General features: G+C 33.5%; 7 protein-coding genes and 2 pseudogenes across 15 annotated transcripts; 4 read left to right on the top strand and 5 right to left on the bottom strand.

Moving 5' to 3' along the window:
• The first annotated feature begins 6710 nt into the window (after positions 1-6710).
• LOC109012505 lies at positions 6711-10008 on the top strand (annotated as a pseudogene).
• Positions 10009-20284: 10276 nt separating this feature from the next.
• On the top strand, positions 20285-28610 carry LOC109012506 (CDP-diacylglycerol--serine O-phosphatidyltransferase 1-like). Of its 4 annotated transcripts, none has more exons than XM_035686778.1 (13): positions 20285-20351; positions 23791-23988; positions 24950-25015; positions 25112-25171; positions 25252-25342; positions 25710-25764; positions 25919-25998; positions 26130-26246; positions 26397-26481; positions 27172-27263; positions 27589-27842; positions 27965-28053; positions 28143-28610. In XM_035686778.1, the coding sequence occupies exons 2-13, from the start codon at positions 23822-23824 to the stop codon at positions 28268-28270; spliced, it is 1284 nt and encodes a 427-aa protein (XP_035542671.1). In that variant the 5' UTR covers positions 20285-20351; positions 23791-23821; the 3' UTR covers positions 28271-28610. The 4 variants fall into 4 exon arrangements, with proteins under 4 accessions (XP_035542671.1, XP_018849751.1, XP_035542672.1 ...); XM_018994206.2 differs by lacking the exon at positions 20285-20351 and adding an exon at positions 20358-20594; XM_035686779.1 differs by lacking the exon at positions 20285-20351 and adding an exon at positions 21215-21236.
• An 830-nt stretch (positions 28611-29440) lies between these two features.
• LOC109012535 (palmitoyl-acyl carrier protein thioesterase, chloroplastic-like) lies at positions 29441-31887 on the bottom strand. Its single transcript, XM_018994236.1, has 6 exons — positions 31504-31887; positions 31271-31404; positions 30273-30386; positions 30026-30194; positions 29863-29931; positions 29441-29785 (listed from the first exon to the last, which is right to left on the bottom strand). Exons 1-6 carry the CDS (start codon positions 31885-31887, stop codon positions 29441-29443), a joined length of 1215 nt encoding a protein of 404 aa, XP_018849781.1.
• A 1360-nt stretch (positions 31888-33247) lies between these two features.
• Positions 33248-38852, bottom strand: LOC109012546 (annotated as a pseudogene).
• A 1980-nt stretch (positions 38853-40832) lies between these two features.
• On the bottom strand, positions 40833-45673 carry LOC109012507 (protein DETOXIFICATION 12-like). Of its 3 annotated transcripts, XM_018994207.2 has the most exons (8): positions 45587-45673; positions 44257-44583; positions 42403-42947; positions 42217-42303; positions 42015-42071; positions 41676-41914; positions 41390-41595; positions 40833-41093 (listed from the first exon to the last, which is right to left on the bottom strand). In XM_018994207.2, the coding sequence occupies exons 1-8, from the start codon at positions 45587-45589 to the stop codon at positions 41046-41048; spliced, it is 1512 nt and encodes a 503-aa protein (XP_018849752.1). In that variant the 5' UTR covers positions 45590-45673; the 3' UTR covers positions 40833-41045. The 3 variants fall into 3 exon arrangements, with proteins under 3 accessions (XP_018849752.1, XP_018849753.1, XP_035542218.1); XM_018994208.2 differs by lacking the exons at positions 44257-44583; positions 45587-45673 and adding an exon at positions 43390-43687; XM_035686325.1 differs by lacking the exons at positions 44257-44583; positions 45587-45673 and adding an exon at positions 43395-43687.
• Positions 45674-48619: 2946 nt separating this feature from the next.
• On the bottom strand, positions 48620-51741 carry LOC109012509 (histone chaperone ASF1B-like). Of its 3 annotated transcripts, none has more exons than XR_001999462.2 (4): positions 51441-51728; positions 51055-51170; positions 50525-50950; positions 48620-48727 (listed from the first exon to the last, which is right to left on the bottom strand). XR_001999462.2 is itself a non-coding variant. In XM_035686295.1 (4 exons), the coding sequence occupies exons 1-3, from the start codon at positions 51547-51549 to the stop codon at positions 50597-50599; spliced, it is 579 nt and encodes a 192-aa protein (XP_035542188.1). In that variant the 5' UTR covers positions 51550-51728; the 3' UTR covers positions 50392-50532; positions 50573-50596. The 3 variants fall into 3 exon arrangements, 2 of the variants coding, with proteins under 2 accessions (XP_035542188.1, XP_018849754.1); XM_035686295.1 differs by lacking the exon at positions 48620-48727 and having other exon boundaries at positions 50392-50532; positions 50573-50950; XM_018994209.2 differs by lacking the exon at positions 48620-48727 and having other exon boundaries at positions 50392-50950; positions 51441-51741.
• A 4861-nt stretch (positions 51742-56602) lies between these two features.
• On the top strand, positions 56603-60906 carry LOC109012510 (ATP synthase subunit beta, mitochondrial). Its single transcript, XM_018994211.2, has 9 exons — positions 56603-57221; positions 58076-58151; positions 58259-58347; positions 58462-58579; positions 58665-58768; positions 58911-59069; positions 59183-59407; positions 59501-59812; positions 60461-60906. The coding sequence occupies exons 1-9, from the start codon at positions 56739-56741 to the stop codon at positions 60572-60574; spliced, it is 1680 nt and encodes a 559-aa protein (XP_018849756.2). The 5' UTR covers positions 56603-56738; the 3' UTR covers positions 60575-60906.
• A 112-nt stretch (positions 60907-61018) lies between these two features.
• LOC109012511 (fruit protein pKIWI502-like) lies at positions 61019-64785 on the top strand. The gene is made up of 5 exons (XM_018994212.2): positions 61019-61893; positions 62501-62600; positions 62710-62805; positions 62893-62973; positions 64261-64785. Exons 1-5 carry the CDS (start codon positions 61352-61354, stop codon positions 64321-64323), a joined length of 882 nt encoding a protein of 293 aa, XP_018849757.1. The 5' UTR covers positions 61019-61351; the 3' UTR covers positions 64324-64785.
• Positions 64786-65089: 304 nt separating this feature from the next.
• On the bottom strand, positions 65090-70016 carry LOC109012512 (CAX-interacting protein 4-like). Of its 2 annotated transcripts, none has more exons than XM_018994213.2 (3): positions 69853-70016; positions 68269-68364; positions 65090-66419 (listed from the first exon to the last, which is right to left on the bottom strand). In XM_018994213.2, exon 3 carries the CDS (start codon positions 66358-66360, stop codon positions 65488-65490), a length of 873 nt encoding a protein of 290 aa, XP_018849758.1. In that variant the 5' UTR covers positions 66361-66419; positions 68269-68364; positions 69853-70016; the 3' UTR covers positions 65090-65487. The 2 variants fall into 2 exon arrangements, with proteins under 2 accessions (XP_018849758.1, XP_035542514.1); XM_035686621.1 differs by having other exon boundaries at positions 65090-66385; positions 69853-70015.
• Between the last annotated feature and the right edge of the window lie 440 nt (positions 70017-70456).

Genomic DNA, 70456 nt, shown 5'->3' with positions numbered 1-70456 from the left:
TAATGACCTCATGAAATATGAAGTACTATTGCCTAGACGATTGTTTATCGTCATAAATGGAACGTTTCAGCTATTATATTTTGCACTCTTGTTCCTCAACCTCAAAACTAACAGGTTGATCCATATAGATCTCATCGTCTAGTTCTCCAATGAGAAATGTAACTTTCACATCTATTTGAAAATTTTTAAATCTATATGTGCAACTATAACTAGAATGAGGCAAATGGAAGCAAATTTCACCACAGAGGAGAATGTTTCTTCATAATTTATACCCTTTCTTTGGATATAGCCCTTGGCTACGAGTCAGACTTTATATTTGTCAATTAATTCATCTGCTTAGTGCTTAATTTTTAAAACCTATTTGTTTCTAATGTATTTGTGCCCAGGTGAAAAATCTTACTACAAAACTTCTAAAAAAATAATAAATAAATAGGAATGTCACGTCATTGATATACTTATAAGTTACACTTTATCTATTCACATAAAAACAAATACATACATTACACATGAGCCCAACAAATTACCAATGTTAACTTTAACCATTTTAATAAAAAAAGAAATGAGCTCAAACATCCAATTATAGTGGTATGCATGATGGTTTAATGGATAGAGAACCCACATTCTCAACTATTGAGAAAGGTTTAAAGCTTATAAACCCAACTTTTGAACCATATAAAATTTATTCCTAAAAAATAAGATTTGATTGGATAAAAGTTGGCTCAAAATCACAGTCCAAACATGAACTTTAAAATTAGGGTTCCAGATTTCTTATTCTATATGCAACAAAACTTTACCAAATTTAGGAGACATGTTTCTGACATTATAAAAAATATTTTCATGTAGAGAATTCAACCTTAAACATATTGTAGTCTCTAATGAAAAATATGAAACACAAATAATCATGATGTATTATCAATTACATGCTTTTAAACTCATTCCTAAGCATCAAATAATATGTAATCATATTCATATGGGCGAAAACAAGCAGCATAGGCTCTAATACCAGTATTAAATTAATTCGAATTACCTCAAGCAGAGGAATTCCTACAAGCCTGGATATTTACTCATTTTACAGTCTACATTACTTTGTTGTTTGCACATCTATATTACTTAAGAAGCTACTAAAGTCTCCTAAAAAATTTCACGCTTCAAAATTAAGAGATTTAGGTTGTGTTTGGGTAACCAAGTATCCTCAACACTTTTCAAGTATTCTCGTACTTTTGAAAATACTTCACATACCAAATAACTTCAAATACTTTCAATGGGACCCACAAACTCACTTCAATCTCTACTCATAACTATTCACAAATATTCTATAATATTTATCACCATTATATATAAATAAATAAAAAAATCACTATAATATTTATTACTATTAAATATAAAAAAAAATCATTATAATATATAAATAAATAAATAAATCACTATAATATATAAATAAAAAATATTTATCACTATTATATATAAATAAAAAATATTTATCACTATTATATATAAATAAAAAATAAAATCACTATAATATATAAATAAAAAATAAAATCATTATAATATATAAATAAAAAATAAAATCATTATAATATATAAATAAAAAATAAATCACTATAATATATAAATAAAAAATAAATCACTATAATATATAAATAAAAAATAAAACCGCTATAATATATAAATAAAAAATAAAATAATTATAATATATAAATAAAAAATAAATCACTATAATATATAAATAAAAAATAAAATCGCTATAATATATAAATAAAAAATAACATCATTATAATATACAAATAAAAATAAAATCATTATAATATATAAATAAAAAATAAAATCACTATAATATATAAATAAAAAATAAATCACTATAATATATAAATAAAAAATATTTATCACCATTATATATAAATAAAAAATAAAATCGCTATAATATATAAATAAAAAATAAAATCACTATAATATTTATTACTATTAAATATAAATAAAAAATAAAATCATTATAATATATAAATAAAAAATAAAATCACTATAATATATAAATAAAAAAATAAAATCACTATAATATATAAATAAAAAATAAAATCACTATAATATTTATCACTATTAAATATAAATAAAAAATAAAATCATTATAATATATAAATAAAAAATAAAATCACTATAATAAAATAACTATAATATATAAATAAAAAATATTTATCACTATTATATATAAATAAAAAATAAAATCACTATAATATATAAATAAAAAATAAAATCACTATAATATTTATCACTATTAAATATAAATAAAAAATAAATCACTATAATAATATATTATAATATATAATAAATAAAAAATAAAATTACTATAACATTTATCACTATTAAATATAAATAAAAAATAAAATCATTATAATATATAAATAAAAAATAAAATCACTATAATATATAAATAAAAAATAAAATCATAATAATATTTATTTCTATTATATATAAATAAAAAATAAAAACACTAAAATATATAAATAAAAATAAAATCACTATTATATATAAATAAAAAATAAAATACTATAATATTTATCACTATTATATATAAATTAAAAATAAAATCATTATAATATTTATCACTATTATATATAAATTAAAAATAAAACCATAATAATATTTATCATTATTATATATAAATTAAAAATAAAATCATTATAATATTTATCATTATTATATATAAAAGTAAAATAAAATCACTACAATATTTATTAATATTAAAAAATCACTATAATAAAATCATTATAATATTTATTATTAAAAATCAAATCACTATAATATTTATGGGACCCACACATTTTTCAACTACCTACTCAAAAGTCAACAACTCAACATACTTCACACATCCAAACAACTCAAAATATTCTCAATGGGACCCACAAACTCACTCCAATCTCTACTCATAACTATTCACAAACATTCTCAACACTTCTCAACACCCAAACGTACCCTTAGATTTAGATGGTTTTTCTAGGAAATTATAGAGAGAGATAAAAGTTTTTCTTTTGTACATTACACTTTTTCACACTTATTAATTTAATGTACGTATAACTTTTATTTAAAGAATTTATCATGAGAGGTTAATTAACTTTCCTAAAGTTAAGTGGTAGTGGTAGTGGTAGTGGTAGTAGTAGTGGTAGGGAGTTAATTAATAACCCTTCACCCATGTGAACACAACATAGATTATGAGGTTACCCACTACCAATACAAATCAAACCAAGAAGTTGCTTCCTTTCACTAGAACTTGATAATTGCTGCCAAGATTGTTATATCGACTCCATTGCCAATCCAAGGCCTACATGATGCATCCTTCCATTATTGGAGGAGCCAACAAAATATTTACAAGCACCTAAAAAATGGAATCTAACACTCGGTTAGATCATTCCAATTCCAACTCCACCTACAGCCACTCTCAATCCTTCCGCTAACACCTTTCACTAGAACTTTATGTCTTTGCTGTTGCTGCATTTTAAATTGTAAATGGACTCATTTATTTGAATATCATCTACCATTGAGTCGCGTGTTCGGAGTTAGATTCGATTGCTAATGAAATATAAAAAAAATTAACTCAAATGATCTCCATTTGGACATCAGAAATGAGGAAAGGGAAAGAAAATCAATCGTCAAGCTGCTAAAAAGAGTAGATTCCTTTTGCTATCATTTTAATAGTGTTCCTATCCTTTGCTCATTTTGCAATGATCCAAAGGCTAAATTAATGAAATGCTGCCAATTTGGTTAATTTTAGGTGGTTCTCGATGCCTTGAAAACTTGTCATTCATGTCAATAGAAGCAATTAGATAAAAGGACTATATTTAAGGTGATGCATAATTAATATCTACTGACTCTAGTCGCGTTCCCAACAGCAATTAATGATGTATTGCCTCCAAAAAATAGCATTCAATGAGCACCATATAGTTGTCTGCGCAAATCGGATCGAGTGCAGAGACATAATAAACCTAGATAAAGATAAACTATCCAAAACTCCAAACGTCTGTAATAGACAGAATCTCGGAATATGTTTGGGTAATGAGATGAGATAAGAATTATGTAAATAGTAATTAAAGAGTTTTAGTTAAGATATTTTATTGAGTTTTGGAAAAAAAGAAAAAAAATGAATAGCATATTATAAAATTAAAATATTGTTAGAATATAATTTTTAATATTATTTTGATTTTAAAATTTGAAAAAATTGTATAGTTTTTTTATATTTTGCTTGAAAGTTTGAAAAGATTGTACTGATTAGATGAAAAAGTTAAATATTTTAAATTAAAAAATAATTTGTATTTAAGTGATATTTGAGAATGAAATTATGATAAATTATGATATGAGATGAGATCACACTTCCCAAACAAGCCTTTAATCACAGAAACAAAGTCGGCCCATTTCACAAAGACCCCCCCCCCCCCCGGCAACACAAAACCAAAATATCATCTAAAAATTCAAAACCCCACAAGTCAATACCTTTCTTTCAAGAATAAATCCACATTCTCTTAGCCTCTCTGACCCAATTCAAACTCCATTACCCCTTCAAGTTTAACTAGCCCTCTCTCGAGTTGCAACCCGATCCTCCCCCAATTGGGATCCAACCTTAGAATTTATTCCATGGTAACAACAACTATATATATTGATTAATCTTAAAGGAGGTAGCGTAGTAGTCTCGGAGCAAGCGATATATATAGGACATCCTAAATTCGAGATTGACATTCATACTGTTAGGATTATCGAATTAGAATAATTTATTCTTGAATTATCCGAAATGCATTTACGAAAAATGTAAACCCTTGAAATTATATCCCAAACACTCAATGCCAACAAAAAAACTACTACATTATCGGCACACTATATTGGTGTTATGACTTAAAAAATGAAAAATTATATTTATAATACAAATTGAGGGTGGAGGACATATATTCCACATTGTTAATATGCTAATTTTAAAATTTGTTGTTCATTTATCTTAGAAATCAACTCTTACTATATAATTGTCCTTTATACCAATTTGCAAGTTGAATAACTTGTGTGCACATGTATATGTGCAAAGTATTCAAAGGGAAATAGGTAAGTTGGCCACAACGTTTGTTTGTTATTGTGACAATGTGTTTGCTATGCACGTGTCAAAAGCAATAATATGGATGGGGGGAAATCAGTAAAGAGATTTGTCCTTTTTATAGTAGATATAACCAACTATGGAGATTGTTAGGACTTGTTTGTTTTCCAAAAACATCTCATCTCATCTCATCTCATCTCATCATTACAACTTTCTCAAATCTTCACACAAAATAAAATAAACAATTCAATTTTTTCAAATCCCAAAACAACAATAATATTAAAAAATATATTCTAATAATATTTTATTCAACTTTTTAACTTTAATCTCAACTCATCTCATCTCATCTCTGAAAACAAACGAACCCTTAATTGTTAGGTGTGAGAGATTGTCCAACTTCTCCATGCTTCTTTCTTCTTTCGCATCTTTGATTGCATCACTATCCCTTTAATATTTTCATAGATGTATTTGTTTTAATTCTAATTTTATTTTTGCTTTTAAAATGAGAATATTCAATACACTATTTCAATTATTCATTATTTTTAAGAGATATTGGGACGTAGGGTTTTCTCCAAAATTTATTAAGTTTTTTACAAAATTCTTGAAGAAGAATTTATGTTGAACTCTACGTATCTAATATCCAATTTAGACTCAAATACAAACATATTTATTTATTTTTTATTTCAATAAACGATATATATTAAAAACTTTTAAAATTTATCGTGACCAAATATATCTCTAATATCTTTAAAAAAATAATATTAGATATAATTATAGATTATGTAAATATTAAATATAATTATAAATTATACAAATATGGTTTGAACACTCTAATTATAAATATTATATGTTTTAAAAAAAAAGTTCAACAAGGTAATAGACAGGGTGGTCATTTGACAGGACAACTTGATCATCACAACTAGGGGTGTAAATTTAAATCTAAAAATTGGAAAACCGGACCGGACCAAACCGGTTTTTAAAACGTAAAAATCGGCCGGTTCCTGAATTTTTTGGACCGGACCGGACCGGTTGATTAAAAAAAATAAAAAATAATATTTTTATATATAAGTTTTATACAAAATATTTTTTATATATTAAATATTAATATATATAAGTTTTATATATAATATATAATTATAAATTTTTATGTGAAATTTTATATATAACATATATATTCATATATGAAATAATTTCTTATGATAAATTATTATATAAAATGTTAATACTAAATCACTAAAAGTTTATAACTAATACTAATATATAACTTATAACTATATCAATAGTCTAATATTAATACTATTATATAGTCTAATATATTAATAAAAGTATAAAACAGTTTTTTTTAAATCAATTTTTTTTTTTATAAACAAATTTTTAATGACAAATTGTGAAATTTACATTTTAAAAAAATCGAAAAATTGGACCGGACCGGACCGGAAACCGGTAAAACCGGAAGTACCAGTTTATGAGGGTAACCGGTGCGTAATCGGTTTTGAAAAATACAAAACCGGTACATACCGGTTCGGTCATAGATTTTATCTAAAACCGGACCGGACCGGACCGGTTACACCCCTAATCACAACGTAAGTCGGTAAGGACTGTTTGGTAACGCTACATGTCCCTTGTCGCATTGCCACAGCAAGTCCCCTGGGCTGCAACTGCGGACTCTCCGAGAAAAGCAAGCTCTCCTATCTCGGACCCTGTTATTACCCACGCTCCCACCCACCAACCCAAACTGAAAGTTCTCGCAAACAGCAGCCTTTATTCGGAAACCATCAAACCCCAACTCGGTTTTTCACTCTTGATCAATCCATGGCCTGCGCGAGCCTTGCGAGGCTGAATGACATCGTCGTCAATTCGCCCAATGCCAACGGATCGTCAATTCGCCGAGTCTCCGTCCCGATCCGCACCAAGGCTTACGCAGACGAACTCGTCCAAACTGCTATGAGTCATATAATTTCTTTGATCCGCCTTTCCAACCCTTGGGGTTTTGACCTTTAACCCTTGCCTTTCTGACATCTGTTTCTGATTGGCATACTTAACGTTTGGATCAGTCGACTGTGATGCTTGTGAATATATCTCCGTTGTTGAATTTTTTCATCATCTAATTTACAAACACGTACGAGGCTATTGTTAGTGTTCTTTTTATGTGTATTTGTTCATTTGACTTGGAGACGTTCTTATTCACCATCTTTTTTAATAACACACATATACATAAATTCTAACTAGATTATATTCTTTACATTGTTCTCTGCCCCTTTAAGAGTTGCTTATGGGTTTATAATCCCAGTTCAAGCCCGTAAATGGGATGCTGAGATTATTTTTGCATTTGTATGTATGTCACGTATGTGTATATATATGTATTACTTTAAATCATTCTGTCCTCTGTCAAACTGGAGGAAGTTATACTTAATTGGTCAAACTTGGTTTTGCAACCTTTGTTTAGGACGTAAAGAGTATAAGATTTTCCATAAAAGTCCTATTGTTCTCTTATTGGCTATGCCACTGATTTCTAAGTTTTATTTTCTATATGGTATACTTCTTGTCATCCTTGATCGCTTTTACCAGAATTATCTATGTTAGAAAGCTTTGAAACAATTTGGATATTTAAATTATTTTCTAAAGATGATATTCCTGCTTTAACATGGTTGCATACTCGAGCTCAAGAATAACAATTGATTAACAAAGAATGAGATTAATGGTAGTTTATTATGTTTGACTTCATTTGGTTTCTTTCTTGATGGTGTAGAAATCAATTGCCTCTCATGGTCGTGGGATCCTTGCCATTGATGAATCTAACGCAACCTGTGGGAAAAGGCTAGCCTTTATTGGCTTGGATAATACCGAGGTCAATCGACAGACATACAGACAACTTTTGCTCACCGCTCTTGGCCTGGGTGAATTCATTTTCGGGGCCATTCTTTTTAAGAAAACATTGTACCAATCAACTACAGATGGGAAGAAATTTGTCGATTGCTTGTGTGATGACAAAATTGTTCCAGGCATTAAAGTTGATAAGGTTTTATGTCAATAGAATGACATACACATGTATTACATGCTTTATTTAACATTGTGTTATCGGTAATGTGCTTGTTGGTTCCCATTTTTTAACTTATTGGGTATCAGGGTTTGGTTCCCTTACCAAGATCAAACAATGATTCATGGTGCCAAGGTTTAGATAGATTGGTTTCAAGATCTGCTGAATATTACAAGCAAGGTGCTCGTTTTGCTAAGTGGTAAGTCTATTAATATTCTTGGTCAATATTTGTTTAATGAGCCATATGCAAAGCTTTCTATTCGGTTCAGTGTGGCTAAGAAGTTTATCTCAATATTGTCTTGTTGAAATATCCAGGTGAACAGTTGTTAGCATTCCTTGTGGCCCTTCTGCTTTAGCTATTAAGGAAGCTGCATGGGGACTTGCACGTTATGCTGTCATTTCTCAAGTATGTCCTAATTTTTAAAGAGCTATTTTTATGTGGGTTCATATAAATGTTTGTACTGGAGTTAGTAATGGAGGAATTTGTTACCAGACAGTGTGAGTGATTGGGTAGTAGCCTCATCGTATTAATCACAAATAAAGCTATTTTTCACTGTGTCTGTCTTTATAGGTCATGCTTGCAAGGCTTTGGAAATAAGATACGGTGTGTGTGTGTGTGTGTGTGTCTGTGTGTGTGACCTTTTCTATCATCATGGATCTTACATGTGATTTTCAGCGATTACGAGATTCCAAATTGTAACCTTTGTTTCTTTTATCATTACTTGTTTACTTTTTCTTTGTTTCATTATTCTTTTATAATGTGAAGGACAATGGTCTTGTGCCAATTGTGGAACCTGAGATTCTTCTTGATGAGGACCACCCAATTGAGAGGAGACTTGAAGTGGCAGGAAAGGTCTGGGCAGAAGTCTTCTACTACTTGGCTGAAAACAACGTAGTTTTTGAGGGAATCCTACTTAAGCCCAGCATGGTAACCCCGGGGGCTGAACACAAGGCAAAGGCTTCTCCAGAGACCATTGCCAAACATACACTCACAGTGCTTAAAAGGAGAGTTCCTCTAGCAGTTCCAGGAATCATGGTAAGAAGGCCTTTACCCTTTTTGATGATTTCAGAGTTATACACCTTCCCTCACAATAGTGTTTAAAATATTCTTAAAATTGACTTGGAACTAGGACTTTTCATGGTTTATATGGTTTTGCAAAATTCAAATTAGCCTCGTGTCCTACCATTGAGGCAAGAAAGTTGTCTCTTTTTACTAAGATTGTAAGTGTTTTTTGTGTTGTTGACATTATATGTTGTTATTGACTTCTAGTTGCAAACCTACATGCATTTGATTTCCTCACCAAACTAGTTGATTTTTTTGCTATGTTTACTTCTCAGTTTTTGTTGGGAGGACAATCTGAAGTGGAAGCGACCTTGAACCTCAATGCAATGTACCAAAACCCCAACCAGTGGAATGGTTCCTTCTCATATGCTCGTGTACTGCAGAACACTGTGCTTAAGACATGGCAAGGACGTCTTGAGAATGTCACAGCTGCACAAAAATCACTTTTGGTACGTGCAAAGGCAAACTCCCTGGCTCAGCTAGGAAAATACTCTGCCGAGGGTGAAAATGAGAAAGCCAACAAAGGAATGTTTGTTAAGTGCTACACCTATTGAGCCAAAGCCTATAGTAACTCATGCATCTTGGCCATGGAGCATGTACTTTCTGTTTTTACAATTTTTTCCTTCTTAGCTATGTATGCGGAGAAGAATTACGAGTATATCAACTTTTGCGTTTCTTAGACCCCCTCAGTTAAGACTTGAGAACTAAATAATACTTGTGAGAAAGAACTGATTTTTGAACTTTAAGTAGGAAGTTGGGATGAGTGAAAGCAATACATGAGTTTGTCTGTGTAAAGTTATGGTCATGAAATTCCATGCATCTTCAGATTTTTTTTCTTGTTCATTCCGTTTTGTCTTAGAACGTTTTTGTTTTCACCCTTTTGAAAGTTGGGGGGTACATTTCATGATAAAGGTTGAATTCGAATCGAGTTTGTCTTGTGTGGAATGAGAAAGTATGAAGTTATGAAGTTTGTGCATTTCCTTTTTTCGCTGGTTCTTTGGTTTTCTTTAAGTTAAGTAGATGAATTCCATCAAAATATATATTGAATTCAACCTTTATGGTTGTCTGATGATAGAAGAAAAGCTGTGCTCATGCTATTGCTCTATACAATGTGTAGTAATCCAGAGCTTCGGCATTAACTGACAGCTCTCTCTTTCTCCGTTGCATCTTGGGTCTTCAATTCTATATGGGCTCTTGGTTGGTTTATAGTTTATACTCTCCCAAACCCCTTCAACTTCAACAGCCTTGGTTACTCTCCCAACTCTGAATAAACCATAGGATCCCGGCCTTTAGAACCAGTTTTTGCCTAAAATATCCTGCCACTTGGTTTACCTCACGGTAGACATGTGTTACCTGCAAGATCAAAAATTTGCTAACATGCAAAATTCCCTCTCAAGAATCAAAACTCTACAACAAACCAGTGCACGCTTCCACCCACAATAAGGCAATTCACAGACAATATGTAAATCATATTCAGACCCAACATTAACATAATTCAATTCAAACGCATTTGTATACATCCAAGCTAACCTTGCCCGTACATATCTTGACAGAAGTATATGTTCCAACCCCAAACTAATGAGACAAAACTGCATATATAAGTAATTCTTTTTTCTAAATGGTGAATTTTGTTCGGGCAAGGCTCGAGTTTGTCTTAGAACTAGACTTTTTGAGGGTGGGGCATGTCCCAAACACCATTCCTTGTGTTTGGGACGCGTGTTCCACACTAATGGGTCTAGTTTCTAAAAATAGAACCAAGCCAAACCCCAAGTCTATGAAGAATTGAAGCCCTCAGCCTTTTGAATTGACATCCTTGGTCACTATGCATCCTCTCCCATGGTTTGCCGATGGGCCAATTTCTTACCCTGACCACAATCAACGCTGCTCAACCTGTCTCCACAATTTCTTCCTTGTAACTTTATGACTGAAGCTTGAAATGCGACATTGATTTGGTTGTACTCAGTCATGTATGCCTGTGCCTGATGGATTAGGTAAAGAGTGATGCTACTCCCACTGTTGGGAGCTCCTGCTGGGGCTCCTGCTAGTAATTTTAAAATGAGTTTTTTTTTTTTTTTTTTTTTGATATTTTTTTTTTGATATTTTTTTAACATATTTAAATTTATTTTAAAAAATAAAAAAATTCATAATATTATTAAAAATACTTATTTAATTATTAAATAAAAAAATTAATAAAAAATTCACAACAATAAAAATTAGCAGTAGAAATAAGTAGGAAGAATAGCATTTTCCTTAGATAAATAATGTTGGAACCAAGGGAAAGGAACCTGACCCATATGAGATATTAGACAGGCCAGCTGGGAAGTTTGGCCCTCCATGTCCACGAATCCTAACCCATAAATTTTGGACCTCATTAAATTAAGCATTTGCTGGGTATTAGAAATGAAAATTGCAAGTCAGAACTGACTGCAAAAGGTGTTTTTATGTCTCAAAACTTTATGTTCCTCACGAGTGCTTTTATTCCGGTTTTGTGATCTGTTGGATTCATGACCCAAAATGTGATCCCAAAACATGTGACACTGCATCCTCGTCATCCCGCTGTATGGTTGCGGGGAGGTTATAATTTAAAAAAAAAAATGATAATTACAATTGTGAGTACGTAAGTATAATCATTTTAAATAAATAAATAAATATAAAATTTATATAAAAAATAATAATTTTTTAATAATAAATCACATACCTATTTTAAATAACTGCACGATATTAATCAACTAACAGAATGTATGTACCATTATTCTAATTTAAGAGGCAACGAGTTGAGATAGATAAGAAAAAAGCTGGAGGGGTCATATCTCGTCGTGATCAGATAATTTAAGTTAAGTTAAAAGGAGAAAGTGTAGAGCTTGTCAGCTGGGAAATATACAGTATTTGATTAAACAGGTTTGGTCTATATGCGTGTAAGTATGTGATTTGCTCATCTTAGCTGAAGGATCATGAATATATAAATGATTGCATGAGGCCAGTCTCCTTATCCTCAGCACAAAGAGAAGATAATAAAATAAAATCATTGCATCCGTAATGATTCCCGACACTACATGCCTGCCTTGGATGGGATATTAAGGGCTGTTTGGATACAGGACAATTATCTTACTTATTTTATCTAATTTTAATTAATAATCTTATTATTATTAATAAAATATCACAACTTATCTCAATCATCTCACTATACAAACGAACTTAGGGCAGATTTAAGAGATGAGATGAGATACAAAATTATCATCTCATTTCATCACATCATTACATATTTTTTAAATCTTCATATAAAATATAATAAATAATTTAACTTTTTCAAATCTCAATTTAACTTTTATAAATCTTAATATAATAATAATATTAAAATATAATATTTTAAACATTAAAATAAAATATAAAATTCTCATCTCACCTCTAAATCTACCTTAAATCTCTTGTTAGAAAACACATACAACTTGTGGATATCTATATATATATATATATAATAACAACAAAATTACTAAAGTAAATTGTTATAACATATGATCACATGCAAAGGGAATATTTAATCTATTAATGGGTTATAAATCCAAAAAATATAGATATCTTATCTCAATCTCAACTATACTTTTTGACTTTGATCACATCAAGCAGCTAGGCTTGAGGATCAATCATCACATGCAATGAGAAATTTAATTGACTGGACAATTAATAATTAATAAACCTATCCATAAGGGGGGGGTAAATGCATGAGTGATATTCATGATTTGACCACTTCATTAGACATAAATGCATGCGTACAGACCTGCAGGTCACGACGTTCCATGCTTATTAATTCAACGATGAAGTTGTGCGTGCGTGCGCGCGCGGGGGCGCCCGGCCACTGATCATGTGGGGGCGCACCCCCAACAACGTCTCAGAGTAATGTATATTCCCATAATTACTCTTCGTCATGAATCATGTTTCAGGATCTCAGAACCATATGCTCAGGGGGGAAAAATTGCAAGAACATATCTATGCACGCACATGATCAAACATGAGAACCCCATATATATATATATGACACTATATGAATGAATGAATGAATTATTTTCTTTAATTCGAATTATATTAAAATTTTGTACAAAAAAGAGAATCAAATATTGAGACTGATTAAATAAAATCCGATGATTTTGCATGCAGGTTTGTTCGTTCTTAAAGGCATTTTGAAAAGTCCTACAAAATTAAATGCTATTAATAAAAAAAATAATATTTACACTCATAAAATACATAAATACTGCACAATCTTTTAAAAAAAATAAATATGAAATTTATATAAAATAATAATAATTTTTTAATAATAAATTCTACTATTTTTTCAAAAAAATTACTCAATACTACACTAATAAATGAAATATTACCTCTCAACAATCAACATATGTAATAACAAAATGTTACACCGCTTGCAATCTTTGAAAATAATGGTCCCACCAAACTACAAGACATGATCATTAATAATATTCGTACCCAAAAACAAAATGAATTAAACACGTGTTGCTTGACTGACTAGTGACTGGTGTTCGTGCGGGCGGCTCCTTCCACCTTATTCATATATCAAATATAAAAAATACTATACATTATATTATCATTTCATTAAATATAATGTGATATATTTATTATTATTAAATAATTATTTATTACATACTTATTTATCATCTAATAATAATAAATATATCATATACTATTTAATATGATTAAAATAAAATAAAAATATGATGTATAGCATTAGTTTTAAAATATTATTAGTAATTTTTGTTGTTAATGGTTTTGATCTCTGTGTTTTTATTCGTTTGGGGGTAGGTTTTAAAGTCACCATATATCTTACTCGACACGTCGCTTTTGGGCCTTTGATTTCGTACCTGTTCAAATGCACGCGAATCGTCTTGACCATCCATTTATATATAAATTCTCTATAATTATATGTAATTTCTATCTATATGCATACGAATCATAAACTACTGTTTCTTATATAATAATCTATTTTATTATCAAAATAATTTTATAATTCAAAATATTTATCCACAAACTAAACAAAAAACAACCATCAAGATAAGTTATAACATCTTTCTTAATCGTGCGTTGAGATAACATGGAAACAAACCGTTAGTTTATATTACCAATTTATTTATATATTGTATAAGAAATGATATTTACAGTTGTGAGTATACAAGTGTCACACAATTATTTTAAAAAAAATACATAAATACAGAATTTACATGAAAAAATTAATTTTTTAATAATAAACCTTACAATTTTTCAAAATAATGGTATGTTTCATTTCATGTTGTATTTAAGAAAAAAGTAAAGCTATAGAGCAGCCCACTGTAGCACATCAGTCGTAGCACACCTGAGCTGGTTTTTTTTTTTTTTTCTTCTTTCCTTTTTTTCCCTCTACACAGCACATCAGTCTGTCCACACGTAAGGTGTGTTGCAGCTGCAGCCAATAGTAGACTGATGTGCAGATTTATTCTTAAGAAAAAAGATTAACTTTAGAGTGCGTTTGGATGTTGAACTGAGTTGAGTTGAGACGATGAAATATTGTTAGAATATTATTTTTTAATATTATTATTATTTTGAGATTTGAAAAAGTTAAATTGTTTATTATATTTTGTATTGAGATTTGAAAAATTTATAATGATTAGTTGAGATGAGTTTACTTACCAAACGAAGCCTTAAAATAACTTTCTATTTTAAGGGTAATGATACTCACACAATACATTTTATAATATATATTTTGAAGTAAGTGTATTTTTGTAAAATATTGTTATTTTTATAAATTATTTTACTAAATTATTTTTTATTTTAAAATAAGTTATGTAATGTATTGTTAAGGTGATCCGAGTTTATATTTTTGTTTAAGAGCATTAGTATTGGATTGGCTATCTTATTCTTCAAATTTTGACTAATATATAACTTTTTCATCTTTAACTAATCATTTGATTAGTCATCACACTCTCTATAATAATAAAATATTATTATTATTTATTATTTATATTTTTTATTAATTTTTATTTTATTTTCATAATCTTTAATAATCTCTAACAAATCATATTCATTTTTATTTTCACAATCTAACAATTTATAATATAATAATCTCATATGTATATAGATGATAAAATCTCATATGAATAAAAATCTGATATCTATAATATAATAATCTTAAAAAATATTTTTAAATTTGCTATAGTTCTTTTTATATTTAAAAAGAAGAATAAATTTATTGTAACTTATAATTTAGATGAAAATAATTTAATTAATTTAATATAGAATAAATATAGATAATATTTATTAAATTTAAAGATAAAAATATATTTTTTTAATCTAACACCAATGCTCTAAGAGTGAAATTAGGAATCTAGGATACAAATTCCATAATAATTGCAGAATTGACACCTAAGTGTTTTGGTGGAATCAGAAACGGTATTTATGAAAGCGGCCGACCATTACTGCGTTTGTACAATAACAATGACTCATCACTATGATAGCGGGTGCTTTCAGCCTTTGCCCAACAACAAAAAAAGATAATAATAACAATAAATATTAAATAAATATATTGGGTCGTAGGTTCAAAGCCTACAAAAAGCATTCCATCGGCCATCATTCATCGCCTTTGAAAAAGCACATCAGAATCACAGAAAGAGAAAAAAAAGAGGATTCCCAAATCATGCTAAAGCCAATTGGAAAATCTGTTTGATTTTTTTACTTATTTTGTTTCCATGAAAAAATAAAAAAATTTACCACCCATGATTTCTACGAAAATAACTGTTAATATCATGTTTCTTAACAAGAACAACTCTACAGAAGCCTAATTCGTCCACCTACAGCTATGAATAAATCTTAAGCATTATGAGAATCATGTGATTTCTTTGTAAAAATTATAAAATCTTAAGTATCAAAATGTATGAACCTCCATCATTGAGGAAATGGATATATATACCTAGTTGGGGGCAATTCTTGAGAAGATAATTGTGGATGTGTCACTCCGTACGTATTCGAATCATGTGTTCCTGCCAACTTTTTAATGTGCAACAGACTTGATTGTGGCGACCATTGACAATCCAGGAGGCACGTTATGGCGTGCCCGTTTTCGCCCTTCATTAAATGCGACGTTGCCCTGGTAAGATGCGTTCACTCTTTAGGCTTGTCCAGAAGCCGGGGTTCAAGGATAGAGACTATCCTTGACATCGCGCGCTAGGGTTGTCGACCAATAGTGGCGTCAAACAATTATGTCTTCCAACCCTTGGCTAGCGCGTGTTGTCTGACTGCTTCTCCTACCGGACTTTTTGGACCGACCTAGCTCAGCCCACCCCTTGTCCTCGGGCCCTAGAATTGCTCAGGCCTTTCAGACCTATTTGGCCTGGCTTGGTCTTGGGATTACTCTTCTCACAATAACGTTTCTATTACGGAGTAATATGAGACATGAGGAAGTCATTTTCCACAAGTTATATACAATTTTTTTATATAATGTAATAATAAAAAATTGGTTTTGAAGAATTTTGTTAAACTTTTGATTTAATTATGATATGTTTAAATTTTAAAAAGTATTATTTTATTATAAAGTGGTCAAATAAGTGTGAACCAGTTGTCAGTCTATGATCAATACTCTTTTCTATTATTTGGATGTAATAATAAGAGTAATAATATTGGATTATGTATTTGTATATACATCTATATATTTACATAATATGACTTTAAATTTGACTGTATTAGATTATGCATATTTAAAAGTTTACATAGTTATAAACAATATTTCTATAAATTTAAAGATACATTGTTCACTCTCCAAATATTATTTTGCTACTTTTTTTAGCTCTCCTCCCCTATCTCTCTCTCTCCACCGATGGATAGAATTTTAAGAAAAAAATTCTAGTGAATGCTAAATGATAGAATTTGCAGTGATGCTAATTGTAAAATATTAAAATAAATAAATAATAATATTTTTTATTATTTGTCTCAAAGATGTATAATCCAATGTGAAAGTTTTTCTGGATATGCAAACTCAATTTTCAAAAGATCTAATTTTGCATTAGATTATGCATATCTAAAAATTTACGTAGTTATGAACAATGTTTCTACAAATTTGAAGATATATTGTTCACTCTTAAAATATTATTTTATTACTTTTTTTGGCTCTCCTACCCTATCTCTCTCTCTCTCTCTCTCTCTCTCTCTCTCTCTCTCTCTCTCTCTCTCTCTCCACCGATGGATAGAGTTTTAAGAAAAAAATTCTAGTAGATACTAAATGATAGAATTTGCAGTGGTGCTAATTGTAAAATATAAAAATAATAAAAATATTTTTATTATTTATTTCAAAGATGCATAATCCAATGTAAAAGTTTTTTTCAATATGCAAACTCAATTTTCAAAAGATCTGATTTTGCATATGAATATATAAGAGGAATCAATGCTAGTGCTCTAATGGTCTGAAATTTACCTCGAGTTTATTTATTTAAAAAGAAAAAACTTTCATGATTTAGAGATTGCAAGTAATCTATTTTTCAATTATTTTCACATATATAATATCTAGAAAATCTGCTCAACAAAATAACCTCCATTTTCAACTCTTTCGGGTAAATGCTACTAGCAAGCAAACAAACAAACAACTCCACTATGAATAAATTAAGAATTCACTAATTATGACTTGGTTAGAAAAAAGAATTCATTGACAAAAGTTTTCACACTATCAATCATAACTCTATATGAAATCAAAGTTGAGTAATCATCACGTAGTAGGGCTGGATAGAAACTGACGAGACCGACTGCCGCCGACATGGACCAACTGAAATTAGCAGAGAATCAGTTGGCCGGCAGTATAAAAATAAAGAAATCGACACCGACCGATTTGGTTTCAGTCTAAATCAAACCCAAACTATTGAACCAGCCAATTATATATATATATATTTATATTATATATACATAAAACAACGCTTTTTCACTTAAGTAAGTGAAAACGATGTCGTTTTAGTTATGAGTTTTATAAAAAAAAATTAGATGAGACGACACTTTTTGGCATTTTATCAAAACGACACTATTTCATCTTGGGATTAATAACCTCCATTTTTCTTCTTCCCCCGTCTTCTTTTTTCCTCTAGTTTTCTCCTTTGTAGGTTCGCTTCTTCCCACTGACGGCACAGTCTGCTGCTGCCCCTCCTCCTTCACAAAGATGCCGGCGGCAAATCGATGAACTGCACCAATTCACGTCGAGATTGAGGCTACCAGTTTTCTATCCCCCAATCAGCCAGTTCGATCGGTTCTAAGCCTCTCCAAAACTCGTCAGTTTTGTACCGAAACCGCACCGACCACGTCGGTTTTCAACCCTATTACGTAGTTTTGAAGGATAGATATATAGTTATCTCATCTTTTATAGAATTTTATGGCATTACAAATTATTAGTGTTTACACAAATAATTTTAATTACATGATATTTTTTAATAGGATGAAAATATTTCGTCATTCATCTTTCATAAAATCTTAATAATCTTCGATCAAAATTAAGGTTAAAAGAGCACAAATATAGCGAAACATTTCAAAAGATGTTATCCTTGATCAAATTAAGATCTCCTGAAGTCTACGTTCGTATTTTATAAGATCTTTTAAAAATGTTAGATACAAGAACTATCATCTATTTCTCTCTAATTATAGATCTTAAACTTCCAACATAATCAAATTAAATATCCCTGTAGGCATGGATGAATGATCTACAAGGGGTTCTGCCCTCCCAAAACTTTAAAAATATTTGAAATATTTTTTTTTCTATATTTTAGATTTTATGGATTAAACAATTGAAATGTAAAGAAGGACTTTAATTTGATTTGTTTTTTAATCTCTAGATTTCTATAAATTGAAATAGAAATGATAAAGAATGAAATCTTATATCCTTGTTTTATATATATTATATATATTATGTATTTGCTCGAACTTGATGTCGTTATATATAAATTAAAAGAATATTTATAAATTTTCTAATATATTATTTTTCTTGAGATTAACTTTTATTTGTACATGATGTATACTCGGGTTTGCTTTTAAACGTCGCTGATCGTTAATTAAGTAGTCGACTCATGGATTATTTTTTAATAGAATTTAATCACGAGATTATTATCTGATCTTAAAATTTAAAACTAAGATTTTTACATGTGTTTTGGATCATATAATAATTTGTTAACACAAATAGAATTAAACAAAACATACAAACTTTTATACTATAACTTAAAAATATTTACTCATAAATTAATCACTAAAACTTATTTTCTAAATTTATTTAAAAGTATATCTTTAATTTTGTCCATATTTTCAGATAAATTAATTTTTATTAAGAGAAGTGTTATATACACAAAGAAATTATATAAAAATAAATCTACAAACTGACGTGGTTTAATTATGTGATCCGTTATAATAAAAATAATTTTACAATCTAATGTATTGCATCAAGTCATTCACATTAGTTTATGAATTTACTTTTATATAATTACTTTATTACTAGGATACATAAATAGTTTCATTTCATCTCATCTAATTATTATAATTTGTCTAAATTTCTACACAAAATATAATAAATAATTCAACTTTTTCAAATTTCAAAATAATAATAATATTAAAAAATAATATTCTAATAAAATTTTATTCAATTTTCATTTAAAACCATATCATCTCATTATCAAAACGGAGTTTAAAATATTTCTTTTTGGCTAATATCATTTTTTTAGAGAAATACTCTAATCATAAAAAAATTACCTAAACATAATTTTATAGGCTAATATAATTTGATGTAATTTATTAAATTATTTTTATTATAAAATATATATAAATCACGTAAATTTAACGAGATTAGATAAGCATTTAAATTTACGAGATTAGATGAGCATGGAATCCGGTTCCAGCAGCCAGCACTAGTCGTTTTATTTACGCAATTAAGGAAGACCGCAGGGTGTGGGATAAGATGGGGGGTAATATGGGAAGAAGGAAAGGAGCGTGCTCTGTTTTTTGACCGTCGTACTTTTTTTTTTTTTTTTTCTATCTCATCATTTTATTATATTTTAACCAATGACTCTGATTCATCATTATAATCTGATTCATCATTATAATCATCATCATCATAATCTAATCAAAATCCATCGTTACCTTTTCGCCGCTGTTGCAGAGATTGTCTCTCTCTCTCTCTCTCTCTCAGATACACTGTGAGTCTTTCTTCCTCTTTCTATCTCGCCACTGACACAAAAAGTCTATTATTAGTTCTTCTTTCTTCTTATATCATGGTATCCTCCTCCTCCTCCTTTTGCCTCTCCGATTTCGAGAACTCCCTCCCTCGTTTTTCAACTATTCCTCTCTCCCTCCCTGCTTTCTACCTGATCCGACGGTCATCATCGCCTTCTTCTCCAATCTCACGTCTGGGGTCGGGGATTCCTCACCAGCTTTTCTACGTAAGTAACGCCCCCCACCCACCCCCTCTCGCTTTTTTCTGCTCACTTTTTTCTCTGTAGCATTCTCCTTTCCTCCCCCTTTCTTCTTAATCATTTTTCCTTTATCTCTCCCTGTCTCTCAATTCTTATATATAGATATATCATATATGTATACATACATATATATATATGGATAGATGTATATACAAACCCACTTGTGCACGTATGTATCTTTATCGTATTAAACACCGTGCTTTCCTAGTTCCGAGCCTTCATTTCCGAGTCTGTATTCGTATTTGCTATATATATATATGTATATATGTATATTTAAATGCTTGTAATTGTGTTTTCATTTGCATTTTCTTTTTACTATGCAAATCATTCATCAGGATTGATTTTAAATAAATTTGTTTTTTTTATTTCAATTTTTTTAGGACAATCTTTGAGATGTGTATTTTGCTTTATTGTTTTCCGTTCGAATTTATAATGCTTGTCTCAGATCACATGCAATGGTTCGATTCTTTGATTTATATGATATCCAAATTTCGGCATTATTAATTGATGGGGATCACACAATTTTTTTTTTTTATTAGAGTTGTAAAGCGCCTCACCGCGTTCATGCTCTTGATGGGGATCTGCGTGGGGTATACCAGAGATAGCGAAGTACTTCAAAACCGTTGCTTTCTTATCCGAGTTTATAAAACTTTAAACAGTATTTTTACTTGATTATATTAAAATACTATATATTCTGAGCACGTCCATTCAGTCTGTTAAATTAACTACATGTTGTTAATTAACAGCTCGGCTCTCTCTTTTTTTTTTTTTTTTTTCTTTCCATTTTCTAAAGAATGATATTTTTCATATTGACTCTGATATTGTCCTGGGTTCATCTTAGTATAATGAAATAAGTTGTAATTCTCTTTTATTCAATGATTTCTATCTGTAGCATAATTAGTTTATGGTTAATACTGATATATTAAGTTTACAAATTTTACTGTTCTGATATTGATTAATTTGACTTTTGAGCCGTAATCCCAAAATGTTTAAGCTGGAGTATGTGGTCTACTTGGAGGTTTGAGTACGTTTAATTCCACCTTTAATCAAGTTTTAATGAAGATGGTTGAAATGTTGTCTGAAGGACGTGGCTACTAGAAGTTAATAGTTTAGTACTGTCCATTTCGATTGGCTCAAAAACTCCGCCAAATTAACTTACCCTAAAATTTGGATCAGATAGGGTCTAAATTGATATCTTTAGCGAAACGTGGATTGGTTGTTGTTGTTGTTATCTTTGTGGTGCAAATCGTCTAATTAGAGTTTGGATCCTTCTTCTTTGTTTTTGAAATATTTTACTGGCCTTAGATAGCAGTTTGTAGAATATAAAATAACTTTAATTCCAAGTTTTTACAATAATGGGGGAAGTGGATCGTAAATCATCTGGATTTTATGTACGTAATTAGGTTTTGCTGGAGATATTTTATAGATACGAGATTTTAGTAGTTGAATGGAATTGTGATATCTTTGGAAGCTCATATATGGAGATTATCTTTTATGTAGGATTATCCGGGTTAATTAGTTTTGTGAGTCCAGATAATTTCTATATTATTTTCTTAAAATGTCACAGAAGTTATCAGCCTTACATTCCTTGAGAAAAAAAAAAAAATTAAGGTTGTGTTTTGTATTGAGTTTTGTGAAAGTAGGTAGATCAAGATTAATTAATGTGTTATAGGTTTCTTTTTTCGTTTAGAAAAAGGTAGGTCCATAGATCAATGACATGTATTAAAAGTTGTTTGTTAAAAAATTTTATGAGGTGTTTTTTTAAAAAAACATTTGTAAAGAGTTTTGTTACTTGTCATTAATTTCTACAGCACACCACATTTTTAGTAAGAGAAAAAAATAAAAAATAAAAAAATTATGTGTTGTGTGATGATGATGATGAGTAAAATTTTTAGTAGAAATTTTTTGGTGTCCAAAAGATGTTTAGATTAAATTAAAGAAATTTTTTAAAAAAGAATCTAGAAATTTGTGGAAACATAAGATCATACCATATGCATCCATCTCTTTCAATATCGCGGGAATTGATCAGTGTCTCCCGGGTAATGATGAAATGAATTTTCAATTATAATAAGGCCACGGAAGCTGTTGACCAACCTGATTGTATAGCTTTTGCAGTTTTCAGATCTATATGAACTTTTCAACTTCAAGATTTTTTGCTATCATTGTCTTTAATGGCTCCTTTTGTGATGGATTTTATACACACAATTATATATATATAAAAGACACCTAGCATTTATAACTCGAGTGATATTTCTTGTATGTTATGTATATGACTATTGACATTGGGTAAATATTGTTAGTCATTTACTTCATAGTATAAAGCTTAATATTAATGTTTTATATCTGATTTACCTTAATTTTCTGTTAATGTTCTTGTAATCTTATTTGTATGAATTTCTGCAATGCATGCATGGTGTTCATGAGATTCTTCTCGGATTCATGTTAGGATCATTTATATCTGTAAGGAACTCCAGGCGAGCAATTTGATCTTGTGACCTTATTGAAAGGCTTTTGCATGCTCGAAGTTGGCAAGTTGCCTTTTATTTAAAATTCCGGTATAGTCTAGTTTAATGACATATAACATTTTCTGATATGTACCTCATGTTTTATTGCTTAGTGATATATTCAATATATCTGCCATCCACTCTCATGGCAGTAATGGGACATTCAATATTGCATGGTGAACTACTTGCCTTTCTCATGGCTTTGCTTCTTGTTTTCATTTATTTTTATTTTTCACTTTTGGGTTTGGACATTCAACCACATACTATGGCAACACTCTTCTATAGATATCGAGTCTTTCATTTTAATCTGGTTTGGTGTTGATCAGGCTGACTTATATATAAACATCGATTTTATGGTTCAGTGATATATATATATATATATATATATGTGCGTGTGTGTGAGTGGTTTCTTGAATAACCTGTGTATCCATGATATAAATATCTCATTATTCTAGAGTAGTTGTAGCCTATGTGCTCACATATATACATGTACTGGCATTATATATATTAGATTTATATTGGCTTTTATCATCTCTCTCTCTCTTCTTTTTTTTTTTTTTTTAATTATCAAGGAGTACTACTGGCAAGTTTGAAATTTATTAATTTCTTGCCTCAAATACCCGCCTTATTTTCTTTTCTTTTTTATGATTTGTGGGCAGTAAGTGAGTTGCATCTGTACGTTGAACATATATGGAGCTTAATGGGCATAGGAGATCAGTAAGGAGAAAGGATCATCATACACAGGAAAATGGCGGTGTCAGTCCAATGAGTGTTGGTGAAGAACTTGATCCATGGACTGCATGGGCATACAAACCTCGCACTGTGTCCTTGCTACTTATTGGTGCCTGTTTTCTTATGTGAGTGCTCCACTCAACAAGGGTTTCTCGTCTATATATATATATAATGTTCTGACTCATTCTCCAAAGTATCGATCAATCATAATTTCAAGTTGATTCTGTGATTCAACAATTATATATATTCCCTTTTTATGATATTTTCCCACCTGGATACAATCTTATCTGATAAAGCCTGTGGTATATGCTGGTTTTTGTGGATCCCTTTATATTGTGAGCCTCAGTTTTGCACTATTACTGTTAGTAGCCAGTACCAGATAGATTTTACAGTGATAGATCGATCTTGCTGCTCTGATTGTCGTAGCTTATCTAATCATGAGTTTCATTTACACTGGGAAATGCATCAAATGCTGGTTGGTGTCTCTAATATTTCAGAAAACATGCTTTTTTCCTCGTTAGAAGAGAAAGTTTTGGCTTTTTATTCTCTGTTTCGGCTTGTCTAATGCAATATTTCTAGGCCTTCGATCTTCTCTCCCTTCAATTTAGTATATTTACCAGTGAATGAGATAGACTTGAGCATATTTAGTATTACAAATTGGACTCTTTATCGCTCCATATATACTTTTGACAAGGAGAGAAGCAAATTAAGAAGGATCTCTAGACCCTCGTTTGTGAGCTTTTGCATCCATCTTAATGGATTTATTTTTTAGAGGAGTTTGTGTTTTGATTAAGCGGTTTTTGTGCTTTCTTCTTCTACGTCTTTCGCGGCCTGTGGGTTCTAATAAAACAGCTAGCAGAGATCAGAAATGGTTCTCGGTCTAATTTTCCTACAAGCGGAGGGGTTGGTATTCATTAAAAAGTAGCAAGCATGCCTTGGGTTGTGCTTTTTTGTTGCTGCTGCACTTTCAACACAATGCAGCAGTGTTTGTATCATACGTAACATCTTCGTTGTGGATCTTTTATTGGATGCAATTTAACTGTTATTGTTTCTTTTTGTTTGAATGCTTGTTTGATGTACAAACAGTTGGGCAAGCGGAGCCCTTGATCCTGAAGGTGGTGCACTTGGTGATCTTGTTACGTCTGTGAAAAGGTTTGTGTTCTTGTACGTATTTCTTAATTTAGGGAAGTCTATATAAAATCTTCTTTCTTTTGCAATTAAGATTTCCTAATGGTTTGTACTTTGTAGGGGTGTATGGGCTATGATTGCAGTTTTTCTTGCTTACTGCTTGCTACAAGCTCCTTCTACGTAAGTTCAGACTTCGATCTGATATCTTGTAATTTATTAATGAACCTGTCACATAATGACAGTCTGAATCCTTAATACAGGGTCCTAATAAGGCCACATCCTGCACTTTGGCGCCTAGTACATGGAATGGCTGTTGTGTACCTTGTCGCCCTCACATTTTTGCTTTTTCAGGTTGATTTCTTTTCTGAACCAAGTTTTTCTTATAGTTTGTGTGTAAAACGAACCTGATTTTCCCATGTGCGTATACATGTTACGAGGTCAATTTATGGGGGGCATTCTTGATGCAAACTCATCTCATATGTACTGTTTTTTTTCGGTGTTAGAAAATTTTTCTCCGTAAAAAATACCTCGCCCTGGATGATCAATTGAATAAACTGATGCGTGTCTTAAACAGACTTCGGTTTTGCCTACTCAATTTTCAGTTTCTTTTCTTTTTTTCCTTCTCCCTTAATCAATTTCCTTCATTTTCTATGGCTGTATTCTATGGAACTCCTGTGAGTGGCCACTGATGTTAAATCTTCACCTTCTCATTTTCCAGAAGCGTGATGATTCTCGGCAATTTATGAAGTTTCTCCATCCTGATCTCGGTGTTGGTAATCCACAGCTTTTCAACTTTTAATTTTGATAGTCATTAGGAGGATTTGCTCATCATTAGATTTGTGGTGTATTGTGATATTTCCAAAGTATTTAACAAATCTTTTTTGGTTGTTTTAGTAACTCTAATTTTATTTGCATGACTTCATGCAGAACTTCCAGAAAGATCATATGGTGCTGACTGCCGCATATATGTACCCGAGAATCCCACAAGCAGGTTTAAAAATGTTTATGTATGATTTCTTCTTTCACTGTATCTTTAGTCTAGTTGATTTCCCTAAATCTGCTTTTGCTGTTCTTGTACCATCAGTATAATATCACGGTGCTGCAGAATTCTGATTTCTTTTTTCTTGGCCTTTTTTAGGAAACACTTTTCGATGAATTTGTGCTAGCTCATATTATTGGATGGTGGGGTAAAGCTATATTGATTCGTAATCAGCCCCTTCTGTGGGTGTTATCAATAGGATTTGAGATGATGGAGGTTTGTTCCTTTATCTATGACATGCCGCTTTGTGGTTCGCATTTTCGGTTTGGATTCATTGTCTGCATTTATGTGCCTGAAGTTTAATCATCCTTGCATGCTCAAGCTGGCTATTTGATTTTAGTCTGATTTTTATGTTGGAATTTTCAGTTTACATTCCGCCACATGTTGCCAAATTTCAACGAGTGCTGGTGGGACAGTATAATTCTTGACGTTTTGATCTGCAATTGGTTTGGTGAGATTCTCAACCATTTTTTCTACCCTGGTTTATTATCGCTTTGGTTTGTGTACCTTCAATATATCTTTGATGATGTGATTTTAAGTCATTTTGTCTTACATACTTGCCTATAGTTTTTCTTATTTATAAACTAGTTTTCCATTTATGAACATATGAATTTTTGCGATGTTACGATGCCCCTAAATAGTTATGAAAACAGCAGGGTCAAGCCACTTCTAGATCTTTTTGCTATCTTGGATGTATGGTTCCGTTTAAAGGAGCTAGTAAAATGTATAAATATTAATTAGTTCTTCGAGAATTTGAGACCATGATTATGAACCTTATACTATGTTGTATATCAACCCTGTGAAACTCTTTCTGCTATATTCAACCCATTTCTAGTTGAGCTTACCTTCTGAAATTCTGACTATAAAATTTGAATATATGCCTCATTTCACATTTACTTCTAATTTTGCACTTAGTTTTTCATGGCTTTCATTGTTACCTAAATTACCTATTACTTGGATCAACAATGCTATAAAGTGGAGCACAAGCCATGATGATATATCTAGATTGATGCAGCAAGTCTTTCCATTTTTGAAAACTTAAATTTTCTTTTAAAAAAAAATCTTTTATATCTAGATTTGCATTTTTCGGAAATAACTCCATTATGACAAGTTCTGTTTGGTTTACATTGCACTACTGCAGGCATCTGGGCAGGGATGCATACCGTCAGGTACTTCGATGGAAAAACATACAACTGGGTTGGCCTAAGCCGTCAGCCTAATATAATTGAAAAAGTATATTTAAGAACTATATTTCATCTTACTTCCCTTGTTTGCATACTCGTTATAATACATCATTATTGCGTGGTTGTATCTAAATTTCTGGAGAGATTAAACTGATTCTGATGCTTGATATTACACATTGGATTGATGGGACAAAGATTGTGTATAGGTTGATCATGTGGTGGGTAATTGCAATGCCAACGATTCGTGAATCCAATTCTGGAGAGATTAAACTGATTCTGATGCATGATATTACAGATTAGATCTTCCATGTTCTTTCTCAGTGTATATTCTTGTTTTCTACTATAGACGTGTGTCTTTCACTTTTTTTTTTCAGTTCAAGCGAACATTAGGACAGTTTACCCCAGCACAGTGGGACAAAGATGAGTGGCACCCTCTGCTTGGTCCATGGCGGTTCATTCAAGTTCTCACTCTTTGCGTTGTGTTTTTGACTGTGGAGTTGAACACATTCTTTTTGAAGTTTTGTCTTTGGATTCCTCCGCGGAACCCGGTGATCGTGTATAGGTTGATCTTGTGGTGGGTAATTGCAATACCAACGATTCGTGAATACAATTCGTATCTTCAAGACCGGTACAGACACTCTCTCTGCCCCAGCATATTCACATGAAAAAAAATGCTATATTTTCAAAGAATTTATATACTAAGAAAGAATTTTCATTTAATCTTGCTTAATTACTATGTTATTTTTCCAGAAAACCGGTGAAAAAAGTTGGAGCTTTTTGTTGGCTCTCACTTGCTATCTGCATTGTTGAGCTTCTCATTTGCATCAAGTTTGGTCATGGTATGTCAGTCTAGATCAATCATCTTGAAGCATTTATAAATTTTTGGCTGTTTAATGATTTTAATTACCTTTTTCTCGACTTCCACCAGGATTATATCCTAATCCAATGCCTTCATGGTTGGCCATTTTCTGGATGTCTGTTGGAGGGGCCCTCCTCATGTTCCTCCTTGTTTGGTCTTGGCAACTGCATCAGAGTTTAGGTAGGAAGAGGCGATGATATTGCTATTGAGATACATTATTCTTTGACTGCTTCCTTTCTTTGAGGATATGCATCCATTGCTGTAAATATCCAACACCTTCACAACTGTAAATGCCATTCTCTTAGGTTAGTAGATCACTTGTTTGAGAAGAGAGAGATTTTTCTTACATTATAGGTACTGGGAAATGCTTCTAATCCAAGGCTCCTGAGTTACTTGTGTGCTGCTGTAACAAACACTTCTTTTTTTTTTTGGTTGTTGAGCCTTCATGGACATCCCAAGTTTTCGTGTTGTAGTTCAGTTTTTTTGTGTCATTTGCAATTGAATAATTTTTTTTGTGACATCTGCAAATGGATTAATTTTTTATTCATCCAGAGCATTTTTGTCATCTGCAATTGGATAATGTAGCAAAAAGTGAACGGGCCCAAGCTCCAGTCATCTAATCGAGGGGTTATTCTCTTAGCAGACCCTTATCCTTTTCATTTCTTTAAGAAATTAGGTACCGTATGTGAAATGAAAGGAACTAAACAGAATAATGTGAGCAGCTTAGCCTGGAAGAAGAGGGAGAGGAGAGGAGAGCTGGCTGGATTCCCCTTCCAATCCTCCCATTTACACAAGTTTTTCTTCTTGATGACGTTATAAATTTTGAGTCAGATGGATTGGATTCTATGTCAAGGAGGCTCGTTGAAGGAAAATGGTCCGATTTGAATGTATGAAGAAGAGATAAATTATAAAATGAAAGCTTATAAACTAACTACATCAGATTTACTTTACAATAAAAAATAGATTTACAATCTGACATAACACTTCAAATTAAGTAGGTTTATAAAGTTGATTTTGTAATTTTTTTTTTTCAAATAATGTTATCAAAGGGGATGCACCTAAGACAGTTCTCGTTTGTTTTTCTTTACAATAATCACCACACAGCTTAAATCACTTATTTCACTCAGCTCGATCTGTGATTTTAAGTACTCTGGTGGCACCCTTGAATTACTCTGCATCAAACTTCGGGCACGATTATTAGGATCTTCATTCAGCTTCCCCCAAAGCATATTCATGCATAGAAAGAAATCTCTGGGACACTTCGAACCTGCACACTACCTGATAAGCTCTTTTTGAGCTGAGATGTCTGAATTTATGTTCACAGGGGATAAGTTTCTTAAACCCTTTCAATTGCCTAGTTTATTTTACTAGGTGGAGAAAGGTATGGCAGTGGACATCTTTCTCTTCCATGTGGTTCTTCCTCTGACAATCTCTCCACTTCCTCTCTCACCTTGAGTTTGCAGAAGGTGTGTATACCTTAATGGTGCCTTTTCATAGGAGCCCAGGAGTCCACCACCTTCAAGAATTTCTGATGCAAGAGAAAACCCATTGAGCAGACTAATATCATTGTTTTGTTTCAATCCATCTTTCAGAATTCCATCTTCGTCTGGATGGCAAAGTGACTGAACTATGTCTGAACTCCCACACTCCCTTCTATATTCTAGTATGATACTGGATAGTTGGCGAGACTCCAAAATCTCATCTGGGATGGTCTGTGGAAAAAGAAATGAAAAAACTGAAATGGGTAAAAAATGATAGGCCCAAGATTGACTGCAGATTGGTGCTTTACCTCAAGCATCCATCTTACGTACTTCACATTGTTTACATGTTGGTTCATATCCAAATCGCTTCTCTTGGGCTACCAATTGGAAAAATTGCAATAGTCAGCGTATGCTTATTTTTTAGCTGTTGGAATGAGTAGAATGAGGCACTGAAGCCGTGTTGTCTTTTACCTTCAAATTGGAGTTCATATATCTTGCTTTACTGTCCAACTTAATGATTTTCTCGGGAGAATCTTCCTTGATTGCTTGGTTCTCTATGAACCAGGGTGAGATCTCATCCCTCACCTCTTCTGGCATTTTGGAGAGGCGCCTTGTTTGCTGGTTCATCATCACCCAGGTGCTGTTTCATGTTTTTAAGGTAAGCATATGTGGGAGAGGAGCAGACTCCAATCAGTCACTCTTGGGATTAAGGCATTACCTGGTGGCACGTGCGAAAACATGGCCTGTGGCTTGACTTTGGATTAGCCAATCTCGCCGCATTCCGTTTTTCCCTGATGCTCCAACCCATGTGTCAATCTCCAGCACCTCTCCCCTGCATGCAGAGAAGTGCCAGTGAATAAGCCTACTTTAAAAGTTGAAACACCCCGTTTGGTTCCTTGACGGCATTCAGCTCAGTTAAGTTTGGTTCAGATTTAAACATCTTCTAATATCCAAACACTTAACTTTCAAATCACTAAATTTATCTCAACTCGAAATCTCTTTATACGTGGGATTCACAACTTTTTTCAACTCAACACATTTTTGCACGTAGGGCCCACAACCTTTTTCAACTTTCCATAAATACATCTAAACTCATCTTAATATCCGAATACATCTAAACTTATCTTAGGTAGACCCCACAAAACTCACTCCACCATCTCAACTCACTACCATTTATAGATAGCTCAACTCAGTTCAACATCCAAACGCAGCCTCATCAAGTTCAGAGTGAACATCAGTCACTTGCACAATCTATGAGTAGAAGTCTATAAGCAAGTTATCATCTTAAAGAAGTGCACAACTTTTAACTGGCTTTCTGACTTGGGAGATCAGGTTTTATTGGTTATGGGCAGTTATAACTTATAGAGATTATTATATTGATTGCTTTACTATTTCTCCGGCTGCAAAACCTTGGAAGTGGAGTAAATATATACATCATAAAGAAAAGAAAAATAGTTTGGTGCTTCCAATGGATGGAGGGCAAATGGAGTTGAATATGGAGAGAAATCCTATGGACGGCCTTTTCCTAATTTGGACTGATTTTCTGTCTTAGCTCAGGACAACTTCTCTTATATTTTTATTTAAAGTCCAACGAAGACGTCTTTATCAGAAAGCTCTAAGCTTGTTGAGGGCCACGAGGCGGGTGAGAAATACATAGTTGGAACAATTTGAATGTTTAGTCCCTCAAAACATGAGGAGGAAGATGATGGGGCTAACCAGATTGGGTAGTGATCGACTTGAACCTGCATCCTTGAGACAACCCATATGAGATTATTCCTTACCATTCCATGTGTGGCACCAAAACCATTGCTCAGAAGACCAGACATCCATACATGATTCAATGCTGTTTCCTGCATGAAAACGAAATAATTCGAAGAAGACAATCTTAATGTATAAAGCTCTTCATCTATGAGCTTCTTCTACATTTTCATGCACATGTTTTTATTCACCTGAAGAAGATTCAGGATGCTCTCAAGAGTTGCAGTTTTGTCAGGACCAACTTCATAGGACCTAATGACAACAGTCTGCATGTACCCAACACCTCCTTGACTGATGAGCCCTTGACGATGGGGATCCACCAACTGCTTCCTTGTCGGAATATTTTGGCGAACCTCTTCTTTGGGGATGTAGCCATTTTCCGGGATGGAAGTGATTGAATTGAATGTGTTAGCCACACCAGCTGTTGGGCTCAGTATATCAGCCTTATTAGAGGACCTACTTGATGTACTAATAATTCTGAGATTATTCAGCTTTTGCTTATTTTGGTCATGATTATCTCTATTCGAAGAACATCTAATAGAATAGGAAGCTGAATATGATGAGAAAAGAGCCATTGCTTCCTGATATACAAAGGAGAAGATTGGAACGGAGGAAAGGAAATAAAATGGTTTTATAGTTAGAAGGGGGCGGATCTGCCAAAGGAAAAGATACAAGCAGAGGGGGAAAATTGAGGGAAATTTGTCATAAAGCCGAATGCATGGAATAAGGCATGGTGTTTGTTGGAGGGGGGAGGTTTTGATGCCAAAAAGATTTAGCAAAGAAATCTTAGGAGTGATCGACAGCCAAAGTTAGAAAGAAGGGCTTAGTTTTTTATTTGACACGTTCTTGTAGTGTGAAATGGACGAGGGGAGGGAATGATAGTGGTTTTCTATTGGAGCATTGGTGTAAGATCCTGGTGCTACTTCCTAAAAACCAACATTCTACTGTTTGTATTTTCCTAGAACCTGGCTTGGAATTTTCCTACAGGCCAACCAAACAAACAACCAAAAAATGGAATGCTTTTTTGACTAAGCTAGAGAAGTTAGGACATCTTCCTTTTGAATTATCGACTATTTTCTAATGATACATCCAAGCAATGGATTTTTGTATTCAGTACCCTATTTTGATATGTTTATGTCAATTTACATCATCTCCTCTCAGACTTTTGGTGTTAAGGTGATGAAAGTACGTCACCTGACTTCTCCCACCATTAGCAATGATATATTTTTTTTGCTCTCTTTCTCTGAATTTGCTATTTATTTTACTTAAATAATATAAATATCCTCTGCAACCATCAGAAATGATACCATGCTTCCTGTCCATTTCAGCAATTTAAAAAAGATAAAAATAAAAGATTATCATTAAGAACTTCACATGCATCAGATCGAGTTGCTGGTGCATATGTATAGCGTTCTGTGGAATAACATATCAGGCATTGGTTTCTTGAATCTGAGCTTATATTCTCAGTCATAATATATCTCCCTCCACATCTATATATGCATGAATGAGGCTTTGTCATGTCATCTTATAGTTGGATGGTAAGCATCTTGGTTATCTAAGTTGCTCGGAATTGAACACGGGGTATTCATCCGCTATAAATGAGATTATTCATAAATTTCGGGTACCGTCCTCATACCTCAAAAACAATCTAGGGACTGAGGAATCTAAAAATTAGGCATGAAAAGACAAACAGGTAAAGCCCTCTGTATGCACTAAAGTATTAAAAAAAAGAATTAGAATCTTGGAGACATAGGAATTATGAAGACAAGCAAAGCACTTTCTTACCTTTTAGTCTTTTTTTTAATTTGAGTGGTGGGGACTGAACAACACTTAGTTTGAACTCAACAAGTCAATTTGATACCGTAACCTAATATGTGCCGATAGTTTTCAGGCATGAAGTAGAGACATTGTTATCCACGGTTTCGTGGTTTGGAATTATGCACTCGAATTTTTCATCATCAAGATATCCTCAGACTCACAAATTCCTAATTCTGGAAATCTTTGTTCCTTGGTCAGAACCGCGCGTGTTTTCCTATAGAATGCAAATCCTCACCTATGTTTGGATTACACTCTATCCCACAAAACTGTCACCTTTTTTTTCTTCATTATGATTATCAAACTATCAAAAATATCATCTTATCCTCATGACAGTCCACCCTTTGTAGTTTTTATCGTCCTTTTCAACCATTAAAATCGTGTTACTCGGCAATCTTTTTTTTTCTTTTATATGTGCCATCAACTGTAAAAGAATAACATTCTTAATTTCGTCTATTTTAAGAGCTCATGTTTCAACGGTAGCTTAATAAACATGTACATCTTAACTTATATTTCAAGTTGGGGACTAGATGTCAACTTTGATACCTAGGATCCGAGTTATGTTGCTAAAAGAACGGTAATTTCAAGGCTAGTGTGAACTTCTCATTTGAAAGAAAACACTGAAATATGTGATTGATCATTTTCATTTTCTATGCTGGGTCATTTTACACTCTTTAAGGGTCGGCTACCCAAAAGAAAATAGGTATTATACGGGACATATATTCCATATTATTGCAAAAAGCGATGACAATAAAGTAAAAGTAAACAAGAAATAATCAAACAATCAATCACATAATACCAAAATACGTGATTTGGTAACGTGCCTATGTCCACGGAGTTACAGATGATTTTATTATATTGAGAAATCACAAAATACACTTTTAGGACAATTTTTCACTGTTCAAAACAGCCATACTGTACTAAATAAGCATATTTACATGGCGGAAACCCTACTTTCTACTTTTCTGCGATATTTGCTCGAGCATAATGCCAAGCGTACATTGAGCGAACTCTCTATCTGGTTTTCGCTTGAGAGCCGAGTCGAGCGACTGTAGAGCAAACTCTCTACTTGGACTTTGCTCGAGCCACTATTAAACAAGACTCGAGCAAAATTTCTGTCAGATCTTCGCTCGAGCTGAAAGTTGAGCGAACTTTCTGTCTTGGTGCTTCTTGAGTCAAAAACAGTGCCAAAATTTTTTTCATTGAAGATCCACTCAAAAACCATAACGAATTATTGTCGGGTTTGATCATCAAGTCGGGCCGCCACAACAATAAACCAGGCTTCACAAACCCTACACATATATGGATGGAAAAAATCCAAACCAACTCCTCATGTGAAGCACAAGGTAGAGCAGCAGTCCTAGATTGTAAGCTGACAGAAAAAACAGGGTTTGATCAACTCCAGATTGAAGGAGACTCCAAGTATTGAATGCAATGGTGCAGACTGAAGAGAACAGATGGAGATTGAGAGACTGGATAGAAGACGTCAAGGGACATTTGCATAACCACGTGGAATGGAGCTTTAGTTGGATCCTCAGACTTGCTAATCAGCAAGCACACTTGCTAGCAAAATAAGCTGCTGATAGGAATACTTTTGGGTTCTTTATGGGTCATATTATCCAAACTTATACGTAAAATAGGAGGAAGTTTTCAACCCCCCATAGTTGTTCGTTCGTAATCTTGGTTCTTCAATAGAAGTATCTTATTCAGCAAGTAAAGACTACACAAAAGAAAACGTATGGTTGTAGATTCCTCAATTCACCACTTTCAACTACATGATCTATATTACTCTTGATGGAAAACCCAACTACGACTTGCTTTTTCTAAATGTAGCATTTTTCGATGACTAATTGTAAAAAGAAAAATGCTAGAGTCACCGACATGTATTTGGATTCGGATAATTTTTTTATTTAGTGATTAATGAAGTATTTTTTAATGATGTTGCGAATTTTTTTAAAAAAAAATTAAGAATATAAAAAAAATGAATGAAAAAAAAATCACAAAAAAAAAAATTTGTTCTTCTCTGGATCGGTCTCGTGCTACATCCTCAGAGCATAGCTCTAGTAAAAAAATTAGCGTAGACTCTTAAAATTCTAAATATTTTTATATTTATTAATATAAAAAATCTTCACAACCTCTTCACACTCCACACTCTATATTTTTTTTAATTTTTTTTTTTTTTTCTTTTATCAAATATTTATTATATGAATAATGAATAGAAAATTTGAAATAATTTAAAAAAAATAAACTCAAAAAAAAATTTTTAAATATGAAAAAATTAAAAAATTAAAAAAAATATGGAGTGTGAAGTGTGGTGGAGGTTGTGGAACAAAACCCTTATTAATATGACCCTTTTGAACTAACAAATAACTTTTGTCTTAATTCATGACGTAGCTTAACAAGAGCAACATTAAAATTATATAAGTTATAGATGTTGAGCATCTATACTTCATTTAGATGACATGGGAAGATGAACATGGAAACTAAAACCTTGCCTAATGCCGATTTTAGAGGCCGCCCTAGTCTTTTTACAAAAACCAAAAACATCAAGTTTTGCCTCCTCCCGGGCTTCTCTGCCAGCTTGGGTTGAAGGAAGGCTGTTCCTCTCAAGTCTCTCCTAATGTCCTTTAGAATCTAAACCAAGTTCATGTAGGTTACAAAGTTGCTGGGTTGTACTGATTTGGGGTATTCCACCAAAAAACTGAAGAAACAAAAACAAAAAGAAGACAATTAGACAAAGATGAAAAAGAGATTGTAAGCTCATTAAAATAAATGATGTGTCCTTACAACTTCAAGAGTATGAAACTTTAGCTCCACCAAAATTTTCTGCTGATTTATGTCATTATCTATTGGAAGTCTCCAGCAAATATCCTCTCCCTTGCCTTGCTGGCCTGCAATATCAAGAATCCAATGGAGCTTTAACAAGAATTGAAGACTACAACGGTTTTTAAAACAATCCCAAATTCTCCTCTTTTCCTCCAAGCATCTTGGCAACAAACCAGAACAAAAGGGACTCTTGGACTAGACTTGGATCAAAAGCATGACAAGATAAGAAGTGGAGGACAGACCTGTTTTTCCCAGTTTGTGCAACTTGTTATAATAGAGAGCAGAACTGTCTGGACAAAAGAACCGGTATGTATAAAAATCCAAAGCCCCCTTCCTCTGAACCGTACCCAGAAACCCAGAAATGCAGAAACTGGAAGTCCACAAAGATAGAATGACCCCAGGTTGACACAAGCCCCAATATGCTGCCACCCAGATCCTCGAGCAATACCTGAGTCAAACAAACTCTTTATAGAACAGCGCAAAACTAGAATTCTTATTTGAAGTTAATGACAAAAAAGAGAGATTTTCAACCTGAGAGTACCCCTCGTAAGCTGTCCGGAATAATTGACAGAGAAATTAGGGGAGCCATGGCTGTTACATAGTCTACAATTTCCCTGTTATTGCAAAAATTGTAACCCAAAAAAGGGCGGCTGGCAAGAATGGTTGTGCTTACTATACTTGTCTCTATGACTGCAAGAAACAACGCAGCAAAGAGAGCAACACGAGCAGCTTCTGGGTTCCCCGCTCCTAATTCATTTGAAATTCTAGTACTAAACCAAAAACAAGAGAAAAATTCTTAGAGAGGTGCACTTTCAGTCTTTCAACTACAATAGACACCAGTAGTATTCATATATAAATAAATATCTTATGTGATTGATCAAACCTTGCTGCAGCACCAAGTCCATATGGTATCGCATACAGTGTTGATATGGTTGCGAGACTGCATGTCCAGAGAAGTTGTCAATAAGGATCAGTACCCGGTGTTGAAGAGTGGGATTTGAATCATCAGATTGTTAAGAGGAACAGATATTATTGGTGCGTAAATATTAGAAATTCTTAGAAGATCCAAAGTGCTCTTTATCTAAAATACTACTAGAAAACTTACCATACAGAAAGCAAAGAAGTTTCAAGCTGTGGATTTGGTAGAAGTCCAGAAAGTAACATAAAAAGCCCAAAAGACCACCACTCAAGGCTGCATTACATAAAAGAATAATGGAATTTTGCACAGAATATACAAGCTCTTCTTTCAACTGAAGCAAGTGAATAAGTTTACCAAAACATTGCTGCAGAAGGGACGGCAAAGTGAAAGAACTCCCCAATTCCTTGGAACAGCTCCATAGAAATTGGAACGCGAGTGTTTGCGCAGGCAGGAGAGTACTTCATGTATAATCCGAGTAAAATCACATTTAGCCAATATGAAATGCCAATAGTTAAGGCTGCTCCAAGGTTTCCCAGTCCAGACTTAAACACTAAAGCCCAACATAGGGGTATGTGAAAAGAAAGAGTAGCACCAGAGCAGATAAGCATTGGCATGGCCAGACTCTGTGCCTAAAAGAATCTAAGGAGTGGTTGAAGCGTCGCGTATCCAAAGAGTGCAGGAACAAGCCAAATTGTGAATTTTCCAGCTTCATGTGAAATTTGAGGGTCTTGGCCTATCAAGATTAGTAACTTTCCAATGTGGGTCCATAACAAAGTCAGAGGAAGGCAAACTAGGATCATAGAAAATATAGCAGTGTAAGTTTGAACTCCGAGTTCTCGATATTGCTCAGCTCCATAAGCTTGCCCACATAAAGTTTCAAGTGCACTTGCCATTCCTGACTGTCCGAGAATACAAAGTATAGATCAGTCCAAACTTCACTCATATAACTATGTCCCAAAATTCAATTTGAATGCTTCTTTAGAACCACTGCAGTTTGACATAGTTTGCTGAAAGACAGCTTGGTGAACCACCAGAATTCAGTTGAGCAGTAGTGCTCACTGCTCAATTTGTATGTCCTCCTCCGTATACAATAACAAAAGGAAGGGTCAAGTTGTCGAATCTAATCTCTACAGGCGTATCTCTCTTTGCAATGATAAAATAGAGAGAAAAGTGCATGCCACCTTAGCAAAATGTTGTACATTGTCAAGCTACGTGAAACAGATTTCCGAAAGTCGACAGAAAAGTTACTGATCATAATTAATTGTGAGAATGTTCTTCGGTGCTATTATCATGACTTTGAAAGTCATTTACGGTAGCATTACCAAACCAAAACGACGAGTAGTAGGTTTCTGAGTTAAGCCTTGTTTGATTTCTATTGTAAATATGCAAACCCAATGGGGAAAAAAACAGCTTGGTGAACCGAGAAGAATTAGGAGTACCGCATCGTAAGAATAGGCTACAATTTGCATCTTACATATGATACTGACGCCCTAATACTATTGAAAAGGCATGCATTTATTGGTCACTCTTAATGATTGGAAGTGAAAAGTCTTTACGTACGCTTTTCACGTCTGCTTTCTTCTTTTGAAAGATGAAAGCATCTTAAACAATTTAGGGGGGGAAAGAAAGATAAATACAATCTAAGAAATGAGAGACATGCCAAAAATGAATTATATAGAGATAATGACATGATCAAAGGCTTACAAGAAGACTGAAACCGGTGACCCCAGAAACAAAGATGGCAATTGCAGTGCAATAGAGAGCAAGTTCATCACCCAGATGGCCCACCATCACCATTGAAATGACCTGCAACAGGGACTGTGATAGAGTCACAGCCACCATAGGACCTGCCAAGAAACTCAACCTCTTGAGCTCCTCAATAAGAGCACCCCATGTTAAAGGTAGAGTTTCTGATCTTTTATCTTGATCTCTTCCTTTTTGTAGCAGCCTCTCTTCCAAGTCCTTCTCTACGCCTCCCATTGAAGTCTGTACTGGTCTAAGCCTCTGATCACTCGCTCAACTTTGGAATCTCAGGAAAGAGAAGAGTGCTGTAAAGGAGGTTTTTTTGGTTTTTTCGACTTATATGCTGAGGATTTTACTTCATTAGTAGGCCAGCAAAGGGTACCCATTGAAGTTTGGGAAATCGACAAGTTATCAGACTACACGGTAATAAAATATATGTAGTTTCCTCTTCTTTACTTGCTCTATTTGAATCTACTAATAATTTCACATTTTATTCAATTTCTTAATAACTTATAAATCCTTCCATTTACAAACAAATAAAAGCCATCACCACTCACCAATTGGAGTTTGCTCAAATTACGGATGGTTTGATTTAAGGAGATAAACCAAGCAAGTAATCAGCCAAATAAATGCGTTTAAGTTGAAAACTCCAAAGGAACAGCCCCACAGTACCACACATGATACCATATATATATATATATATATATGCATAAGAACGTTTTATATGCGAAGCATTTAAAAAAAAGGCTCAAAGGCATATTCAAATGATGGCCAAAAGTACCACTCTTGCATATTCAAAGGCATGAAAATAGGCTCATAAATATTTTTATGAATAATAATGAAATAGTTTATAAATATTAGTGAATTAGTATGAAAATATGCCAGAACAGTTGTGTTCTCAATCTGGTCCAAAACTTAGGATGGACCTATTTATGAGCTCTATTTTTCAACTATTTATGGGCTGTAACAATCATAATATGGTATTTGTAAGCATCTCAACCTTTCCTTTTATACCGTTCACATTGTCGCTACAGAACATTAATGTAAATATAGAATAATGTTACCATATCTCCTAATTTATATAATTCACTTTATTCCTTGTGATATCACGTGACTTATTAAAAAAATTTAAAAATTTATATTCAAAACAAAATGGAGCCCGAAAATACAAAAAACGAAAGACTAAAATCCTAAATTTCTTCCACCCATTTCATGTTTGTGTTCTTAATTTTTTTTAATAAGCAACATGACACAATATTGTAATGGCATATCAAGAAAATAATGTGACTTATAAATTAGGATGCATAATAAATTTATATATATATGTAAATGTATATACATATAATTATAGAATGTGTACTTTTTAGCGTTTGTGCATATTAAAGAGGAAAAAGTATTCTTGCAAGCGATTTCGCATAGCAAACTACACATTAATATTAAATGTAAGGTATTCGTTTAATGAAATAATGTGAATTGAAGATAAAAATAATTTTTGTGACATAGGAAACCTTATTATTCTCTCAAAAATAATTTCTTTTATTTTTTTTTTATTATAAAAAAATTATATGAATGGTGATACACACTTGTAACTAGCAATTCTTATTAAGGAGAGCCGATTGCATGTACATCCAAAGGAATTCCTTTGATTCCGAGGCTCCACAACTCAAGCCCAAAATAGCCTTGATTGGCAGCCTCATCTTCTGTCTCATCACTAGTCTCATTACATGTTTATAATTCAAAAGACGCCCGCCAACTTCCTTATTTAAGCACATTTAATAACAAGAAGATAGGTGGGTTGCTATTGGGACGTCAAATCATATATATTTTTTATAAGTCATTAATTGTCCTAATCTAAAACATTTAATTATATTATGCTGTCTATATATTATAATTTCTATTAATATAAGCAATGGGTAACAATCATTACCATCATGCTTCCTCTGTAGCATCATCCCACAAATTTTAAATAAGGATCGGTCATTTCAATTTTATTAATTTAATGAGAAATAAAGTCGTTCGGTCTAAATGCTACATGAAGATCATAAACCTGATGAAGGCACGGGAAGACTTACCGTTTGGATTGAGAGATGAGATGAGATGAATTAAGATGATTTGTGAATAGTAGTAAGATTTGTGAGTTGAAATTTATGAATAGTAATGAGATGAGTCAATCCAAACCGGCTCTTAAGATTTAGAAGATCATAATATTACTGATTTGGCAGATTTGGATTCCTATATATCACTCATGTGGTACTTCATTATACGATAGGACTTGGGGTCTTCCACCAAAAAATTAAAGAAATAAAAACAGAAAGAAGATAGATGAAAAAAAGATAGTAAGCTCATTAGTATTAATAATGTTTCTCCTTGCAACTTTTAAGGGTATGAAACTTTAGCTCACAAAAATTCTCTGCTGATTTATCTCATTAGCTATTGGATGTCTCTACCTGCAAATATCCTCTCCCTTGCCTTGCTAGCCTGCAATATCAAAAACCCAATAGAGCTTTAAGTTGTGATTGACTATTATTAAAATGGGGTTCAAAGTTCAAATGTCTTCAGTTAATTGACAAGAATATAAAGGAACATATCCTACCAACAGATGGAAGAAAGTGTAAAAATTTTGTATTTAATAAGCATTTAGAAACTATAAAGGTTTTCAAAACAATCCAAAACTTTCTACTATTTTCCCCCAAGTATCTTGGCAACAGAGCAGAACAAATAGCAATCTTGGACTAGACTAAGATCAAAAGCAAGATAAAAAGTGGAGAACAGACCTGTTTTTCCCAGTTAGTGCAACTTGTTACTGTAAAGAGCAGAAGTGTCTGAACAAAAGAACCGGTTTGTATTCCAATCCAAAGGCCCCTTCCTCTCAAGTGTACCCAGAAACCAAGAACTGCAGCAACTGGAATTCCACAAAGATAGAATGCCCCCAGGTTGACATAAGCCCCTATGTGCTGCCACCCAGATCCTCTAGCAACACCTGAGTTAACAACTCTTGATCAACAGTGTAAATATATATTCTTAGTAGAAGTTAAATAACTAAAAGGAGAGATTTTCAACCTGAGAGTACCCCTTGTATGCTGTCCAGTATAATTGACACAGAAATTAAAGGAGCCATGGTTGTTACATAGTCTACAACTTCCTTCACATTGCTGAAAGTGTAACCGAGAACACGTCGGCTGGCAAGAATGGTTGTGCTTACTATACTTGTCTCTATGATTGCAAGAAACAACACAGCAAAGAAAGCAACACGAGCAGCTTGTGGGTTCCCTGCTCCTAATTCATTTGAAACTCTAGTACTAAACCAAAAACAAGAAAAAATTATTATTTGTGCAATTTATATTACAATAGACACCTATAACATGCATTAATAAATGGCTTATGTGTCATTGATCAAACCTTGCCGCAGCACCAAGTCCATATGGTATTGCATACAGAGTCGAGATGGTTGTGAGACTATCCAGAGAAGTTGACAATAAGGATCATTTCCAAGCATTGAAGCGAGGGTTTATGAGGAACAGGTATTAGTTGGCGCATAAAGATTAGAAATTCTCAGAAAATCAAAAGTGCTTTTGATCTGAAATACTGCAAGAAAACTCACCATACTGAAAGCACAGAAGTTTCAAGCTGTGGATTTGGTAGAAGTCCAGAAAGTAATATAAGAAGCTCAAAAGACCACCACTCAAGGCTGCAATTATCAAAATGAATATATACATCAGACAAGAATAGTCTATTACAACAGGACATACAAGCTCTTCTTTCAACTGAAGACAAATAAAAGATTTACCAAATCATTACTGCAGAAGGGATTGCAAAGTGAAAGAACTCCCCAATTCCTTGGAACAGCTCCATAGAAATTGGAATGCGAGTTTTGGCACAGGCAGGTGAGTACTTCATGTATAATCCGAGCAAAATCACATTTAACCAATATGAAATGCCAATAGCTAATGCTGCTCCAAGGTTTCCCAGACCAGACTTGAATACTAAAGCCCAACATAGGGGTATGTGAAAAGAAAGAGTAACACAAGAGCAGATAAGCATTGGCATGACCAGACTCTGTGTCTGAAAGTATCTAACCAGTGGTTGAAGTGTCGCATATCCAAAGAGTGCAGGAACAAGCCAAACTGTAAATTTACCAGCTTCATGTGAAATTAGAGGGTCTTGGCCTATCAAGATTAGTAGTTTTCCAATGTTGATCCATATCAAAGACACAGGAATACAGACTAATATCATAGAAAATATAGCACTGTAAGTTTGAACTCCAAGTTTTCGATATTGCTTAGCTCCATAAGCTTGCCCACATAAGGTTTCCAGGGCACTTGCCATTCCTAACTGTCCATGGCACACAAAGTATAAATCCACTTGGTTATATGAAATGGATAATTTCAACCTCTATTATTATAAGTAGGTCCCAAAATTTAATTTGAATTCTTCTTTAGAACATTTTACTTGCTCGTATTGTCTACGAGCTCTGATTTAATAAAACCCATATATATTGGTAGCAATTCAAAGTAACTGTCATTGTTAAATTTCATCCATCCTAAGCAAATGTTTTTCAACATGCACTAGCATTCATAAAGGTAAGCCATATAAATTCAAGTAATATTATGGAACTGTATCAGCATATTGCTAGTTCCATCCCTCCATGTATATGATCAACCTAATAAACTAGGTGGTTACTCCTAAAAGATTATTAGGAAAAAAGCAGTGCTTTTGAACAATGTCTCAGTTGTATTAATTGATGACTGATCTTAAGCAGACTGAAGCTTATTACCTTACCTCATCGCCTCTGAATCCTTCCTTCAAGGATCATACTCATGAGTACCAAACAATTTGTTCAAGAACAAAAGAATGGAGTACTTAAGGACAAGTTATTTTCTTAGAGAATGTGCAGAGTTTTCCTGTAGTATATTTTTCCTGAAAGATGCTATAAAGAGCACATGATTTCCTCTTTTCAGAGCTTTATAAGAATTAGTAAGCTCTTTAGTGACCGACAGGCTTCCCTTCGTGTTTAAGTTTTTGTGTTTTCTGGAACCTTTTTCATGCTCTTATAATATCTTTTTCTAGTTTTGTGAACTTTTTTCTTTTAAGACCGTTCGAATATTGTGTAAGGTGGCAAATCCAGCTAAATTACCACAGTAATTGAGCGTTATCTGCTCAAAGACAGCTTGTTGAACCGAGAAGAATTAGGAGTGTATCGTAAAAAGTAGGCTACATACATCTTATGAAGAGATTCTATGCATCAGTCACTACTCACTCTCACACCCCATATCTATAACTTTTTCATAAGGTGTGGGATGTTTTTCATAGGATATAGAAGTATTTTTTATAATATGTGAGATGTTGAATAGTGAGTAGTTACTGATGAAAAAAAAAATTTCTCATATGAAACTGACACCCTACTATTGAAAAGTCATGCATCTATCCTTGACTCCCAATACACCAAATTTCTACGCAACCAAGGCAATAGAAAAGTTTTTTCTTGTCCTCTTGTTTTTGTTTTTTTCTTTTTGGAAAGGTAAGATTAGAATCTATAACAAATTTTTCAACAAAACGAAGATTGAACAACAATCTAAGATATGTACGTGATCAAGACAGAAAACAAATTAAGAAAAAAGAATAGATGATAAGAAAGGCTTACAAGAAGACTGAAGCCGGTGACCCCAGAAAGAGAGATGGCTATAGCGGTGCTAGAGAGAGCAAGTTCACCCAGATGACCCACCATCATCATTGAAATCACCTGCAACAGGTACTGTGATAGGGTCACCGCCACCATAGGACCTGCCAAGAAACCCAACCTTTTGAGCTCCTGTTTGAGCACACCCCATGTTAGAGGTGAAGCCTCTGATCTTTTCTCTTCTCTTCCTTTTTGTAATAAACTCTCTTCCATCATGTCCTTCTCTATGTCTCCCATGGAAGTCAACGCTCTTAGCCCCACGCTCAACTTTGGGATCTCAGAAAGAGAGAGCTGTGAAGAGGTTTATTCTGAACTTAATTTAGGTACTTCACGGGATACATACATACATTCATATATATATATACATATATATATACACACACACACATATATAGAATAGAGTTATTCTATATGTGTGTGTAATATGTATGCTGAGGATTGATACAGTATTGATGGGCCAGAAAGGGTCAACTTTTAAAGTTTGGAAAATCATAAGCTTATCAATGTACAAACTACACGGTGATATAAAATATTGATCATTGAATATATTGATCGTTTTCACATATCTTCAATTACTTAATAACTCAAATTTCTTCCGTTTACAAACAAATAAATGTTCCATAATGGGAATTTACTCAAATATCAGATGGTTTGATCAAGTAGATCAACCAAACAAGTCTCTATGGCAACGAAAGTAAATCATCCAAGAAGAAGGTCCATCGATCATATAATGCCAGTCAAGGTTCTGTTCTCACAGACTGCTGTTATAAATGCATGCATGAGATTTGCAGACAACTGACTGCACAATCTGCACGAGGAGCTAGCATGGCAATGGCGTGTCTTTCCTTAATCCCCTCGCTGCACCCCGTATACATTAGTCACTCCGACTAGGTGTTGATTAGCTTTCTTTTCTTTTCTAGATCTTTTTCTTATTCTGTTTGGTCTGAGACTTCGGTAAAAGATTGAAAACGATATGTGAGACAAGACTTGGTTCCATTGCAAGGAGCCCCACCGATGAGGAGCCATATATGATCCATCAGCCAAGTTCACTTGAAAGAAAAGTTTGTCTCTTTTATCTCCCATAAAAAGTCCAAAAACGTTATATAATTGAAAACGATATGGGACAAATGAACACGTGAAAACAGTACATAGAAGAGAATCTATATATGTCCTTGCATGCGATATATATGTGGCGCGCTTCAACACATCGCCTCTCTTAAAAAAATTAATCATAGGAAGTGCTTGGGAATGGAGAAAAATCATGTGGGTTTCAATCAAACAGCATGCCACCTACCATTAGCCTTATTATTTTAACGAGAACGTCCAACCCCTTGATCAGCGATTAACGCACCTCCTGTTAGAGCCTAGAGGTGGAGTTTCTGACTTTTATCTTGAGATCAACCTCCTTTAAATAGACTCTTTTCCACGTCTTTCTCTTTGTTTCCTGTAGGAGTGGGTAGTCTTTGCTTCTTACTCGCTCAACTTTGAGAATAAATTACTGACTTCGTTAAATATTAAAAGAAAACAAAAATCAAATAATAAGTACAAGTTCAAGGTATTCAAGTCTCATATAAGTTTTTTGAAAAAAAATACGAGACCCATCACTGAAAAATAGGTTTTTCGAATGAATCCCACTTTTTTTAAAGGAAAAACTCAGTTTGGATCGATAAACACTTTTAACCCATTTTATTTCATCTCATTTTATTATTATAATTTTTATAAATTCTCACATAAAATACAATAAATAATTCAACTTTTTCAAATCTCAAAACAATAATAATATTAAAAAATAATACTCTGATAATATTTTATTTAATTTTTAACTTTCATCTCAATTTATCTCATCTTAACTCACTATCCAAACCTAACCTACCCAACTTGCACATGCTGAACCAAATTATTTGCACATATATATATATATGCTGGTATAGATTTTGTATAAAAGACTCCAGAACCAGCAAAGTCTTTAAGATTTGTTGTAATTCTCTTTAATTGGTTATGTAATCCATTAATTCACTCAAGCTAATTCAATATTTCCAGAAGCAAATTTCAATAGAAAAATCTTAAATTCTTATAGTGAAAACTCTGGCGTGCATGACCTAATGGAAAGGGATTAGGGGTGTAAAAAAAAACCGGTACATCGGTAAATTGGGCTGGACCAGACCAAATCGGTACCAAGTTTGGTTCAGTCAGGTACCAATTTTATTTTTTTTAAAACCAGTTAAAATCGGTCCAGTTTCTATTTTTCTTTTTCTAAAACTAGACCGAACAGAACCAAAACGGTTCATATATATATTATAATTTTTTATATTGTATATAATTTTTATATATAAAATAGTTTTGTATTATATGATAAATTACTAATTAATATAATATTAAATTTTAAAAAGTTTATATCATTATAGTCTATTGTATTAATAGTTATACTAATATTATATAGTGCGTATTAATAGTTCTATTAATACTATATCATTATATATTATAATATATTATTATAATCTATAACACAATTATAATATATATTATAATATTTTATCATTATGATATATTATTTCAAATTTTATTCAAAACCGAAACATCCCTAGGACACACGCAAGCCCCTCCACAGAGAGGAATCGAAGCACACCCAATGGTCTATTCGTCCCTACTCTTTAATTTCTTCCCGGTTCCACAGCAAAAAAGTCCCCCTCTCCTATGTGCGCCGGCCTAGTCCATATTGGCATAAACACAAACATAAATTCCCGTATAGCAGATTGTCGTAGAGTCCCTAAACGAGTACGTGACAAGACTTGCTTGCGTTGCAAGGCCCATTCGACATCCGAGGAGCTAGGCTACTTCACTATACAGAAAAATTTTAAAAAGTCTCTTTCATCTCCTGAAAAATAAAGTCCAAAATCTTTAACAGGTCATGAAAACAATAAATAAAAGAGAGAATCAATTTCCTTGGCGTGCACGTAATTGCATCCATCTTAACATTGGTACCTCCTTGTTTGCGGTACTATAATATAATCAAGGCGCATAAAGTAGTTGATGGAGAAGAAAAAAGTGTAGGAATTAAAGAAATAGCAGCATGATCTCCATTGCCTCTATTTGTGTTTCTAATTCAGGCAGCCTCTCCATTCAAGACATTATCTGTTTTGGTTTTTTTTTTTATTCTTTTGAAATGGTTTATAAAACTAGCTAGCTGATCAATGGAGTTCTTCCAGGATGATTCGTAGTCCGAATTGGTGGTTGGATGTGGATAGATGGTCAAGGCTAAAATATTGGGCACTCCATTTCCAATGTCGTTAGAGACTCTTGCGTTGTTTCAAACGTCGTTGAAAAAAAATATGATATTTGTAGTCGTAAGTGTGCAAGTATCGTATAGTTATTTAAAAAAAATGAATAAATATAATATCTATATAAAAAATAATAATTTTTTAATAATAAATCTTACTTTCTTTTAAAATGATTATATAATATTTACACATTCCACAACTATATATAACTTACTCTTATAAAATTATCAATCGGGGTTTGACATTTCTACTTATTCAAGAAATAGGAAGTGAAGTTTTCAGACCAACGCCTCACATCAATCTCTAACAGACACGTCCTCTTCTGTCACAATGCCTCATATATATATATATATATATATATATATATATATATATACACGTTTGCCCGTTTACTTAATTGAAAATGATGCGTCTAAAAAAATAAAATTGTTCAAAATAATGTTAAAGCTGAATGAAAGTTTCAGCTCTATAAATTAATTATATTTAATAGTAGATATCAATACATGCATATCATGTTACCTCCAATTATGCAGAAAATATAATGAGCTCGTATGAAGCTAATCCACCCTCTATGTTCGTGCTCTCCCTTTTTCTTTTCTTTTTTAGTTAATTAAAAATATTATGAGATTTAAATTATGTTAAAAATTCTAATTATTTATATGATTTTATTTTCTTAAAAATATTTAGTAAAACTTCATGAAAAATTAATATTTTATAAATTAAAGTTGATTTTAGGTGTATGATATGGTATTTATATTTAAAATACCTATTTTAAGTTAGTTTAAATCAATGTTTAAACCTCTACCGTTAGATCAAATCTGAGGATTCAATATAAAGGACTGTGATTTAAAACTCTAAACGTAGTATTTTCCTCTTATTTTCCTCTTATATATAATGGGGATATATATATATATATATAGTCAAACCCTAAAACAGAGCTGATTATCACACGTTTTATTGCATGTTTGTAATTTAAAAGACTGCTGCCAACTTAGCTATATGAGCATATTGAATAACAAGATCTCCAGATTGCTACATATTGGGGTTTCCAATAAAAAAGGGGGGGGGGAAGAAAGAAAATTAATGGGATAGCAGAGTTAACAGCTAGCTTTCTCCGTGAGGGCATACAAATACAAATGGCCATGATCCTTGCGTACCTGTGGATCAAGCGAATTAATTAGTAACCTTTTCACAGCTATAAAAGGCTATAGTAACGTGATTTTATTAGGGAGGGGTGGAGGAGTGCTGCAGTCATAAAGGAATTACACAAAATAATTTTACAAACTGACGTGATTTCTTGTGGTCCGATCTGTTTTATAATAAAAATAATTTTACAATCTGACAAATCACATCAGTTTGTGAGATTATTTTTTGTATAATCATTGTGACTAGAGTATTTCTCTTTACTAGGAGATAAATAATTTAAAATCAAACAAGGCCAAAAAGCATAAAGCCTAGTTTCTAAATGGGAGAATCATGTTCGAATCCTCCATCTCCTGTATATAAAAAAATAAAAAATAAAACAATTAAGATGTGCTATATTATGTACATAACCAGATGAGATTGATTATAACAAATAAATGAATAGATGTCACTACATAACAGAATACATCTAATAATTCATGCCTGCCTACGATGGAACCGTCTTAAACCTGCCAAAGCCAAAATTAAGCATGCTAGAGTATAGAATTGGGTCTGCACGTCTGTCTTGACACGATTTCATAATCCCAAAGGGCTCGTAAATTCTGGATTAAAATTGAGTAGGCCTGCCTAATGCTTTTTACTCGCTTCCGAAGTCCATTATGAATGGTCTTGAGATGAATCGAAGACTTTCAGATATATGCAACTATGCCCGTACACTTTTAGACCAAGATGCAGGTGTTTTATAACTTTTATGCGCATAGAAGATTAACATAAATATAGGTGCACCGGTTTTGGTCCGAATTTTGTCTCAAGAGTTTGATGACCCAGATAAAGCATTGCCTTTTACATGCATCATCTCCATTCTTCATAGTCCGTCATAAAGCAAGCATGTTGGTGCAAGATTGCCATCTCCATCACATTAGCTTCAAAGATAAATACTCTCTTCACACAAAAAACAGCTTTACAGACTGACTTGTCTTTTGAAGTGATACTTCTATTTCCAAAATGTCTTATGAATATCTGTGGGAAGCGCATCAGAGCTACCACAATTATAGTTACCTTTTCAGAGGGTGCAATTTTAGGAGTTACTACAATCTTGGCATGCGGCGTATGAGGAAAGCTGTACAGTATGCTACCATATGAACCTTTGTGTGAGGAAGCAAATGAAGAAGTGATCATGTACGATTCTTTCAAATAATGTCTCTTATTTCATTCTTCAGGCAACGAAAGTTGTGCGTCGTGTTCATAAAATTGGCAAAAGTTTTATTATGCATGACCACATATTGGATTTTCACACTAAACCAAGAAAACATGCAGAACCATATATTGGATTTTAACAGCAAACCAAGAAAACAAATGGAACCTACAGTATGAAACCAATGCCAATAAAAGGTAAGCAAATTGTTGATATCTAGTTCTCGGGAGAAAAGGCTTTCAGTGTTTGACACAAGGTTTCCAAATGGTGCAGCTGAATGACTTGGAAACATGGACATACCCAAACCTATAGCAAGAAGCTGCGTGAGTATTTTGAAACAAATCATTCAAAGATCTATTTTATCCTCACTGTGCGAACTTCTTTTTTATTGGCACCTGGCATCCAGAACTTAGTCCCGACTAATCCCGAGCTTCACAGGCTCTCGGCAAGGAAATCAATGTGCCAGCTGTGAAGAGAGGAAGATTCGTAGATTGTAACAACACTAGCATACAAAAAATGGTACAACACATTCCAACTGGCACTTCACAACACATCAGTTTGCAACATTATATCAAGGATGCATGGAGATCTTCAATATTTGGAAGATCAAGCTCACCCAAAATGATCAGTTCGTCAAAATTGGAAGCGGGGATGTACGAAAATTTCCAGCAGCAACTTCGATGTACAACTACTGCTCCCCGGGCGGTTGATCAGGTGAAGAGGGCGGCACCTCTCCATTCTCATTGGTTACAATAGCATGCGCAGGCAAAGGAGGGGGTTTTTCACCTTGCTCGTTGTTCTCAGGATGGAAATTGATTGGGAACTTTGTGACCCTGGGTTTGTCAGCCAAAATATTTCTTTGAACCCTATCAATCAACACCTTAGTGGGAGGTTCCTCCCGTAGCTGTTCATCATCGTAATCATTGTTCACATAGTATCCAACTCGAACGAATTCTTGTCCCAGATAAGAACATGTCAAGAGCAGTACCGTGACCCCAATGATATCTTCTTCACGGATTTTTGATGGGTCTGGAGGGTCTGCCTGCCAGCCAGGATTCGAGAAAGAAACAGTTGAATATTATTCTCATACAAGCAAATTGGCACTTATATGTGAGTTCTGGGCAAAATGCAGCAATAAAAACTAACCTGAAGGACAAATCGATAGTTGCCAACGTTGACGGGCCCAACAAGCACGCTTTCGAGAAGTTGGTCATAAGTCTCGTCCTCGGCAGACCCCACGTATGTGAGTTTCCATTCCAAATCTGCAAAGTTATCTTGAGTTACAACATGGAAATGGGGAAAAACTGAACTCGAAAGGGGAAAAAAAAGTCAACTTTGTAGATGCCTCACAACACACAAAGAACAAGTTAGAACTTCATGCACTTTTCAAATACCAAAACAGGTTTCTGTCTCTATGATTCAACACCAGAAAGGCGATATAAAGTACTTAATTTCAGAAACCCTAGACGAAGCTCAAGAGCAAGAATCACAACATACGACTCGATCGGAAATGAAGGTTCCGTAAATAATACCGTCTTTAAGTGGGGCCAAGCACTCGTAGGAGATCTCGAACTGAAAGGGATTGAGGAACGCAGCGGGGTTGTCCAAAACGGCGACGTTGGTGAGGTTGACAGCGCTCATCGTCTCGAATTGGAACCGGTCGACTCTGCTGCTTTCGGATTAGAATCAATTCTAAGACTGTATTGGATGACCCACATCGAGGAGATGAAGAGACTGCAGCAGCTTCGGACGGAGAACCTGCGACAGAGAAATAGGCAGACGACGTTGGCGAGGAGGAGGAGGATATATTAAGTTGGGCGGCGTTGGGTTTATATGCGGCTCTGTGGTAGCTTTGTTTCGACTTCGATTGGGCAGCCCGGGATTACCGGCTGTAGCCGGTAGTGAATGTGGAGGGAAAGGAAATTTACGTTTTGGCGGGAGCTTTTAACCATTTTCTTTATAATTATTATTTAAATTTTTTATCCTCGACTAAAATATTTTAAAGTTCATTTGAATAATACAAGTATTTCATCTTATAAATAATTTAATTTTTTTAAATTCTAAAATAATAATAATGTTAAAAAATTATTTTAATAATATTTTATTTAACTTTAATCTAAAATCATCTCACTATCCAAACCATACCTAAATTACAAACATGTTTTTAATTTTTAATTTTTAATTTTTTCATCTAATCATTACTTCATCGTTACAATTTTTTTCAATTTTTAAACAAAACACAAAAAATAATTCTACTTTTTCAAATCATGAAACAAAAATAATATTTTAACAATATTTCAACTTTATAATATTTTTATTCATTTTTTTTTCTATTTCTTTTTTCAAAATATCATAAAACATCTTAACTCAAACTATTTTAATACTATTCAAAAACTATTTCACCATTATTCACAAAAATTATCATCTTATCTCAACATCCGAACAACTCTAAAGCCTAGTTTGGATAGAAAGAACCTCACATCTCATCTCATCTCATATCATCTTATTTCATCTCAATATCCAAACACCAACACAAAAACTTTTTAATTTCATATTTTTTCAACTTTTTCATCTAATTATTATCTAATAATTACAAATTTCTCAAACTTCCAAATAAAATACAAAAAACAATTCAACTTTTTCAAATTAAAAAACAAAAATTATATTCTAACAATATTTTGACTTTATAATATTTTTATTCAACTTTTTCTTTCTTATTTTTTAAAACTCTGTAAAATATCTTAATTCAAATTATTTCACTATTATTCACAAATTATTTTATAATTATTTGTAGATTATCTCATTTTATCTCATAATCAAAACAAAGCGTCAGCCTCCAAATGATAAAGAAAATTGAGGAAATATTGAGAGAAAAAACAAATGAAGGAAAAAGAATGAAGGAAGGGCAACAGAGGATTGGATGAATTTTTTTTTTTTTTTTTTTGAACTTTGAGGATGAATCTGGGAGAAAGGAATGGCATCCTAATAGTAAAAATAGATTTCATTCAAAATTTTTATCTAATTTTCTTTTCAAATATAATTTAAATATAAATATTTTCAAATTGATTATTATAATTTTTTCAAACTAATAATTACAACTTTTCTAATTTTTTAAACAAAAAAAGAACCAATTCAAAATTTTTAAATCCCAAAACAAAAATAATATTATAACTATATTATAACAATATTTCAACTTTATAATATTTTTTATTCAATTTTTTTTATCTTTTCTCAAAATTCAAAAAATACTCAATTTAAACTATCTTATTACTATTTACAAACTATCTTATTACTATTTATAAAATTATCATCTCATCTCAACATCTGAATGAGCCCTAATAGCTTCATTTATTGACATTTGCCACGTTGGAGATTATTAGTGGGCATGTGGGCTTTGAACATTTGATTTAGGGTTAACCAAAAATTTGAAAATTTAATTTTGTATTTGATTCTACATTAATTCTGACAAAATAAAGTTGGAGTCGGCAGTATCACTAGGCAGACTCTTACTCTGATTTGCTTCGAATTCGACTTTACCTTCCAAATCCGACTTCAATATTATATATACTAGTATATTTATATATCTATATAATTAGAAATTAGATAGTTAAATTCTTAATAATATACTAATATGAGTTAATTAGTATAAAATAATATACGTATACTATAATATAAATAAACTAATAATAATCTAGTGTGTGTGTATATATATGTAAATATTATAGTATTACTACTATATATAATCAAGTATAGAAATAAGTTAAACACTAATATTGAAATATGCCTAGTATAATAAATCAGTAACACATAATACTAATTTACTAAAGTGTAATAATATATACTTAGACAATATAAATTCTTGTATATAATTAAGTTTTAAATAAGTTAAACATTAGTATAATAACATATAATATTAATGTATAATAACATGCAATTAGACACTATAATATAAGTATTGTATATAAATAAATTAGATACTAGTATATAATTAACTAATAAATATAGTATAATAAGTTAATAACAAATAATACTAATTTACTAAAGTATAATAACATGTAATTAGACACTAGAAATAAGTCTAGTGCATAAATAAGTTAAACACTAGTATAATATAATAACATGTAATATTATAGCATAATAATATGTAATTAGACCCTATAACATAAGTTTAGTATATAAATAAATTAGACAATAGTATAAAAATAAGTCAAATATAATAAGTTAATAGCACATAATACTATAGTATAGTAACATGTAATTAGATATTAGAAATAATATGTAATATTATAGTACGATAACATATAATTAGACAATGTAGTATAAGTATAGTATAAAAATAAGTTAGATATTAGTATAGAAGTAAATCAACAATGAATAATTTAGTTTTAGTTTTTCATTTTTGGAAAAACTAAAATTTAAAAGTCCACAAAAAATTCTTTTTTAAAAATTGGCTGAACATGAAGATAAAAAAAGCCCAAATCTTACTCCGATTCAACAAGTTGGAGTCAGAATCGGATCGGAACCTATACAAGTTGAAGTCGAAATTTGATTCAAGGGAATCCAACTCTGACTATGTTGGTGCTCACCCTTAATTCTGATTGTGAGCAAGGGCTACTTTACTAAGAGGGAGGGATTTCTAAGGGTGGCGATTTGTGTTTACATTTTTTGTTTGTGCAGTGTCAAGTTGAGAACATTCAACCACATAAGTCAATTCGAACACAACTCGTTAAGCTAAGTGGATAAACTATTCAAATCCTAACATAACCCATTTAAATAATAGGTGATACGACACGATCCATTTTGATATGTTTAATATTAATTATAAATGGGCAGGGGTGAAAATCGACATCGTCAATGCAATTTTGGTCCAAAATTGATGTTGGACCGATGTATTTCTCAGATGTTTAGAATCGGCCGAATCGGTCATTTAGGGGGGAGCAAATCAACAGTCTCGATGCCAGCGTGGTTTTGGTCGGTTATGCAGTTTCCCATCGATGACGTTATGAAGGAGGAGGTGAGTGGAGGTGTGTGGCACTGTAGGAGTGCGTGTGAGAGAGGAGAGAGATTTTAGAGAAAGAAGAAGAAGAAGAAAATGGAGGGTAGGAGGCGGGGTTATTAAACCCTAAGTCCAAACGACATCATTTCATATAATTTTTTTTTAACATTAGAATTAAAACGATGTTGTTTAACTCATTTTAAGTTAAATGATGTCGTTTTCTATACGTATAATAAATATATATATAATTGGTCGGTTTCGGACTCTAGCGATTGATTTGCGTTGGTGACGGCTGGTGCGGTCTATTTTTGTATAGCTCTATAAACGAGTTACGGTCGATTTCAACCCGTTTTATATAAATAGACTTAATGGTCCCACACAATCCATTTGGCTTGATAATCTCACATAAAAGTTAAACTCTATATTTATTAGTAGCCACAATATCTAAAAAAATAATAAGACTACTATTAACAAAAAATATTAACATTTTTCAACTTTTAATGTATAATAAAACCAATACTACAAACTCAACAATAACAAATATGAATATATGTCGAAAATTACAATTCTAATAATAAAAACATTAGCATATTGAGAAAGAAAAAATCTAGTCATTATCCCTATACAACATTTGATTTTTTACCTTTTTTTTTCTTAGGAAATATGTGTTGTATAGATAATGAGTAAACGAATTCTTTTAGTAGGAATGAAAAAAATCAAGTGTGTTGTGTAGTGTAAGAATGATGTGTAGAAGGGTTAATTGAGAAATGTTAATATTACAACTAAACAATAATAAAGTTATAATTTTGAAATAAAACTTAAATGTGTTATTGCAGGTTGATTTCAAGCTAAACGGGTTAACCCATTATTGACTAATTTATTATCATGTCTTAACGGGTTAGTCTGTTTTAACCCAAATCTATTTATATTAAAGTCAAAATCACTAAATTTATATCGTGTTGGGTTCACTCATATCAAATATTGTCATCCTTAAATCTTATAATATTGCCGTTGCCCATCTTTGTGAAAGGTTTATAGAAGGATAATGAATAAATTTTTTATTTATAAAATGTGCTTATTGGGAAAAATTGTTCTTCATGAAGCTTTTGAGTTTTGACCATTTATAGCTATCAATCTTTCACAATTGATCAAAAAACTTTTGATGATTTAAATAGAATATTGAGAAATGCTATTTATCATTCATATATCATACAGTAATATGTACTTTATTATTTTTATTTTTATATTTAAACATACATATTTACATATGTTAGTGTAGGTGCATGTATGATAAGTAGAAAGACAAAAATGATAAATAACATATTGGTGTTATAGGAATGATAAGTAGCATTTAGGCACTTATAATAGTTACTCTATTAATCATTAAATAAAAAAATAAAAAAATAAAATAAAATACATAAACGATCAAATTGAAAAAATAAACTTAGGAGGCATAATATCATTTTTCGTAAGTTTTATATATTAGTAACTAGACTTACATATATGAAAAATTATATTCATAATCTTTACGGCACACATTATATATAATTTTTTAATTTTTGTTTCTTTTATTAAATATGTGGTGTATAAATGATGAGTAGAATAAATTAATTAATTTAAGAAGAATAAAACTATTTTTTTTAAAAAAGATAAAAAATAAAAAAATAAATATAATATGTAATATATAAAAATAAGAGTAACAAAACTTTACATATATCGGAAAAAGAAAACCGACAATATTCCCATTGGGCTACTGTAGCTGTAGTTTATAGAACCTCCCAAAAGTTCACGAACCCTAGCCTTTCTTTCTATCCCTGACTGAAGCTCCTACGCCATGGCTTCCCGAAGAATTTTATCCTCTCTGCTCCGATCGTCCACTCGGCGATCGTCTTCCAAATCGGCCCTCTCGAGCCCTAGCCCTAGACTTGCGTCCTCAGCACCCCCAAGCCGCGCGTCTCCGTACGGCTATCTCCTCTCGCGCGTGGCGGAATACTCGACCTCGGCTGCTGCGGCCGCTCCGCCTTCCCCACCGGCTCCACCGAAGGACGCCGGTAAGGGAGGGAAGATCACCGACGAGTTCACCGGAGCCGGTGCGATCGGGCAGGTGTGCCAGGTGATCGGTGCTGTTGTGGACGTGAGGTTCCAGGAGGGGCTGCCGCCGATCCTAACAGCGCTGGAGGTTCTCGACAACTCGATCCGGTTGGTGCTGGAAGTGGCGCAGCACTTGGGGGAGAACATGGTTCGTACTATCGCTATGGACGGTACCGAAGGATTGGTCCGAGGGCAGCGAGTGCTCAATACCGGTTCTCCTATTACTGTGAGCTTTATCTCTTTGGTTTCTTTAGCTGATTGTTTTTGATTGACGAGATTTGATTATAAAAGATGGGGATTTTTATGTTTATAATGTGGGAATAACAGAGCTTTGGTTGCTCTTGTGATTTATAGATCTGGGTGTTGTTTCTCATTGTGTGCTGAGAAAATGTGGGAAGGTAAAATATTATCTTTTCGATTGTTTCACTTATAAAAAAGTATCTTTTCAATTGTTTGAGACTTTCCAAATTGAAACCCTCTGGTCAACGAGTCATAAACGAGCTCTGTTTTTGTCCAAATTGGTTGCACCCTTTTCCCGTAACAGAAATCAATGTAGTAACTTTTTATGGTTTTTCTCATCTGTTTTCTCTGCTCAACCAGGGAGAGTGTTTTTCGTTGTCATAATGGGAGATCTCCTCTATAGTGTTCGAGTCATTGTTTTGATAGGGATCAAGAAGATGCCTTAGTTTTGTTCAAACATGGGTCGAGGGGTTAAGAAGATGCATGAATGTTTGAAATGGTAATCATGATGCTGATTGATGTGAAAAGTGGACATGTTTTTTACTTACTCAATTTGACACGTTGCTAGTGTGTTACGAATCAATATTCTGTTTCTATAATTAGGGTCAGCCGCTGAATTCTACCAAAGCTCAGTCCTAGGATGTTGCATTTTCTCAATATTTTGCAGTTCATATTTCTGAGTTTTATAATTTATTGTAGAAGACTTCTCTTTATTTTTTCTTCGATTTTGGCAATCTGTTCTCCGTTTATCAGCATGTTTGTTTTTTTTTGCGCTCAAGTGTGTTGTCATTGATAACTTTTTATTTCTTTTTGCTGAGTTACTTTTTGTGTTTCCTTTAGGTGCCTGTTGGTAGAGCTACTCTTGGCCGTATCATGAATGTTATTGGGGAGCCCATTGACGAGAGGGGTGAAATCAGTAAGAAATATAAACCTTGACTGTCTAGTTGTAAATGGATCACCGGTTTTGGTCATTATTCACATGATGTAAGTTTCCTGACGATTTTACTGGTGATATGCCAACAGAAACCGATCACTATTTGCCAATCCATAGAGAAGCTCCATCATTTGTTGAGCAGGCAACTGAACAAGAAATCCTTGTTACGGGAATTAAGGTACTTTTGCCCGACCCTTCTACTGTAGAACCTGGATTCTCATGTAATCTTGAGTTGGATCAAGTGTGGGGTGATAGCTGTTACAAAATTTGTTTGTTATGTTTTTGTCTACAGGTTGTTGATCTTCTTGCACCATACCAAAGGGGCGGTAAGATTGGTCTGTTTGGTGGTGCTGGTGTAGGAAAAACTGTGCTTATCATGGAACTTATCAACAATGTTGCAAAAGCTCATGGTTGGTTTACTCAAATACGTGCTGCAGGCACTGTTTGCTATCAATTTTTTAGCTGAATTTATTTATTAATTAATTTATTTTTCAGGTGGTTTCTCTGTGTTTGCGGGAGTTGGAGAACGCACTCGAGAGGGTAATGACTTGTACAGGGAAATGATGGAGAGTGGTGTCATTAAGCTGGGTGAAAAGCAGGTTAGTAGAATGCAGTTCACATTTTTTGGATTTTATTTTTTATTGGTATATTGATTGTCTTAGTAAATGAAGATTTAGTAATAAACACAAAGGATGTAAAAACACCTAGTTGGAATTTAATTGCATTGTTTCCTTCTTGCAGGCTGAAAGCAAATGTGCTCTTGTATATGGTCAAATGAATGAGCCCCCTGGTGCTCGTGCTCGTGTTGGTCTCACTGGTCTGACTGTGGCTGAACACTTCCGTGATGCCGAGGGTCAGGATGTGCTGCTCTTTATTGACAACATTTTCCGCTTTACCCAAGTAAGCATACTTGGCAAGGAGCCTTTTCTGTCCCTGAAGATTTCCTTGTATCTTTTGATTCATCTTCCTAAATGTTGCGCCATCCTCTCTGTTCTTTCTGGGGCATCCTGCAGGCTAACTCTGAAGTTTCTGCTTTGCTTGGACGTATTCCATCTGCTGTTGGTTACCAGCCAACTCTGGCAACGGATCTTGGAGGCCTTCAAGAGCGTATTACAACTACCAAGAAAGGTTCCATTACCTCTGTGCAAGCTATTTATGTGCCTGCTGATGACTTGACAGATCCTGCTCCTGCCACAACCTTTGCTCACTTGGATGCGACAACTGTGTTGTCTCGACAGGTTTCTCTATGTTTCATGATGTACTAGTGGTTTTTTGAATAATTATTGCCATGTTATCATCTACTTATATCTCTGTTGCTTTAATTTAAACAGATTTCTGAGCTTGGTATCTATCCTGCCGTTGATCCTTTAGATTCTACATCTCGAATGCTTTCCCCTCACATTTTAGGGGAGGAACACTACAATACTGCTCGTGGGGTACAAAAGGTTCTCCAGAACTACAAAAATCTGCAAGATATTATTGCTATTTTGGGAATGGATGAGCTCAGTGAAGATGACAAGCTGACCGTTGCTCGTGCACGTAAAATTCAGAGGTTTTTGAGCCAGCCTTTCCATGTTGCGGAAGTGTTCACTGGTGCTCCTGGCAAGTATGTGGAATTAAAAGAGAGTATTACTAGCTTCCAGGTACCTACTTTGTCTTTCTTGGTTAAATTGATGGCGAATAAGCTTGGAATTCTGTTCTTGATAAAGTAATCTTAGAGCTCCAATGACACCTTGCATATTTGATCATTAAGTTTGGGCAAATTTATCATGACTGTGCTGTGCCTAGAGCATTTGTCGGAAAATATCTATATCTTTCTTTGGATATTTGTGCCCATTGAGCTTATAGGATCTGAATGTATTGAGGGATTTTAAATAAGTGAACTAGTTTGTCCTAAACTGGTCTTATAGGTCTTGTTTATATATTGAAGAAGGCTTTTTTTTTTTTTTCCTTTTTCTTTTCTGAAGAAGCTCATATATTGAAAAAAATAACCGTCCTACTTGTGGTTCTGAGGCACATTTCACACTATATTACATGGCCATGTCATTTGGTTAGTATGGCTGTGGTGATTGTATTTGCTCCGGTTGAAGTATTATGGGTTCGTTTGTGTGTTTTTTGTTTTGCTAAAATGATTGTGCAAACATACACAAGGCATTAGGCTTCCACTGGCAAATACCGGCGGACACATACATATGTGCATGGACAATGTTGTGTTGGCATAGGAATTTTGGTGTTTGGCTTTTATGAAAGTATGGGAGTTTTGCTCATTGATGTTCTGTTTTGGTTGGCAGGGAGTATTGGATGGAAAATATGACGACCTTTCAGAACAGTCGTTTTACATGGTTGGAGGTATTGATGAAGTCATTGCTAAGGCAGAGAAGATTGCCAAGGAATCTGCATCTTAGACAAATCTCTTCCCTTCCCTCAAGTCTCCTTGTTGCCTTGTCTTGATAATTGCGAAATCCAATAATTTAGGAGGTGCTGGCAGTGCCAGGCAATGGGATTGTTCATTTTTTGAGATCGAATGTATCAGGATTTTTCCATTTCTGTTTTTAATCATATTATTGTAGAGTGTGAAAGAGAAATGGAGCCGACAGTCTGCCCCTTTTTTCTTGGGTGTTTAAAATAACGGGGAAAAGAAAGCTGACATGTATATTTTTACCTTTTGTGTGTTGGAAACATTGAAATCTGTTGATTATATCTTTTCTTGCCTTGTGCTTAAGGACTCGCTAACGCTGAAATGTTGCTCGTGCCCTCCAAACTTTGGCCTCAAAAGTAGTTGTAGCATGACACTGTTTAATTGGCAAATCGACAGAGTCAGAGTGGATGATTGTAATCCTTGAAGTGATGCATGCCCTCTTTACATGGCATTGCTACGCTAGTAGTATTAGCAATGATACCGACTTTTAGCCATATTTACCTCATTTTTGGGGGCTGTTCTGATCTTTGTAGCCACTTTATCCTCTAGATTCCCCGGATCACTCGGAAAGAAGACACGTGTGGTTACCTGGATCAACCAATCCATCCAAATAAGCACCGGTCGGGATTTATATAACAGTCCACCTACGTAACTTACCGCCGGCAGTCCCTCCCACCCTCCCTCCCCGGTCACGAAGACCTCAAGGTATCATCTTACCCTACTTTTTTGACTAGTTCTTTAAAAAAAAAACCAAAGGAAAACGATGTCTGTTACTCTTTCTCCCAGCCCCCTCTCCCTAACTCCTCTTCCCCATGCCCACCTTTGCCCTCCCATGTCTGTCCTACGCTGCCTCTCTCTCCCCAAATTGAGGCCCCACCCCCACCGCCGCTTCTCCATCGCTACTGCTGTACGTCAGGACACCACCGTTTGGACCCCGGCGCCTCTCTCCCTAGTCGAGCCCGCCGCCGAGTCCCTTTTCCACGTCTCCATCGACATCTCCGACTCACCCGACCTAGTCACCTCCCACACCTGCGCCGGCCAGTACCTCCAGCTCCGAGTTCCTGTCTCCGACAAGCCCTCCTTCCTTGCCATCGCGTCCCCGCCCTCTTTTGCCGCTGCAAGTGGCACCTTCGAGTTCCTGGTGAAGAGCATCGCCGGCTCCACCGCCGAGCTTCTTTGTGGCTTGAGGAAAGGAGATGTGGTTGAGCTCAGCCAAGTCATGGGGAGAGGCTTCGGGATCGACCGGATTGATCCGCCCGATGCTTATCCTACGGTTCTTATTTTCGCCACCGGATCGGGGATCAGGTCAGATTTCTGATTGATTTTTAAGCTTATTGTCCTGTTCTGTCCCTGGAAAGAACTTAATGGTCGAAAGGACCGTTTACGAAATGAAATTGAAGTTGTAGTCTTTTCCATTTGAAGAATAGAAGCCCTTTTACCATTATCATTATTATTATTTTCAGCAAAGTAGTCTTCCTTTCGCTTGGGATTCCGCTTTATACTTTATCGTCTAGCCTCATTTCTATAGTGTAATGCGTTGATAGTTTGAGATTTTTGAATATTTTCGCTTTCGCCAGAATGAAAGTGGAAAATTTGATCAAATGTATTTCGTTCTCTTAACTTATCTTGTCCATTTTACTGTAATTTGTTGTATTTTGCTTAACTCCAGTCCGTAACTGATAATTAGGCTTACTGCCTAAAAATAAAAAATAAATCTTCGTTTAAAAATCTGTGAAGGCAAGTGTTTGCTGCACCCATGTGTTCACAATGTAACATTTCTCAACGGATCGTTCAGCTAGCAATTTAAAGTTTTATTGTTCCTTGTTCTCTGCTCACATGTTATTGCTTGTGGTGATTCTTCCATCTGCATTTCCACATCAGTTACTAATGCTCTTGACTTTCTCATCTGCAGTCCAATCCGGTCTCTCATTGAGTCAGGTTTTGGTGCTTCTAAGAGATCTGATGTGAGGCTTTATTATGGGGCTAGAAACCTTAAGCGAATGGCTTATCAGGTTTGCCCAATGTTTTTTTTTCCGGTGTTACATACCTTTTCTGTAGAATCAGCACAGCTAGTCCACCATTTGGAAGCTGATTTTAAATTTGTGCTGCTTCCTTCTATAGGATAGATTTAGAGATTGGGAATCTTCTGGGGTTAAGATTGTGCCTGTGTTATCCCAACCGGATGAAAGTTGGACAGGCGAAAGTGGCTATGTACAGGTAGAGTGTGTCTGTGAGCAATTGGGCTTTTGATCTTATTTGTCCCTAGAATCAAATCAGCATTTCCACACATGATTGCTTTTGCAGGCTGCTTTCGGTAGAGCAAAGCAAATTTACAGCCCTCAGTCTGTTGGTGCTGTACTCTGTGGGCAGAAACAGATGACTGAGGTTTGCCACTTTTCTAGTCTAATTATTTTATGTTTTACTTCTTGCTTCTCAAAATAGAAGATTGCCCATCATAAATGTATGAAAACTTTTTAGAAGGTCATACTTCTCCAGTTTCCTATATTAAATTCATTTTTTTTTTTCCAACTACCAGACAAGATTCTTGTCAAAAGTTGTGTCACCTCGATAAGATAAAAGGTATTTAGGAAGATCTCTATAAATTCTAGCTTTCCACATAATCGTGTCACTGCAAAATCACGTCATCTATTTTGAGATGAAGTACCTGTTACTGCTTTTTGGAAATCTTGCTGTCTTTGTGGTCTCTCTCTCCTTCTCCTCTTTCTTCTTTGTGTGTGGGGAGGTTTTTTTTTTTTTTTTTGGGGGGGCGGGGGGTTGCGGAGGGACAGTAAGCCCCGTTTAGATTTAGAAAGTATTTCATTTCATCTCATTATTATAACTTTTCCAAATTCCCATACAAAATATAATAAAACAATTCAACTTTTCAAATTATAAAACAATAATAATATTAAAAAATAATATTCTAACAATATTTTTTTAAACTTTCATCTTTCATCTAAAACCATCCCATCTCATCTCATCTCTGAATCCAAACCAGCCCTAAGTGGAGTTCCTGTTGTTGGTATTCATGTTGTTACTTTTAAAAAAAGGTTCGGTTTTGAAATATGGATGCAGTTTCCCATCATCTTTGCAAGAAACTCAGTAATTAGTTGTGTTTTTTAGATTGATTTCAACAATTAGCTCAGGAGAAGTCTTGAATACCAGCAATCTTGTGTTAGCTACATAATTTGTTGTTTCTACTGTTTGTATCTGCACTGTTCTGGGTCTTTTCCTTGTGACTAATGGTATAACTTATTTTCTTTGCTCATGGCCGTACTGTGTTATTCACTGGTTCTTGTTGGTCCATCTTTTGTTAGCAAGAAGTGATATGCTCATCTTTTTATTGATATTGGTGCATGAATGTATCGGCATATTATTTATAAAAAAGAAGAAGAATGCATTGGCATATTAAAGACAACATAATATTTTCGATGCTTTTGGACATCCTAGTGAAATAGCAAGAACAATGGCACATGAAAATTATGAAACCATTTTTAATTGTAGAAAGATTACAGCATCATGTTATCTGATCTTAATGTTTATATAAATCTCGTTTTTATACGTGATAGCCTCATGGCAGAAGGCGTGTCCCCCCCACATTCAAACATCATGTCATGGTCATTAAAGTTCAATTGTTTGATGGTAAGATAATTTATGTCTATTTTTTTGCAGGAGATTACCTCAATTCTTGTAGCAGATGGGGTGTCAAGTGAGAAGATACTAAAAAACTTTTGACAAACCAGATGGAGCCTGTTCTTGTAATATTGTTGAGCAACCGTTAGTGATTTATTTGTTCCAATCGCTGAAGATATTCTCAGCTTGGCATAGAAAATAAAATAATTTTAGGGTTTTTGAGCATCCTTCTAAATTCGATACAGAATGAAAACTGCCTCTCAAGCAAGCTAAGTTGCAGGATTCATACTAAAGTTTTGACAAGGAGTGAACGAACTCGCTGGATTCATACCATTCCACTTTGTGCCTAATACTTCGCTGTATCATACAAAAATCGGAGGTAACGCTATCCCGAATAATGAAATTGAGCCATTGTGTCAAGTGACCAAAGTGGTTGCTCTTTATTGAATAAGAGAGAACTCTTTATCTCGTTAGGCAGGAATCAGCTAATACGGGATAGGCTTGTTATCCCATGGATTTGTATTTGGGTTTATACCTCTATTTAAGCATGTTATATTACCATTATCTATTTAAGGATTTTAAGGAGTTCTATAAAAAATCTCAAGAGGTCCACGTTTAACGACACTTAGATGTTCAGAGTAAAACTGAACTCCCTAATTTGGAGAACCATGCTTCGACGTTCACATAAACCATATTTTAGAAACCTAGTCCATTCACTGAAGAACAAGTACCAAGCATCTCGTCCTCGCCCCACAGTTCAAACCAACGTACAATACTTGACAAAGCGCAGCAGATTGCACCACGAAGAAAATGGGGGGAGGAGAGGTCAGTCAAGACGTAGGAGATCATGCTCAACCAATTTGGAAGCTAAACTTAACATCAAGTATCCGTATCAACTCTATAAACCAAGCAAAAAGAGAATCCTAGAGAAATACAAAGATCAAATACCAACAGACTGGTTTAACAATAGGTTAGGGATCTTGAATTACTACAGTTATACTAACCAAGTCCGAATAAGAGCCTTATTTCGAGTACAAATCAAACCCAATTTGTCCGCATTAACGTTTCAAGAACTCAACCGCTCGAACCACAAAATAAGGCGAATAAGAATTAAGTATATTAATCAAACCCATACACTAAAATTCACCCAACTTGTCACCATCGTGAGCAGCATTTTGTTCCCAATGTTGCTCCGCATCCTCTGTACCCTTCCAATCATGTTCTGTTTTGAGCTAACGGTTTCTGTCATCATAATGAGTGATGGTGTCAATGCTTGTGGTGGTGATAGCCAGAAATCTTGTCCGTTGATCGTTTAGCTTCTTCACGATTGTCATCTGATGACTTTCCTATAGATTCACTCCTTTGATGGTGTCTGTGGCCATCTGAATCAGATGACTTTGACCCCACCCTATGCGATCGTCTATGATGTTTATGGTGCTTCACATGAATTTTCCTCCTAACTGCACCATTTTCCTCATCACTTGAAGAATCTGAAGCACTACACTCCAACCGGTGATGGCGATTGTGGAGCTTTGGATGACTTCTCCTTTGAATTGTTCCATCTTCTGTCTCACTAGGAAAATCTGAACCACTAGATTCCGGTAGCTTATGGTGTTTGTGATGCTTAGCATGGCCTCTCCTCTTTATTGGATCATCATCATGATCATCACTTGAAGAGCCATCAGCACTAGAATCAGATGTCGAATTGTGATGTCGGTGCCTTCTGTGGTTTCGCTTCTTTCTCTTCCTATATTCATAAGAGTCACTCTCATACTCATCATCGCTGTTATCATTAGAGCTATAGGATCGTCTCCTAGACTTTTTCTTGGATTTTTTCTCCTTGCACTTTTCATTGTCACCACCCCAGTCGGAGTGGGCATGCTTTCCATGCTTCTTGTGGGCTCTTTTATTTGATTTTCTTCCCCCATCACTGCTGTCACCATCACTGTCACTATCAGAATGGGACAGAGATTTTCTTTTATGCTTTGCAGCCTTCAGCTTCCGCTCTTTGGCTTCAGCATCAGCCTTTGCCTTGGCAGCAGCTTCAAGCTTCTGTTCCCATTTCAAAGGGGCCTCTTTCTTTTCCAAAGCTCTCTTCTTTTTCTCCTCGACCAATTGGATGAACCTCTTGGCATCCATTGAAATATAAAAACCAGCTCAATACCTGCATGTTGGTATGATGATGACCAGAAGTACATCTCACAGAAGAGAAAAAACAATGTTAGCTCTTCTATCATCAAATCATAGCTGTAGAAAATAATAAAGAGCATTTAATGAATAATAAAACATCCTTTTATAATTATTTCAAATTAGGTACACAACTAATATATTTTTTGATGACGAGGAATCCTGGAGAACGTGTAAATGCAACAAGTCTTTTATCTGCTTAAACCCCAGACTTGTGTAATGTGTCCCATCACACTGACCGAGTAAATCATCGGCTTTTCACCGATAGGATGTGACCCCTAGAAATTTTTTTGCACCCAAAAGTATTTCACAACTAATATATTAAACCATGCAACTATTCTTATGATCAATAAAATTTTGTTTATTAATCAAAACAAAAATATATTTTTTACAAGTAAAAAGAAATTGTATTTGGAGGGAGCAAAATGATAGAAGCTTAGAAAACCAAGAGAGAACAATGGAGGAGCTGAAAGTTTTTTTCTTTAAAATATTGTTTTCTTGGGTGGGGGCTATTGTTTGTAATGGACTTAATGTCCATGACTTTCTTCTTTCCGTTGTAAATTATAGCTAGGTACTTCTCATGTATACTCCCTGTGTACTTGGGCTTTGCTTATTATTATAAATAAAACTTCTCGATTACTGATAAAAAAAAAAAAAACAAGTAAAAAGAAATTTATTAAACCAAGTAACCCAATTACACAAGGAGTATACAAAAAGAAATAATATGGAATTTGCAATAATATTTTTTACAGGTAAAAATAAATTTATTAAATCAAGTAATTAGGCATAGCCCAAGTACACAAGGAGTATGCAATATATGGAATTTGCAATTATATGACTAACATCTATTAAACAGGTTGTGACAAGTGCCTGTAATGAATAATACAATGTATAACATTCTTTATATCAGCTTGACAAATTATGCTTCCAAGTAGTATGTCACACAATCCACCCAGATAAGAAGGAACAAGACGACATGCAATGATATAACTTCAGCATATAACACTAATTTAAATGAATTGATCTAAATCAGATATCACCAGAGACAGTTCAACAACTCACACAATGCATTGTTACACATCACATACTCCAACGAGAAAGTTAGAATGAGCTGGTATTGGCAACCTTGATAATTGAAATTTGGGGGCGTCTATGCTTTTGCCAAATTCCTTTGATGATAAAAATGGCAGATCAACAATTTCAGCTAAACAAACACTTCAATTTATACTCATAATGTTCTTGGCTATTTATAAAAGGCTCAGGACTCCCTTGCTTATCATATATAAGGCCCTACGGAATCTATCTCAGGTAAACTTCTTGACATATAAGAAATGTATTCCTAAAGGTTTTATAAACCCAAATCAGCCCCCCACCCCCCCAAATTAAAAAAAAAAAACTGTTAGAATTCCCTGATCATCGTTTTGTTTTCCTTCTTTCAAAAACTATTTCTTGTTTTGTTTTTGTTCTTTCAAAAACTATTTCTTTCACATAGGAAATTCTTTGGGAACCAAACGAAATACCTCTAGCCCTCTTGCATCCTGTCATCACAAGCATTTCATTTCTCCATTCTTTAAATAGACTTTATAACCACATAAAAATTGAATAACATGGACAAGCTATCCCACATAATTCTTGGGTGCAACTTCCAATTTTGTATTTCCAATAACAGGCTACTTCATTCCCCATAATTTTTTAGGAAATCAGCGCACAAGAGTTTTTTTACAAGCGAAGAGCACAACATATATTATTTGATATGCAAAATTTATGTGCATATAACAAAATAAAATGTTAAACAAAGAAAGAACATCTTTGTCCACCAAAGAACACCAAAAGCAAACAAACTTGATCCGACTTTCTTACCTTATGTGTAGAAACAGAACTCTCTTATTATCAAATATGCAATCCGAACTTTGAAGTCCAAACTGCAAGGCTTACACTGTGCAAGATAACTAAAGCCTGTAGAAAGAAGATAATAAAGAAAAATATAGTCAGAAAACACTCTCACAATCATAATCATAAATCGTATACTCCTAAATCTCAAACAGGCCCTTATATCATTTACTTTATATCATTTTTTTCTTATGGGTGGGGGGGCCATTGTTTGTAACGGACTAAGGGCCTGTTTGAGGTTGCGGTAGGAGTCTTAAAAAGTGCTTAAATAGTCTTAAAAACTCTTTAATGAAAAAATTAGGTTATTTGGGTATTACATATTAAAGCACGTTTAATCTTAAATAAGCTAAAAAGTACGTTTGAGGAAAAAAACATCATTTTGATGCTTTTCCTCAAACGTGCTTTTCCGGATAATGCGGAACGTAATTCGAATTTTAAAAAGACTGTTAATGGACGAAAATACCCATACAATTTTCAAATAATTACAACTTTAAAACTTTTAAGGATGTGATCATAATTTTTAAAAATTCAAATAATCGTAATTTCTACATCAGAAAACACTTTTTTAAATTGTTTCCAAACAAACGTAACATGTTTAAAAGTACTTTAAACATATAATTATCAAACAATAAATAATTTTTTAATAGTAGAACTTATTACTTAAGTTATAAGCTATAAGTCCTAAAGCAATAAGCTATATTTCTCACCACAATCTCAAACATGCACTAAATGTCCATGACCTTTTACTGTTGGTTGTGAACTCTAGTTACATACTTCTCATCTATACTCCCCAAGTACTTCGGCTTTGCCTATTCTTATGAATAAAACTTCTTGATTACATATAAAAAAAAAAAAAACTTATATCATTTGCTCATAATGGGGAAAAAAAAAAACAATTCATACCCTTTTCTGATACTAAGAAAATTTACAAGTAAAATAGCCAGCTCAATCATGTGCAGCGTTCACTTCCATAAACGGACAAAAACCCAATGAAACCTAACCAAGCAAACAGATCTTTTGCAAGGGCAGAAGTTAACATCTTCTGTTTCCTCGAGTCCCGACAATAGAAAAAGAAAAACATTTTATCATTTTTTTCTCGTTTCCTTCAACGTATCTTTCTCAGCAACCGAACATACAGGGAAAGAAAGATAGTTTATCATTTTTTTCTTGTTTGCTTCAACTTATCTTTCTCAACAAAAAAACAAATTGGGGAAACAAGATATAACAAATTTATATTTTGAATAATGTTTTTCCAATCAGCTAAAATCCCTGAAAGAAATTAAAAAAAAAAGTAGAAAAATACAAATCTACGCAAACCAATAATGTCAAGAAGAAAATAAGAAATTTAACAACTAAACTATAAACTACAAATAAAAATTACAAATTTTGAAGCCAAAGATTGAGTTCAACAAAAACCCCTCACACAAAAAAATACTTGGACCTTCCAGATCATGAACCTTCGGAAAAATCAATGAAGTACATAAAACCAGACAAAGCCCTAGGCAAACTCAGCAGATCGATAAAACGCAAAACCAAGGATCGAAAATCTCGTACCTAAATCCAAGAGTAAGCGAAGGAGGCGCAGATCGGAGAGAGGTGATGGAGCCGAGTTCGTGCTTGTGCTAGGGCTTGACTTCCTCAGGGTCTTACCCTTCACTTCCCTGCATAAATTCTCTCTCTCTCTAGGAGGTCCGATGGTTGCGTGTATATATATATACACACACACATATATACGTACTTATGCTATATATACGCGTCTGCATCCCACTTTCACCTCATTCATGGTAGATGAGCGAAGCAATATAGTGATTTGGGTAAGGGGAGTTAAAATATTTTGTGAATAGGAGTGTAAAAATTGAGTTATTTATTATATTTTATATAAAATTTTAAAAAAATTATAATAATAAAATAAAATTAATTAAGATGAATTAAAATGGATTTTGAATTTAAATTAGAGTAATTTAAACTGCAAGCTTATTATTTTTCAAGTTCTTTTGCAGTAAATGATCGGTGAAATTTTTTATTTTTTGTTCCTTAGAATATATAGACGAATAATTTTATTTATTATTTTATTTATTATTATTTTATTATTATTTCATAATGTAAAAATTATTTATTATATTTTATTTATAAATTTATTATTTAATATTATATTATA

The sequence above is a fragment of the Juglans regia genome, chromosome 16, assembly GCF_001411555.2.
Source record: "Juglans regia cultivar Chandler chromosome 16, Walnut 2.0, whole genome shotgun sequence".
NCBI lineage: Eukaryota > Viridiplantae > Streptophyta > Magnoliopsida > Fagales > Juglandaceae > Juglans > Juglans regia.
Note: the sequence above shows the minus strand (reverse complement) of the source record. Positions and strands in the feature narration are given on the sequence as shown.

What these genes read in the sequence shown, in the direction of transcription:
- LOC109012511 (XM_018994212.2), top strand. Translation starts at nt 61,352, where the DNA reads ATGTCTGTTACTCTTTCTCCCAGCCCCCTCTCCCTAACTCCTCTTCCC. An exon ending in GCCACCGGATCGGGGATCAG is followed by an intron (nt 61,894 to 62,500) that starts GTCAGATTTCTG and finishes TCTCATCTGCAG; the next exon opens with TCCAATCCGGTCTCTCATTG. An exon ending in GCGAAAGTGGCTATGTACAG is followed by an intron (nt 62,806 to 62,892) that starts GTAGAGTGTGTC and finishes TTGCTTTTGCAG; the next exon opens with GCTGCTTTCGGTAGAGCAAA.
- LOC109012507 (XM_018994207.2), bottom strand. An exon ending in CCTTCTGCAGTAATGATTTG is followed by an intron (nt 42,304 to 42,402) that starts GTAAATCTTTTA and finishes TGATAATTGCAG; the next exon opens with CCTTGAGTGGTGGTCTTTTG. An exon ending in CATACAAGGGGTACTCTCAG is followed by an intron (nt 41,596 to 41,675) that starts GTTGAAAATCTC and finishes TTGTTAACTCAG; the next exon opens with GTGTTGCTAGAGGATCTGGG.
- LOC109012510 (XM_018994211.2), top strand. Translation starts at nt 56,739, where the DNA reads ATGGCTTCCCGAAGAATTTTATCCTCTCTGCTCCGATCGTCCACTCGG. An exon ending in ACATTTTCCGCTTTACCCAA is followed by an intron (nt 59,070 to 59,182) that starts GTAAGCATACTT and finishes GGCATCCTGCAG; the next exon opens with GCTAACTCTGAAGTTTCTGC. An exon ending in CAACTGTGTTGTCTCGACAG is followed by an intron (nt 59,408 to 59,500) that starts GTTTCTCTATGT and finishes TAATTTAAACAG; the next exon opens with ATTTCTGAGCTTGGTATCTA.
- LOC109012535 (XM_018994236.1), bottom strand. Translation starts at nt 31,887, where the DNA reads ATGGCTCTTTTCTCATCATATTCAGCTTCCTATTCTATTAGATGTTCT. An exon ending in GCATCCTGAATCTTCTTCAG is followed by an intron (nt 31,405 to 31,503) that starts GTGAATAAAAAC and finishes GTTTTCATGCAG; the next exon opens with GAAACAGCATTGAATCATGT. An exon ending in ATATGAACTCCAATTTGAAG is followed by an intron (nt 29,932 to 30,025) that starts GTAAAAGACAAC and finishes TCCAATTGGTAG; the next exon opens with CCCAAGAGAAGCGATTTGGA.
- LOC109012512 (XM_018994213.2), bottom strand. Translation starts at nt 66,360, where the DNA reads ATGGATGCCAAGAGGTTCATCCAATTGGTCGAGGAGAAAAAGAAGAGA.
- LOC109012506 (XM_035686778.1), top strand. Translation starts at nt 23,822, where the DNA reads ATGGAGCTTAATGGGCATAGGAGATCAGTAAGGAGAAAGGATCATCAT. An exon ending in TCACATTTTTGCTTTTTCAG is followed by an intron (nt 25,343 to 25,709) that starts GTTGATTTCTTT and finishes CTCATTTTCCAG; the next exon opens with AAGCGTGATGATTCTCGGCA. An exon ending in TAGGATTTGAGATGATGGAG is followed by an intron (nt 26,247 to 26,396) that starts GTTTGTTCCTTT and finishes TGGAATTTTCAG; the next exon opens with TTTACATTCCGCCACATGTT.
- LOC109012509 (XM_018994209.2), bottom strand. Translation starts at nt 51,549, where the DNA reads ATGAGCGCTGTCAACCTCACCAACGTCGCCGTTTTGGACAACCCCGCT. An exon ending in CTTGGCCCCACTTAAAGACG is followed by an intron (nt 51,171 to 51,440) that starts GTATTATTTACG and finishes ATAACTTTGCAG; the next exon opens with ATTTGGAATGGAAACTCACA. An exon ending in ACTATCGATTTGTCCTTCAG is followed by an intron (nt 50,951 to 51,054) that starts GTTAGTTTTTAT and finishes CCTGGCTGGCAG; the next exon opens with GCAGACCCTCCAGACCCATC.